Source organism: Dipteris shenzhenensis, chromosome 32 (genome assembly GCF_047967505.1).
Source record: "Dipteris shenzhenensis isolate YYH24624 ecotype China chromosome 32, Dip_SZ_1.0, whole genome shotgun sequence".
NCBI classification, from domain to species: domain Eukaryota; kingdom Viridiplantae; phylum Streptophyta; class Polypodiopsida; order Gleicheniales; family Dipteridaceae; genus Dipteris; species Dipteris shenzhenensis.
Window position 1 is genome coordinate 16,793,835 of NC_141627.1, and position 72,089 is coordinate 16,865,923.

General features: G+C 42.3%; 1 protein-coding gene across 1 annotated transcript; it reads right to left on the reverse strand.

Moving 5' to 3' along the window:
• Positions 1–19,541: 19,541 nt before the first annotated feature.
• On the reverse strand, positions 19,542–50,449 carry LOC147880377 (peptidyl-prolyl cis-trans isomerase). Its single transcript, XM_087370856.1, has 5 exons — positions 49,968–50,449; positions 41,134–41,232; positions 23,876–23,920; positions 21,463–21,600; positions 19,542–20,113 (listed from the first exon to the last, which is right to left on the reverse strand). Exons 1-5 carry the CDS (start codon positions 50,391–50,393, stop codon positions 19,787–19,789), a joined length of 1,035 nt encoding a protein of 344 aa, XP_087226982.1. The 5' UTR covers positions 50,394–50,449; the 3' UTR covers positions 19,542–19,786.
• Between the last annotated feature and the right edge of the window lie 21,640 nt (positions 50,450–72,089).

The following is a 72,089-nucleotide window of genomic DNA, read 5'->3' on the forward strand; positions in this document are numbered from 1 at the left end:
CACGAAAACAATAGGTAGAGGTTTCATACTCTTCTCTCTCATGATTGTTTTTCATGTATTGTTTCTTCCTTTAGAGAAAGAAAAGCAAAGGAAAGGAGAGAAAATTAAGAGAAAGGAAGGGAAAGTGAAAGTAGAGGAAGGGAAACAAGAGGAGAGGAGGGAGGAGGCAGGAGTGAGGAGGCAAGGGTTGTGGGTGATCACGATCTGAAAGCAAAAGCTAGGGAGGAGAATGCACAAAAAAATGAATGGCATCCCGAGACGAGCAGTGCGGGTTTTGGTTCCCAGAATTCATCAGTACGAGCATTCATATGATTGTGGGTATATAAAAGCAGAGTGTCAGTATGGACATCGATATGGTCATCCGTATATACCAATGCCCATACCAACAAAACATGGGTTTTTTGGAGGTTTAGGGTTTAGGGTTTTTGGGGGGGCTTGGGAGATTTTGGGGGCTGAGTGGGTGTTTGAAGGGATTTAGAGGGGATTTAGGCCCCAAGGTGTTTGGTGAACGAGAGGGGATTAGGGGGTCTGAGGGAATTTGTGGGATTTGGGTGTTTGACTTGACTTGGGGGGATGGTTGTGGATATGTGCAGGTGGAGAGGATGAGTAGTGATAGCTCATCAGATAGGGGGCCACCTCTCGGGAGTTTGGAGTGGCTTCATGAGAGATTGCCTTGTCCTTGCATGCATTGCATGTGAGGGGCTCGTCATCAGCACCATATTGTCATGCGCCACTTGCAGATGTATGGAGAGGCACCACCAGAAGAGGATATTGGTCGACATGCTAGTGCATCATCAGTAAACCAATGATATTTGAATGATTCGTGGATATTTATATTGCTTGTCCTTGTTGCACACACTAACCTTGCATCATTATATTATATAGGATGAGAGAAGCGAGGGAGCATGTGCACTACCACCACAGTTCAATCAAGATGATCTTGACGATGATCCTCTAGAGGAGGACGAGGGTATGGCGAACATGATGGATTCTTTTTTTGGAGGCACCACGGGAGATGGGGGTCTGAGCATGAGATCATGATGCAAGATTTGGCATCAACACTATTGTATGATGATGTGAGGATGTCAAAACTACAAGCTTGCCTCTCGATCTTGAATTTTCAAGCAAAGTATGGATGTTTAGACACAAGTGTCTCATCCTTGATGAGGTTTGGAGCCTTGATCTTAGTATCTCATTTCTAATTGTTTTAATTAGTTAGTATCTCATTCACAACTTTCTTGGATATGCAAATTATAATAGGTTGCTCCAAAATATGTTGCCTTTCCCAAATACCATGCCCAATTCTAGAGACAAAGCAAAGAAGATGTTGACGATGGTTGGGATGGACTATGACACCATCCATGCTTGCCCTAATGATTGTATTTTGATTTGTCATGAGTATGGTGATTTGGTTAATTGCTGAGAGTGTGGAGCATAGTGCTATAAACAAGACTTGCTAGGGGAGACGATCCCAATGAAGGTCCTGAGACATTTTCCCGTCATCCCCAGAATATAGCACATGTTCAAATGCAACTCCATTTGTGCAACTGATGATGTGGCATGCTACACACCAGTCCCACCAATGACACTTTGAGGATCCCAAGAAACTGTGCTACTTGGAAGCACATAGACAGCATGTGGCCGGACTTTGCAAGGGAGCCACACAATTTACATCTCGAGCTTGCAATGGATGGCGTGAACCCTTTTGGGTTAGACTCCACATCTTGGTCGACACGGCCTATAGTCTTGGTGAACTACAATATCCCGCCATGGCTAACAATAAAGAAGGGACACCTCATGCTTGCCCTACTTGTGTCGGGAAAGTACAAGGCCAAAAATATGGACGTGTACATGGCACCCTTGATCGAGGAGCTACAGACCCTATGGAGGGGCATACGTGTCTTTGATATTTCTAGAGCCTCGAGGCAAGCCGCAAACATGTGCATCAGGGGAATTTTGATGTGGACCATGCATGACTATCCAGGATTTGGGGAGTGCATAGGTACATTCTTTTGCATGCCTAATGATACCTTTATGATTCTATTGTGGTGTGATCTATGCATGTCTAATGACCTATGCGTCCATGCATATATGTAGGATTAAAACACAAGGGTACCATGCTTGTCCTATTTGTGGCCCTAGTTTGAATGTGCGACACTCCAAACATATGAGGAAGATGGTTTATGAAGGTCATGCTCAATATCTTCCACTTGATCATCCTGCACGAGCCTCCTCCTGGTATGGACTGGCTGCCTATCTGTCATGAGCTTGCATATTGGGGCGAGTTACAAATCAATCACCTCTTGGATCCCATGCATATCTTCAAGAATTTGGGGGCTTCTATTTGGGCACACTTGGTTAGTGATACAAGGGGACTGTGAGAATACTTGCATGAGATGGGTAGGATGCCTCACTTGTGGCCCCAAGAGCATGTGCATAGAACTAAAGATCGTGGTTCTACAACTCAGGAGTGTGGTTTAGGAACCCAAGAACATCCTCCATGAATTGTTCTCCCAAAGGCACCATGGATCCTTTCAAAGATAGAGGAGACAAGGGTCAAGGCAGATATTACATCTTTTGGACACCCACGAGACACATGCATTGCCTAAGCGGAGAGTTTACAAGGGACAATAAGCTTAGTGGCCTCAAGTCCCATGATTGGCACAAAGTCTTATAGGTATTCTACATGTTAGCTTGAAAGATATAAGATTTTGATGCTTTTGTATAATTAACTTATATGTTTGTGACACATTGTTGTAACTTCTTTTTTTGCTTGGGTAGTTTATCCTCCCAATTACAATGAGAGGATGCCTATCAAGATATGTTAGAACTATTTTTTACAAGATCATTTGCATTGTCAGGGATGCTTACTATGATATCACCTTCATTATATTTCATACAATTTAAATTATGGGTATAAAATATTGAATCTTACAAGTGCATGTGGAATAGGTGGATCTCACAAAAAGAGATCTTTGTATCAAGAATTGAGAGGGCTAAGGTGGACTCCATTGAAGCTGTGTGCTTGCTTGAGAAGCACTTTCCCTCAAGCATTATGACAACTCAAGTGCACTTGCTTGTACACATAGTTGATGAGGTCGCCATTGAAGGAACCATTCATAATTGTTGGATTTTTTTCCTTGAACAGTTTATGAAAACCTTGTAGGGATTTATAAGGCAAAGAGCTAGACTCAAAGCAAGCTTGGAACACCAACGACGATGATCGTGTCATTGTAGAGGCTCCCCAAGGTAAAGGGGTTGAAAGAAAGATGTGCGAAGAGAAAAGACAGAAATTCAATAAGTTTTGTGTCCTCAATAGTCCCAAGATGCAAAGATGGGTGGAGAGATATGAAGAGGTCAAAGCAAAAAGAATAAATGAGAGGGCAAGATTTAGAGTCATGCATAGGCAGAGGGTGCCATATCCACCGGACCTTGCTCTTCTCCCTAGAAACATGTCCCGTGATTGGCTACAAGAAGCTCTTCGTGAAGCCAAAAATGATGGAGAGGATGTAACCATCAAAAGTGGGAGCTTGCAGTCGAATGTATGCCACATGCAAGTTTTTAACCTTTCTACTTAATTTGGGTATTTATGAGCACAATCGCTACAAAATGCATCCTCATTGTTTTAATCATGTTCTTTTGTAATACAAAAAGTACAGTGCATTGTGGTCACATGGACAGCATTTTCGTGTGGAACGCATTGATTCAAGGAGAGTCACATATGATTGTGGAGTCATGGCTAACATTAGGGGAGAATTGGGGTCTCAAAAGGGCCTCATAAGGAATGGATTAAGAAATGGATTAGTCCTAATGAAAGGGCCAAGGTAGGTCCCAAAAAGTCCTAACCCCCCCTCACCTAGGTGGCTTAAGCCCACAAGTGACCCCACCTCTTACACCTCTTACACAACTCTTACTCCTAGGTGGGAACCAAAATTTTCAAATTTCAAAAATTCAAATTTTGAATTCCCTCCCTCCTTCTCTCTCCTCCCTCCCTCCCTCCTCCTCCTCCCTCCCCCTCCCTCCCCCTCCTCACTCCCTCCTCCCCCTCCCTCCCTCCTCCCCTCCCCTCTCCTCCCCTCTCCCTCCTCACTCCCTCCTCCCCCTTCCTCCTCCCCCTCCCTCCCTCCCTCCTCCATGCCTGCTCCTTTTTCCCTCCCCCTCCCTCCCTCCCCCATGCCTGCTCCTCCTGCCCTCCCCCTCCCTCCTCCTCCACTATTGTTCCTCCTCCCCCCTCACTCCTGCTCCTGCCTCCTCCCTCCTTCCTCCTCCACGCCTACTCCTCCTCACCCTCCACACCTGCTGGTCTTCCCCCCTTTCCTCCACTTCAACTACTGGTCCTCCATCCCCCATCCCTCCTCCTCCTTGCCCTCCCTCTTCTTGCATGCTGCTCCTTCAAGCCCACATATGCGTAGAGCCCAAGTAGAGATGCTAGCACATTTAGGAAATAGCACCATTGTTGCAATGCATAACTCTATGTAGGATGTTCAAAGGGAGAACCAGGATCTTTATGATAAAGACAAAGAATTGAACTTGGAGCAAAATGCTTTGGACTTGGAGCGACATAAATTAGAAGAGTCACTCTGTAAGCTAGCTGAGTCCAAAAATTTCTTGGAAAGATCTATATACAATCAAGTACAACAAGCCATAGAGAAGGAACGAGAGAAGGCGAAAGAATGAGTGCAAAAGATGAAAGAAACACCTTTGGGATTGAAGGAGAGGAAAAGAAGGTACTTACATAACATGGATGCATTGGCACCCACTGGTGGTGCTAGAAAGAGGCAGAGTCTCAAATGTTGCAAGCCACCATATATCTTTCTCTGATTGCACTGAGAAATCTTGCTCTACTTCTTCATCCCCTTGAACAAAGGCTAAGGCTTTATTCATAATGCAGATGCTGACTCTCTCTAACTTGTGTTCTTTCACCAATTGAGCTTCATCCATTTTGATGACAAATATGAGCTTTCCATTGCAATCTGTACAACAAAAGAGAAAAATCATTAGGATAAACATGATATAGGAAATGAACTAAGTGTAATGCTATAATGGATTTCCTCTTACCATCTTCTCTCATGCCATAGAATTTTACCATTGCTTATTGCAATTTCTCAGCATCTAAGTAGACCATCTAAGTAGACATTGTTGAAAGCATTCATCTCAAGGGTTTGCAAGCCAGATTTCTTTTTACTCTTCCAAGTCATTGTGCCCCTTACACAATGGTACCCCAAGCATTTCTCTTGCACATTGGTTTGTTTCTCAATGTGCACATCTCACAGACCAAGGTGTGGGTAGGGGCACTGTAGACTTCTTATACTTTCCCAAAATAGTAGACTTGAAAATTTTGAAAATAGATGTGTAAGCTTCACGACTTACACCGGCAGTGTCACAAGCTGCAAGCATCTCCTTTGCATCCACAATATCCTTGAAGTCCTTCATCACCTCCTCAGTAACTTGTACACATAGGTGCTTGTGTCTTGGGTCCCTTAGTATCCTAATGGCATTGCTTGACTTCAATAAACTAGCTAGAGCATATGAACAGTCAATATCATCCCCGTCTATTCTTCCCATCACATCTTCCATGAAGTTCCTAAAGAAGAACACAACCACCTCCATGGCATCCATGCACACGAACCTATCCGGGTCCGCGCCTCCCCTGACTCTCGTGAGCCTTCCCCCAACTCCCCCAAGTCCCGTGAGCCCACTCCCTAGTCTCTTGAGCCTTCTTCTCCTCCCAAGTCCTGTGCTTCGATAAGAATGGCGCACAAATTTTGGATCTTTAAGGGAAGGTCATTGGTAAAGGTACACGGCGCAACAACATCTATGACTCTCAGCTTTCAGTGATCGAGTTGATGAGCAACAGTAAGCTGTGGCATGAGAGGTTTGGTCATCTAAACCTTAGTTCTTTAAAGGAGATGCATAAAAGTGGAATGATTGCAGACCTACTAGAAATTACAGGTCTGCCTGATGTATGTGAAGCTTGCATGATGGGCAAGTAGCATTGGTAGCCCTTTCCTAAAGAGGCCAGTAGTGCAAAGGCTCCTCTAGAGCTCGTTCACATGGACCTCTGTGAAAATATGGAGACGGAAGCTTTGGGTGGTTCCTACTACTTCATGACGCTGATCGATGACTACAGTAGAAGGATATGGATATACTTCCTGAAGACTAAAGATGAGGCTTTTAGTAAGTTCAAAAAATGGCATGTAATGCTCGAGAAAGAAATGGGGAGGAAGGTGAAGAAGTTGAGATCAAACAGAGGTGGTGAGTTCACATCAAGTGAATTTAAAAGTTACTGCAAAAGTCATGGGATCAAGAGGCAGAAAACCCCGCCACATACATCACAACAAAATGGAGTAGCAGAGCACAAGATGTGTGTTATCTGCGAAATGGGCAAGAGTATGATGAAAGGGAAAGATTTGCCAAAGACTTTCTGGGCTGAAGCATGTAACACGGTAGTTTACATTCTGAATCGTAGCTACACGAAGGCTATGAATGGGATGACTCCACTGTAGGCCTTTTCTAGTAAGAAACCTCCAACTGCACATTTCAGAGTTTTTGGATGTGACTGTTTTGTGCATGTCCCTGATGCTAATAGGGCCACATAGGAACCAAAGAGCCGGAAGTGTATTTTCTTGGGCTACAATGAAGAGGCGAAGGGTTACCGTCTCTATAATCCTGTTACCAAGAAGGTAATAGTAAGTTGCGATGTGGTCTTCTCAGAACAACTGCATCAATTGGAGGAGGATGCTTCCCTCCCAAACAACCAAGACCAAGATATCCATCTAGTACAACCACCAACAACAGACCGAACTCCCCCAACGATGCTTGGGAGGATCCAAGATAAAGAAGAGGAAGAGGAGCCTGCAGAACCACAACGGCAATGGCCATTCCCGAAGTGGGTAAAGTAGCTTTTGGATGGCAGAGAACCTCCACCCATTGAGGAGGAACCATCCGAACACCGCCGCTCCAAGAGATTAGAGAAGCAAAGAAGGGCACAAGAACACTTGGTCAACTATGCTTTGAGGCTATGCAGTCAGAGTCTGGCTCCATAATGAAGAACAACACTTGGGACCTTGTGGATCAACCACCAAAATGCATTCCTCCCATCACAACCTTGTGCCATCAAATCCATGGAACCCTTCATCAGGACCACCAATGTATGGGACATCACCTACCATTCCACAACCTCCTCCTATATCGCGGCTTACAAATGAAGCTATGAGAATCCTAGTGCAAGCACTAGGAAGGGGGGCCGCTACTCCACCAGTAATGTTTCTAGGATGGGATAACGACCCCTCAAGGAGCAAGCCTAGCCTTAAACCTGGAGGAGAAAATAAATTGGGACACATTGTGTAGATCTTTCATTGTGGGGTTTTCCCCCAATGGTCCCAAGTGGAGCCCGCTTAACCAGCTTTACGAGGTGAAGCAAAAGGACACTGAGTCCTTAAGAGACTATATCACTAGGATTAAACATGTAAACTCGCGATGTGGACCCCATGAGAGGATGAGTGATATGCAACTTCTGCCATGCTTCCTCATAGGGCTATGATATGTGAAGCTGCATGATCATTTGTTTGCTATGAATCCCACATCGTTTGAGCTATGCAGCAAGACAATGATACGCTTAGGGGATAACATGAGGGAGAAGCCCCAACAGGATAAGTCCCTAGCTTCCTCTGATATGTCCCAAATAGCATAGGCTTCAACCTCAGAAGCAACTAGGGATGCAAGCATTATGCCCAAGGTGCTCAACATGGAAGACTTGGCCACAGATCTATTAAACAAGTTGAGCCAACAATGGAATATAGAAGCACCAAAAGATGCTCCTAGCAACCCCCATCTCTTCTCACAAAGAGATAACATATGGTGTGGGGTATGCACCAGAAATCCCACTAAGGAATGCCCTTGTCTTAGAGCCCGGCCAACACTCTTACTATACCCATTGTGTTTGTTGGACAAATCATGACGCATCCCAATGTTATTATCCTAGGGTGATTCCTCAACCCATGTATCAACAAGGGCTGCATCTACCATTGTCTACACTGCCCAATCCATCCAATCAGGCACAATTGGCAATACAAGGAGACACATCATCCAATCAAGGGCAATTTAGGGCTCAAAATATTCCATCACCCCTGCTAGTACTGGGACCTCAACCCCTACCTCCATGAATTACTGCCCTGAATCAAGTATTGGTGGAAGAGCTACCTAGTGATTGGGGAGACCCCAAACATACCTACAGTGGACACAACTATCCCCAAAACGGTGACAATGCACTACATTATACAAGGTGACCAATACATTCCGGTCTACCAGACATCATCAGTTCCTCAAAAAATGGGAGATAGGAACAACTTCACCAAGGCACAACCCGTTTAATGCCATATGTGTCAAGGGCCACACCCAGCCAATGAATGTCCATATAAGGGGCAATCTGTTGAGATATGGTGCCATGAGTACATAGATTAAAGGCTAAGGTATGGTATAGGAAAGAATTAAAGTAGCCACCCCAAGATGTGGACTACATATGGAGATGTGGATCAAGGATATCCACAAGGAGAAATGTGCATGAGAGGATCCCACATGGTTGACTATTGTAAAGGCTCTCTCTATATAAGAAGCCTATCTTTGTATTGTTCAAGCAGACATTGGAATAGATTGAGTGTTTCATACACTTTGTCTCTCTCCCCATGGTTTTTCATACTAGGTTTGATTCTCTGTGATCTATATGCTCATTGAGTGATAGATTAGGCTAGTACTATCCACACTTTGGCATGGTATCAGAGCCAATGGTGCTTCATCCATCTATGAGTGTCAAGCCCTCTGCTTGAGGTATCTTGATTCCTTCTCTATCTCATCTTGTAGAGCTCATTCCCCTCTTCGATTTGCATTAAGAAGCTCATCATTTCGAGCTATGGAGAAAGACTTGGGTCAGGTTGGGCCTAACAAGTTAGACTAGGGGTCCTCTAGGGAGTGGTATGTTCCCTGCAGGCATAGGCTTATAAGAGGCATTGTTGGGTAGGCAATATCTCCCATGCTTTGCTGTCAAGGAGGCATCATAGGGGATTATGAGGTGGAGGGTCTTAATTGTTGACCTTCGGGGTTACTCCTCTGACCCCTTTGCTCTAGATTTTGGGACCCCAGTGAGAATGTGGGTCCAAATCCCTTGCCAGAGGATTTCCTATCATCAAAGAATTGGTATGACAAGGGTTGATTGTGCCATTAGATATCATAAGACTTGGCTCCCTGAGTATTCTCTAACATCGGTGGTTGGGCCAGCATTTGAGCCTCTGGCATTGCCCTAGTCTATCCAGCAAATGGGTTTAGCCACTCTACTAGGTCTTTCAATCCAAACCTTCCCATGATATTGGAAAAGGTGTCCCTTAATGTAGTTGTTGCGGTAGATGGGGTAGGAGAGTGGAGATCAGTGGGAATGGAGTTCAGAGCCACTAAGGCTCTAACATTAGAGGGTTCACCCATGTCTCCGTCCTGATTCAGGGACTCTTCTGAGCTGGATAATTCACCTAGTGATGGTTCTTACAATGAGTGAGAACCGACTTTTGAGCTTACTAACCCTGAGGATGCCAAGCTAGGTATAAAGGTCGACAAGATGGTATTTGAGGCACTATCTTTAGGCTCAAGGTGATCTTATAGGACTCTTCTCGATCTCAGGATCATGTGTTCATAGGCAAGGTTGAGGCCTCAATTCTAGGTTGAGTCCGCCTCGACGTGGGGTCAAGGGGCGGTAGCAAAATGGGTTTTATTTCAATGCAATTTGCATGCAAATTTCATCATTTCTTGATTCTCGGGGTCCCAATTTTCATGTGTTTTTTCCTGATTTTTGTGTTTTTTTCATCATTTGCTATCCCTACAGCTATGGGGATAGAGCTATGGCAAAGACTGGTGGGATAGCAAGTCGACGGGATAGAGTTAAAGCAACAACCGGCGGGATAGAGCTATGGCGACGACTCGTGGGGATAGGGCTAAGGAAACGACCGATGGGATAGCAAGTCGGCGACGGGATAGGGTTAAGGCAACAGTTGACGGGATAGCAAGTCGGTGGGACAGAGCTATGGCAATGACCTGTGGGGATAGGGCTAAAGCAACTACCAGTGAGATAGCCTTATGGCAATGGGTCAATGCAAGTTTGATCGGCGGGATAGCTGACTGATAGTAATTAATTAGGGCGGTGGGTTACGTACTTACATGTGTCAGGTCGACGGGATAGAGTTAAGGCAACGACCGACGAGATAGCAAGTTGGCGGGATAGCGCTAAGGTGACGGGTCAATGCAAGTTTGACTAGTAGGATAGAGCTATGCCGATGGGTCAATGCAAGTTTGATCGGTGGGATACGACTATGGCAACAGTCGACAGGATAGCACTATCGCGTCAACCCATGGGGATAGAGACATGCAGTTTTGCCGATTGGTTTTTGATGATTCTTGATGATTTGGAAGTTTCTGTTCATGCTTTTTTGTGATTGGGGGATGCTACACTACCTAATCTACCTACTCAATGAAAAAAACTTGAAAGAAAAACAACTTTTTTGAAGCCAAAATTCAAGATTTCTTGAGGGGTGAGTTTCACCACACAAAACCACTTCGAAATTCAGCAAGAATCATCATTTTTTGTTGTTTTTTGTGTGTTTAGACCTCGTCCACTCCTTAGCAATCTTACAAACTATCTTCCTACCAACTCAAAACACTAAAAAGCATGAAAAACAAACTTCAAATGATCCAAAATGACTTTCCAACAGAAAATGACAGCTTCCCTAACTTTTTCATCCAAACCTCTCGCTTCTTCACTCTTTCCTCTCCTACAACTCCACTAACAAAGCTCCAAGTTAAGCTTGAAGCCTTGTGCAATGGGTAGATAATGAAGGAAGACAAGTGCAATGCAAAAGCATACCTTCATTCCTCGGCAGTGATGCCAAAAATGTGGTGGGTCTCAACGGTGACTCAAGTGTCGTCAGGATGTTGAGATGCCGATGGAGCCTCCACTCCAAGCTACTCCTTGTGAGAGCAATGCAAGGCACGAGCCATCCGCAAGTGTTACTCAAGTGGCCTCCAAATTGTTGCAATGTGTTTCCATGAGAGAAAGAGGGAAGGGGGAGAGGGGAGAAGAGAGGGGAAAAGGGAGGGAGAAGGAGAAGGGAAGAGGAGAGTGAAGGGGGATGGAGTGGCAAAGACAAGGGCACTACAATGGAAACAAGAGAATGCCCAAAACCCTCTCTTGGAAGAAAAGAGGGAGCTTGTATTCAAACTTGTGCAAACAACAACGAAGACCAAAGTCAACCATTTGGCCTTTTATACAAGTCACATTTTGAAGGGAGGGCCAACCCTAATCTCTTTATACCACTCTACCTTCTCATTCTTTTACCATCCTCTTGGGCCCTTCTAGCTCCAAGACATGGCTCTACGAAGTTGCCATTGTCCATCAAATCACATCACTTAACCAACGGTGGCATATTCTTAACCAATCTATTAACAGATGTTGCATTCCTTCAATGTAAAGTTTGTATTTGTTGAATGATCTTGTGTTCAAAGTTTGGATCGTGATGTAATTTTCTTGCTTTGCTCTTTCTTCCTTGAGTGTGATCCATTCACGCGTTCTATTTAGTCTCTCCATCTCTTATTGGACATCTTTGTCGACATGGAAGTTCTCCTTCTGTATTAGTTCTAACAAGTAAAGGTTTTCAATGGTTTTAACGCGAGACATTGCTGTGTATGCCAGACCATGCCCATGCACATTTTTTGGAGAGAAAGTAATGCGATCCATAGTGAGCCCTTGGGATCTGTGGATTGTTCGTGCAAATGCGGATTGGATTGGGAAATTGCTTCATTGTCATTATGCTTGTCTTTGATGGTCCTCTTTGCACCTCCTTTGTAATATTAAAAATTGGTGTCCAGCTTTGGTGTACTCCTGGTATGTAGGCAGCGATGTTTCTCTTTGCATGTGTCCCCATGTTTGTTGTTGTTGTGAATTTTAGCCAGATTATGTCTTTTCCATTGTGTGTAGTCATTGTTTTAAAAACGCCATCAGCCCCATTCACTAGCCCATCTTGCTGGTCAAGGCTTTCTGAGCAAAGTTCAACAAGCATTCCTTCTTTGATTTCTATTTTTGTCCTAAGTCCATCATTTGTCTTTGGGTCATCCAAAATCTTGCGACTGATGCATGCAAACTTTGTGAAATGATCTATTGATGTTAGTGTATATTTTCTTCCCTCCACTATTTGTAGAATGGATTCGTTGTGCAAGTTCATTTGCATGTTTGTGTAGAATAGGTGTGGGAGGGTATGGTCCCTGGGCAGGTTTCGAAAGCATCTTTGGTTGATGTAGTCAACATGTTCTTGTGTGTGTGTGTGTGTGGTTTTCCTAAGGAGTTTAGAATTTCAATAAAATGGTTATCTTATTGCATCATTGTTTCCCTCAGCTCGAAGCATTGAATTTTATTATGCCAGTAGGTGTTGGCCATGGAGTCGTGTCCCCTTGTTATTTTTTAAGACCCATCCATCTTTCACAAGTCGGCCTGGTGGAAATCCCCGCATGTTATCACATCCACTCCTCCAAAGTGCTCTTTGAAGTTGCATCTAAGGGCCCACATTCTTAGATTTGCAAGTTCATTGTCCAATGCCTGACTAGGGAAATCTCATCAAACACAAGAAGTTGCAGCAGCTGCTTGTAGAGGTGTGTCAGTGCATCTAGCTTTTCGCGGGAGAGGGAGGTGAGGTTTTTAGCATGCATTGGCAAATGTAAGGTGGAGGGGATAGTTATGCCATCTATGTGGGAGGCATCCTTCCCAGTGTATGCTAGGAGTGCCAATGGCAAGGTCAGGTCATTGCATCTTATGCTTTGGTTGTAGAAGCAAGCCTTGAACTAGGAGAAGGAGCAAGTTTTCCCAATACCAGCTCCTCCTGTAAGGAAAATGTGGATTTTTTCATGCGGACATATTCTCTTACGAAGCATGATGTCATTGAATATTTCTCTTTGCTCTTTATTTAGGCTTCTAATTCTCATGAAGTATTCTTCATTCTATGCTCTCAGCTATGTTCAAGAGTATGTCGTAATTGTAGTTGAATTTGTTGTTGTTCTATACTATGATATTTTCGTTCATTTCAAATGCATTCTTGCAAGAACTAAAATTGCTTAGGTGTTGGCTCTCATCATTTCTGAATTGGAAATAGAGTTGGAGTTGTTTCCTATAGTAGTTACTTGGATCTTTCACTCTATTGAATTTGACAAACCTTATAATTTTTTCGCTTTTCCTTTTCTTTGAATGTTGATTGTTGTGGTTGTATTTGGAAGCAAATGATGCAAGACAAACATCGTCCATACCCTGGCGTTTCATGTACTTATCGATGATTTTCTCATAAGCTATGTTCTTTGAATTGTCATCTAGCCTTTAATTTGATGTTTCTTTTTTAATATTAATGCCCTATTGCTAGGTTCATTTATCTTAATAAATTTAAATTCACGAGAAGCTTTGTGCAGTGGCAACGACAAAGAAATGAAAGCTGCTAGCTATGCATTCATCTGTTCCGCGTGCAGGAATGCATTTCCCATTCTTCGTAAACAATTTTGTGTGTCCAAATTTTCAAATGAATTGGATGTCAATGTTGGATTCCCAAAGGAATTATATTTTTCTATTGAATGCATTTGTGTACATGTCATTTGGATGCCTTTTCAAGAATAGGGTTGGCTTTTGTAGTTGTGATCTTATGGAAGAATATATGTTGGTATATCTAAATCTTGTGCTTTTATCCATTCCTTTGTATTTTTATGTGATTCTGTTGGTATTACTGCCATGCATTCACGCATCTTCTTGTAAATTTCCTTGTAGAAGCTCTTTTGAGGAGAGTTGAAAGGTGTCAATATCATTGTTTGGAGCAACAGAGGCTTAGGGTAATGAAAACAACACTCTTTACAGTTTCTTTTCATGCATGTTGATGTATGCTTATGTGTTTCAATGTCTTTCATGTTGTCATTGAGCAAGTCGTTATCACATGTTATGCATTTGTGCAAATGATGTCATTGTCATCTCGATTGTAAATGTGTGCATCTTCAACCCAAAGCAGACCATGTTCGTGATGGCTTCCTCTGCTTTGAAACTCTGTCACAAAAAGTAATCTTTATGTTTCCAACGAATCCATTGTCCTTGTTTAGCAGGGAAATCATTTGTTGGAGCTTGTGGTTGTAATACCAAGCACCTTTTCGACCTCTCCCATTGTTTGTTCTTGGCTATATCTTATCCTCATGCAAGTCACCAAAGGATCCCACAAGACTTGCTCAGCACTTGAGAAAGTGATGAAGAAGGTGGGCGGTCCCAATTGGCGCATTATTGCAAAGGCTTCTTTACCTAGTTTTTCTTTGTAGTCTAGCGAAGTGCGTAGTGCTTCAAAATACCTATAGCCTATGTGAGAATTTAGAACTTTCTCTATGTTAGTTTTGTTCATCACGTCCTTTGCCAAGGTGTGTGTTTCTTAACATACCCTTTCGCAATTGAACCCATGTGGATTGCATCACCTGATGGATGAGCGTCTTGATTGACTTGAAGAACAAATTAGGAATGTTTTGACTAAATTTCAAAAACTTGTGTGTCATCTCCCATTTCAATATGTCCATGTACGATAAATTCTCATTTCCATTGCTTCTAGGAGAGCCATGCCATGGAAAAGTGTAGGGAAGTTCAGTTCTTCGTTGTGCTTGTCTTGGAAAATTCCAAGATGCCTGTTACCCTCGCAAGGGGCAATGAAGTGGACTGTGCCCTCACTGTCGCAACAACTTGCTCAGTAAGTGGATTGTGCCCTCGTAGTCGACAACTTGCTCGGCAAAAATTAGATTGTGCACCAACGTGTCAGCTTCTAAGTTACTCTCGTCGTTTTGTGTACTTCCCCTACAATCCATCTCCTCGTACGTTTGTTGTTGTTCCCTCCATGCATTCAAGTGATCGTACCATTCATTGTTTAAAGTAACATTGTTGCTTTTGTAAAGTATTGTGTTTATAAGTTTTTTCATTGCGGACATGAGAAGCAATGGGCGAACATGTGGAACCATGTAACATGACTTATATTTCATTTTCTTCTTAATTCCAATCAACATATTTGCATCTTCGTCCAAAACATGTGGCAATATTTTTTGAACTCTGCCATTACATTTACTATGCTACCTTTGACACCAAGTTGACCATCGAAAGTGAGTTCCCTTATTTGTGTAAAAGCTATTCTTCGAGACACCAACCTTTCCTCTATTTCATTTAATCTACACACCTCAGTTATTTCTTGATTTACATGTATTTGAGTGGGTGTGAAGTATTTAAGCATCTTAGAATTGCTAATGGCATTCCAACAGTCCTTGCAAACATGAATGGATCTATTTTGATATATGTGACTAGAGATTCCACAGCGCTCTAGAATCCACTCGTGGATTTCTTTCTTTAAGAAGACGGTTTGTTTTTTAAAATGCAACTTCTCACAAGAGAAACATTCAAAAGAAGGGGTGTCCTTAATTGCCTCCAAATATTTGATAATAGTAATTGATGGTTTACCAAACAATGATGTGTATTCATTTTTTTCAATGTTCCTATCAAGAACAATACGCCTTCTTCTCTTGCGACTTTTCTTCAATTCCTCTACTGAATTTTGTGTTTCAAATGCAAGGGAACTTACAATGTCATTGGAACTTTTTGGGAATGCGTTTCCTCATTGCCTTGGGAAATTGTCTTTCTTATTTCCCTCATATTTTGTGTAATTTTATGCAACGACATGTTGGTGGAAGGGTATAAGTTCTTAAAATTAGTGCTTATATTTCTTAAACTTTTATTTGGATCTATGTTTGTGTAAAACATGATTCCAATTCTGTTGTCCAAAATTTCTTCATGTTGAACTCTTTTCGTATTTTTGGTAATTTGTCTTGTTATTATGACTGTGACATATCTCGATTTGGAAATTGAAAACATCCACAATGCTTATATATAAATATGTATCCAATGGAGAAAATATGATTGTTTTGTTCTCAAATAACTCCAAGTACTCTTCCACTCTTGAGATGTGTGGGTACAATTTGCAAATACGGTTGCTTTCCAGCCATGATTCTGTGCTCACTAAACCCTCACAAATCAAATTGTGAATACTTGTTACCATTTTTTGAAGCTCAGCATCGATAATGATATCCTTTGTGACGTGGTAATTCAATGCATGACTTAAGCAAAGGAAAATGCATTTGTTAGCTGGGTACATATTGAAGAAAGAAGAATGCAAATCAAAGTCCTTTGATGTAAAGCATAGTTGCATCATGGAAAGTATTTCATCATCCATGGCCTTCAAACTTTTCTTTCCAACAAAGAAGGGGACTGAAGATACTTTTTTAGTACAAAGATACCATGTCACATCTAGCTTTACCTTGTTTGCTGAATGAATTCAAAAAAACAACAATCATTAAAATCTAAGTTTCATATTAAAAGAATGAAGGAGGAAAATTGAGATTAACAAGTTTATAATGTTGAATGAGCAGCTTGAAATGAGCACATTTTCAAGAAACTAACAATGAACTTTTGCAAGAGTTTGTGAAATCCAAAATAGTGTTGTCTTATTATAGGAATGATCATAGAGATCAATTACATAGCAAGCACAAAGCTCTTTCTTGGGAAATGCAAAACATCTAGGAGAAGTGAACAAAATTTGAAATAGAGTTGCTGCTCGTTCACAATTACAATATGAGATGATACTATTCAAGCTCTGTTTTGCAACAATAAATCCAGTCACCCTGCCAAACATATTTGTGAGGTAACAACCCTCCACTTTCTTACTCAAAAGCTAGGACATAAGGTATTGCATATTCTCCTCCAATAGTTGAATGAATGGAGAGGATAGCTGCAAGACTTTGTCGACTATAGCATCTTTCAACATCACTTCAACTTTTGCACCTTCAATTGTGGTTATTACACCCTTGATCTTGGGAATTTTAAGAAGTGTTCTATGTTTATCATAAGACATACAAAAAGTCTTATCAAGCCAAAAATTTTAGACTCCTTGCAAACAGCACAAATTGACTCAATATAATGTAGAATCAACCCCAATGACTGTCAGAACTCCAATAACCTATAGCAAATTGATTACAATTTCAGCATAACGGATCAATAGCTTTGATTACAATTTCAGCATAATAGATTGTCTTGCAGAAATTTTACTTTCAACTAGAAAATTATCAAATCACATGAACAGATTTTCTCAATTCTAAGGTAATAGCCTATAGTTTTACTGAAGCCTTAGGCAAAGCTTACAAGTGAAAAAAGTCAATGAAATCCCAAAAATATGTCACAAATTTACAATAAAAAGGAATGAAGTACCCCCTACATTCATATACTTGATTCCCATAACCTATTTGAATATGAGTAAGGAACACTTGTGACAGCCTTACTGACAATCTTGGATCATTGGGGCAATTATGCTTTGCATCAAGCATGTTCAAGGCAATGGGTAGGTATTTTGTTTCACCCCCACATTCCTCAATATATATTGGCATTCACCCAAAGTCTTGAAGCGTTCTGATACTTTTAAATAATCTAACCTTCTATTACTCCAAAAGGTGAGCTACAGTCCACAATGTGAAAGTTAGATGAACAGGAAACAAATTATCACTGCAAAGTAAACAGACTGCTTGTAGCATTCGAATGACTTACAGTAATAAGGTCATCAGCCAATGCACCATCTCCTATGATAAGCTCATCTATTTGTTTGAATGAGGTGCCGAGCTTGATGATGCTAATAGCCAATGGCAACTAATTCCCCTCACCTTTGTTGATAAGGTCTTTGCAGGTTTAAGTTATGCTTGAAGATAGAATGTTCAAGGAGAAAATAGGGACCTACAATGAAACTCGGAATCCTTTAAAGACGGTTGGAGGGATCAAAAGTCAAAGTATAATCTATTATTCCTCCAACATTTCTTACGTTCTTGACACAAATGGAGAAGTTTACAACATAGATGCAATCTCCTACATTCAAGGTCTTAATGAAATCCACATAGAACACCTCATGTATGTGTAAAGTAATGCATCCAATACCCTTCCTATCTACCAAGTCGACGTTGAGACACTTTGGGTACGTCACATTTTGTAACATATAGGTCCCATGCTTCTTGAGCACTCTACCTTCAAATACCCCATTTTTAAAACACAAGTCAATGTCTTGAACACATAATGGCTTACTATTGGGGGGCACTATAGGGACTGGCGTTTCATCTTCATTGCAATTTGGAGGTGAACCTGGTTGGGGTGTCAAAGGTAAGGCATCTACGTGGCATCCACTCTTTGAACTCTCACCCCCAAAGGTAAAAGTCTTGGCTTTCTTCGAATTCACGAAAGCTCAACTAAAGAATAAAACCTCAAAGCTTACAAAGGTAAAGACGAGCAGAAAAGAAGACAAATGGGCTATCTTTCGAGATGGCAAGGCATTGATCAAAGACCTCAAAGCTAAATCTGCATATCCTCAGTCTATGATTGATGTTTGATCTCCATTTTTTTCCTTTGGCTCTTAGTGTTATTACCATGTCTTTTGAGACATAATACAAAACATCACTTTTGACTGATGTCCCATGCAAGGGATGCTAGCTTCCCTTCAAGAAGCTAGCAATACTTTGCCTACCAAGAATACTAGCATCCACGATATAGTTGGAATCCTCAATTTGGTTACTATAAGAATGCGACATCCACTCAAAGGTGATGCTTTGAATAACAAATCAAAATTAATTATTTTTCTAAATTTTTTAGAAAACTATGGCATCCTCCTGATTGACTAATATTTAAATTTATTAGAATGCTAACTTTTTAATGGAATACGTTGGTGTCCCTCTCAAGTACATAAGAGCTATTAAAAATCATATAAAGACTGCCCTTACATGATATAACACTTCCACCAACCTAGGTGAATCTAGGAAGGCCCAATAGGACAAAGAGAAATTCCTGAACTTTGTCAAAATACAAAGAGACACTACTAAAAACATGGGAAACCCATAGTTAAGTTTTAGACTACTGGATATGGAAAACACCATAATTTTCATATTGTTTTTACCTATGTGTATATAGAAGTGTGTAATTATTAAGCAATAGTTGGACAAGTGTTTAAGTTACAAGCTGAAGTTTATTTAGATATGTATTTTCGTAAATGTAACTTGAAATGTGAGCGAAAAGAATCCTTTGAGCAAGAACGGGGGCTGTGCCAACAATATAAAAACAGGACATGTATCTATGATATTTTCGAAGTTACATACCTCTGGATTCTTTGCATAGCCTCCCTATATACAAATGAAAACCTTGGTATGATTATATACGGACACGAATGATATTTTTGGTAAGATACAATTTTTTTCTATATGCCTTTGAAAGCTGCAAATCTAATCAAGGTCAAGTCAAAACTAGTGCTAAATAAGGTCTCAAATATAAACTTAGCAACCTACTATAAATGAAAAACAGTTGAAAATGAAAGAAGCGGCAATGTAAATGCACATGAACAACTTTAATGAAGCTTGGGTTTGCAGATGATAGTCTCAAATTTTTGAGTAAATAAAAACTACTTAGCTATTAAGAAGAGTAACACTGTGTTGTAGACAATATGCTTTATAAATGGTTAAAATAGTCAGCCTCAACATGAAATGAATAGGAAGGACAGCTGTCCACCTACTTGAAGATGATGTATAAGTCTTAGAGTTCCCACATAGCTTATGGGAACTACTCCCCAGGACTAGAGCTGGGGGATTGACAATATTTAAAACTAATAAGGTACGATTGAGCATTGGACTCTTACTTCACAGATCTTTTGAGCCTCAAACTCACAAACTTGTTCAGTACAGATACCCTCACTCCATTCCACACAGATGCAGTTGTTGGAAGCTCTGTGAGTTTTTCGACCAGTTGCATGTCCGCAGACAAAACATGAGCAAACACTGTGTATTTGGGGTACCACTCTTCATGATCAGCAAGACTTATGAAGAAATCGGGACCACCCCCAATCCAACCCATTGTACCCCTCATGATTCTTGGGCATGCTTCTCCTGGGATTTCTTTGAAACCCACACCTTGAGCTTCCAGAGAACCTTGCACAAGTGCATATGGAGGACCTGCTTGGCTCTGTTTGGAAAAAATTTTGCAGATCAAATAGTTAGATCTTCAATGCCTCATGCAACACAAGATTGTATTTTCAATCACACCAAAGATTATAATGAGACTCTTCTGTACACTTGTTGTTGATATCTTGGTTCCATATGTGAATGACTAGGCCCAAGTTCATATATGATGAACCCAATGTATGTTTATCGTCTAAACTCTCCACGCAATACAGTCGTGGCACCTTTTTTTTGCAAGGAAAAAATGATTCGTGGGACTATATTTCTATTCCACAAATACACAGAATATGTAAAAGAGGGCACACTAGTGAAAACAAGGTGCTAAATTGAGTGGATACCGGTATTAGTACATGACAATGGAAAGTCTGCAATTATAGTTACAATACATTCTCTCCTTTGTCGGAACTCTCAATTATAGATTCTTATGTAGAGCTGTGGGTCGCTTTAAATGTTTCAGAGATCCTATTCAAGTGAGCGAGCTTTCAAACTATAGCACTGCTCTCTCTCTCTCTCTCTCTCTCTCTCTCTCTCTCTCTTTCTCTCTCTCTCTCATTATTTGAAGCCTGTAGGATAGACTTAAAATAAATTGCAATAGAACTCATGGAGGCAGAGTACAAGAAATTGCGCTATTTGCCAATATTCCCATCTTTGCAGTCCTTAAGTCTGCATGCAAATCTGCGAGATTCGGAATAAAGTGTACGCAGAGAATTTTATAGCTTACATGCAAAAATATACCAAGCCAATGCATCACTACAGAGACAGGAAAATTGAAATGAATAATGGACTGATAATACTATCATTTTGGGAGGTGAAGGAAAGGACATGATATTCAAGCTAAGGATATTACTGGGAGTCCGGTAGGTAACCTTGGTAAGAAAGGTAAACACAGAACTATTAAAACAATTCTTTCCCTAAAAACAGATGCTCGGCCTGCATGCCAATCCATGTTATCACATTCACATTTGTGACAGGATTCAGGCATGCACACAAGAATTCAGATCAAGATACCTCTTGAGGTCCACCTGTAACTGCAAGATTCAGGTATTCATTTTTTCCAGGAGGAAAATTTTGAGAAAGCATTTCTTAACACTCAAACAAAGATTTTATTGACACCCAAAAGAAGAGACGGTGAGTCCCATTTTATCCCCTGTGACCTTTGCAATGTGGTAAATCAGGAATTTTGCAAAAGCATTGCTTGACATTCAAATACAGATTTTGTTGACACCCAAAGAAGAGACGGTATACCAGTCCCATTTCACACCCCGTGACCTTTGCAATGTGGCAAATCCGGGCTTGGAAAAAAGAAAGAACACATTTGCTTCAGTTACGTATGAAATGCAGAGAAGCGTCTACCTGATTGACACGCTGGCCTGTCAGATCCCAAATGCTTCCACGACCCTCAGCACGATAAAGTTGGCAACCAGCACAGTGCCGTACTTTTAACAACTCCAGCAAGTATGCCACAGACTTTGGAGCACACTCTGGCAACAGCTGCAAGAATGGCAAGTGTAATAGCATTGGCATTTCGTACCAATTATTAACAATTTAGTTCAAATGAATGATTGTAGCATGAGCTGAAGTTATTATTCACTTAAAAAGGTGACTGCACAAAAAAACAGCAGTGTACCATTCTAACAACAGTTTTTAAAAGTAGAAAAGGTTGAAAGTAGCTCTCAGATGAGGACATATATACAGCAAGGGTGTATTTACAAGAGTAAAGCCAAAATTAAAGAAGGTTGAAAGTAGCTCTCACATGAGGACATATATATAGCAAGGGGGTCTTTACAAGAGTAAAGTCAAAAAAAGCCTTAAAATTCTCAGGTTTGATAATTCCAGCAGCCCTCTGTTCACATTTCATTGCTTCTGAGTATACAGTCGTGCTTTCGACTCAAACATTGTACAGTTGGGCATATCTACAAGAGTGAAGTCAAAGAAAGCCTTAAAATTTCCTAATGTTTGAAAATTCCAACAGCCGTCTCTTTACATTTCATTGCTTCTGAGTATACAGTTGTGCTTAACAAGGCCCTTGATTAAGAAATATTATCCTTTGTACACTAAAGATTAGTGCCACTGAAACGTACAAGGATGAAACCACCACATAAAGCTAGAAGGCTGAAGCTTAGAGGACCAAACATTACCTGCTTGGCTAGATAGGCCGGTGAATGCTTGAACTTGGGGAAAGCATGGTAGCGTAAGGACAAAAGATAGGGAGATATGTTAGTGGGAAGGGCAGAGACCTTGGATAGGGTTGCTAGCAACAATAGAGGATTTGATACCTCAAAAGTTCCATTTAATATTCTAGGCAGTAGTATATTTCACAAATTTCTTCAAAACACCACAATGCAAATCACCTACATTTCTTGTCTTCTCTTTGGACTGTCCTTGCTATATAGAACATTTAAGCTTTGCAAAATGCAAAAATTTCTTCACGGATTTTGAAACCTAGGAAAGAAACCTGGAAAATAGTGCCCTAGAAAAGATTCACAAAATCTGGCATATGGTGCATCTTCCTTTGTGGCTGTTCCAAAAGCTACAATTGCTGGAATTCTTCTCAGCTACAGCTCCAGACTGCTAGCTTTGACATCATGTTCGAGTATGTTGTGAAGCAGAAGGGTGCAACAAGGAGAGAAACAAACGGATTTCATTGATGTGACTGCATATACATGTGCGTGTGAATGACACACAACTTAGCAAGTCCAAACCTAGGTATTACAAAGTAAGGTTTTGGAAAACTCATAGTAGATGGTACATTTGGTCTTCCTGTGCTGGCTGCTCAACTTCAAGATAAAAGATGAGTGTTGTGAAGCAGATGGATGCAAGAAAGGGAGAGAACATACATATTTCATTGATGGGAGAGAATATACATGTGTTTGGAAGACACACATGAGACTTCTGCAAGTCTAAACCTAGGTACTAGAAAGTTAGGGTTTCCACAACTCTAGATGGCATAGAGTGCCATGTGGCCAACCAAAATTTTTAGAGGCCCAATACATAGACAAGCTGCCCTTGCTGAGCTTAGCTCATGAGTAAATTAAAAAATGACCACTAATTGGTCTAGGAATGGCATTAGAGGTACATAAAACCAAGCAGTAACTCTAATATGAACACACTTTTGACTTCTTATTTGATAGTGGTACAGTCATTCCATCCAGAGTTGAGAGATGAGCTGCAAGCTTCACTCTGTTTGATGGGTATGAAAGCATTGATCTTATGTCTGATGACCAAGTGCACACATCACATGCACAAGTCTTCTAGGCAATCTCTGTGAAAGGGAAACGCCTTTTGATAAACTCATGAGGTAGCCAAAGGGAGAGAGATCAGCTCAGCCAGCATCAGAGGATCCCATTCTCCTTTCTTTTTATTGGGACTTTGGTCAATTGCTCCTTGTTCCTCCAAATTATGCACTCCTATAAAGACCTATTGTTTTGACAAAAGATGCAAAAATACCTCTTCTTCCATCTTTCCTTTGTGTATTGCACAAGCACCCCTCAACCTATAAAAGAGCAAATATGCTCTCAACTAAATCCATCACCAGAAACCTTGTTGGAATCGAGACAAGCAACGAAGATATAAACTTATGTTTTTTGGGCTATATTTTATTCGATTCTTCCTACGAATACTTACGACAAAGGCACACTCCAAAAACAATCAAAATTCAGTAATCACAGATATCCATTTGCAAACCCATAAAAAGTTTACATTAAATAGAATGTCCAACTAAAAGTATCTTTTTCAAAGAAAAGTATCAAATTACAATAATCCTCACCTTGATACGAATGGCTCCATGTTGAGTCTCCAAAGTCACAATGCCCTTTCAAGAAAATGACCAAAAGAAAAGCTAAGAACAAGGATGATGAAACCGAAGTCCTTAATAATATCAATAAAACAACGACATGAAAATAAGTGAGTACAAGAAAAGAAAAGATAAGGACAATAGTGCTGAAACCATAAGTCCTTAATAACATCAATAAAACATTAATATGAAATTGAGCTAGCTATGTTCAATACAAGAAAGACGTGCTTAGTCATCACACTTTGATCTAAAGTATCTTCCATTTCAATCAAGCGAAAAAAGTTCATGAATAACCATTGACATGTCTTGGCACATACCCTCGTTTGAGAAGATAAAACCCTAAGAACCAGATCACTAGCAACTCTACTAGTCCCCATACATGTAAACGCCAGACTAGTAGTCAAAATGAAAGTGTATGATTTTAACCAACAATGCGACATAGGCCCCCTACAATAGATTTAAACTCCACCATTAAGCCGATCACACACGCACATCATATCCTCTAGAGACTAAAATTATGTTTGATTACATAGAGACGACTCTGACAAAAGCATGAAGCTCAGTGTGGACTTAAGACATACAAATGGATGTGTCGCTTCAAGTTGAGGTGACATCATAATCTATATCCAACCTACAAAGAGGACTTCCCTACTGCAAGTTGGGACCTTGAAGGGGATAGCCAGGAATCAAATATACTATATTTGGGTACCCCACCTATCATCTTATATCCATGTCACCAAGGCCGCTTTCACAATCAAATGAAATCTTTAAAAGGATAGATAGTGCTTTCTTCATCCAAACGATAATAAAGCTTGAAGCACAAAGGTATGGATATCTGAAGAGCTCAGCTCAAACAAAGAGCCACTGAACTTGCTAAAGTGAACAAAGCTAAGAATGCAGGCAAATGAATGGTCTACTGGTGAATGACAAGAATTGATTAGGGAATTCAAATTTAAGCCTGAAGATTGTCAGTCTTAAATTTATGTGATAAAGGTCATTCTATGATAGGACTAGAAAATAGCTATGCTTTAAAATAATCCTAGAGTTCCTATATGCACTCTATAGGAGATACCATGTTCACTACCCGACTCTCTTATACTCAAAGATGTAGCTACTCTTTTTGGTGTGTACTTTCTCTCATAGGCCCGTGAGGCCTCCTATAGATGTTAATCTCTCTCTCTCTCTCTCTCTCTCTCTCTCTCTCTCTCTCGGGGCTGGTTTTTTGACACTCTAGTGAGGCCGGCTGTCATATATGCGGCACCTTTCTGGGGGAGTGATATCTTGGCAACAAAATGGAGGAGATTTTGAGCAAGCTACAAGTGATTATGGGGTCTACGATAAGCCCTCAGTCCCCTATCAGATATTGCAAGCAGAGTTCGCCATGATACCTCTTCAGGTTGATGTCATTTTTCAGACAATTACATTCCTCCACAGAGTTTGGGCCTTAACCCACTGAAGACTACTGAGGCTGGCACTAGAGTCATCCAGAAGGTTAGCAGAGAGCAGAGCCGATACATGGTATGCAAGTATATCCACATGGTTTGCCAAATCACCGTATTCAAATGGACCTTCTTCCCCCCTTTCAGTACAGCATGAATGTAGAGAAAGGGGGATAGAAGAGCAGAAAGGAGAGAGAGAGAGGGGAAGAGGGAGGGAAAAGGGTAGGAGAGAGAATGAAGTAGGGAAGAGAGGGAGAGATTGAAAGGAAGTAGGGAAGAGAGAGAGAGAGAGTGAGAGAGAGTAGGCAGGAAGGAGGAAGGGAGAGTAGATAGGATTAGATGTCACATCAAAAAGTACATAGTAGGGGGTGGATGGAGACTTATATAGTCCCTCCACATTCCCCCCCTAAAGGGCCTCTAACTTGGCCTCTTTTTCCCCTTCATTACAGCCATCCCTTCCCATAGAATTTTGCCCTCAAAATTTGATATGCGGGCTGTTAAATAGGTGCAGCCACCAGCAAATAATAATCAGCCCGGTAGGAGATAGGGATTGCCCTGGACAATGCTCTCTGGCTGCCATGAGTTCTCATCCTCAGGGAGTCCTTGCCACTTGATAAGATACTTGGTGTAGACTTTGTTTCGGAGTACGTGATCCCTGAAACCCATGATGCGCTCTGGAACATAGAGTATGTGGCCCTCCTCATCCATAGGTGGTAGCTCAGGAAGGACTTGGACATGCTGTCCGACATGTGGCTTCAGCAAGGACACATGAAAAACATTATGAATCCTGGAGGTCCTGGGTAACTCCAACTCATACACCACCTCGCCAACTTTGCGGATGATCCTGTAGGGACTGTAATACATGTGAGCAATCTTCGTGTTGGTATTATCCTTCAGGGGGCATAACGGTTCTTATGGAAGTGTACGTGCACATAATCCCCTTCTTCAAAAGACAGATACCTCTTGCGTTCATCCACATACTTCTTCTGCTTGGCTTGGGCATCCTGCATATTCTTTTTAGCCAATTGCAAAAGGGCATCCATACTCTCCAAGTCATTTCTTGCTTGCTGATTTTTCACAGCCATGTCAGCAACTAAAGATGGCATACCCACTGTGCATCCATACATAGCCTCAAACGGGCTCATGCCAATAGAGATGTGCTTGGTACTGTTGTAACAAAATTCAGCAAGTGCCAACCATTTATCCCAAGACTTCTGTGTCATGACCGAAATGCCTCAAATACTCCTCCAGCCATTTGTTCACCCTTTCTAACTGTCCATCCATCTCAGGGTGGTAAGCAGTGCTAGGTGTAAGAGAAGTACCCACTGCTGTAAATAATTCCTGCCAAAAGTGAGCCATAAATTTTGCATCTCTATTGCTGACAATCTCCTGAGGGAAACCATGATGCTTAAAAACATGCTCGATGAACTGCCAAGCAACCTATGATGCTGAATAACGGGTCTAGTGGGTATGAAATGGGCCTGCTTTGTCATTCTATCAACCACCACAAAAATGCTATCCCATCCCCGCTCTGTGGAAGGCAACCCTGTGATGAAATCCATAGCAATGTGAGTCCATTTGCCTTCTGGAATAGGTAATGGCTGCAAGAGACCCGCGGGTAACTGGCTGTCCACTTTATTTTGCTGGCAGGGCAAACATTCAATGACCAATTTAACTACATCCCGCCACAAGCCATCCGAGATAAAGCTTTGTTTGACCTTTTCATATGTCTTAGTAATACCCGCATGTCCTGCCATAAGAGATGAGTGCATTTCCTGTAAGACCAGCAATCGGTACTTTGAATCTGGCACCAAATAAATTCTGTCCTTGCACCACAACAGCCCATTATGCAGCTTAAATTCAGCATGCCCCTGGCTCGATGGCCTCTGTAACTCCACAAATATGGAAGCTGCCTTAGAATCCTGCATGTATTCTTCCTGAATACCATGAATCCACTCCTGGTAGATACAGGTAGTGGTGCCATTTTTCGAAAGCATGGAGGATAGCCAACATTTCCTGATCACACACATGATAATCTAGTTCCTTGGCATCCAATTTCCTGCTTTCAAAAGCAATTACCCTGTGTTCCTATCTTAGCACAACCCCTAATCCTTTGCCACTAGCATCTGCCTCCACAATGAAAGTATATGAAAAATGAGGGCATACCAACACAGGAGCATGAGTGAGGGCAAATTTCAGGTCTTCAAAGCTGCGCTGTGCATCTATAGACCACATAAAAGCATCCTTCTTCAAAAGGTCTGTCAGAGGGGCTACCCTCTTGGCAAAGTTGTGAATAAAGCGCCTGTAGAAGAAAGCAAGACCTAGGAATCCCCTCAACTGAGTAGGGTTGCATGGCTGCGGCCAATCCTCAATGCATTTCACCTTTGCAAGATCCACTCGAATGCCATCCTTGTTCACAATGTGACCAAGATACTCAACCTCTTGTACCATAAAAGTGCATTTGCTGGCTTTAGCATAAAGCTGATGCAGCCTCAAAATTTCCAGCACTTCCTTGACATGTCTGATGTGCTCCTGCTTATCCTTGCTGTAAATGAGGATGTCATCAAAAAATACCAGCACATATTTGAAAAGGAGAGGCTGCAAAATCTTGTTCATGAGTGCCTGGAAAGTAGCTGGTGCATTGGTCAATCCAAAAGGCATCACCTTGAACTCATACAGTCCCCTCTCTGTGCGAAAGGCTGTCTTGTGCTCATCCCCAGCTTTCATTCTAATCTGATGATAGCCAGACCTCAAATCAATCTTAGTCATAAACTGAGCACCCTTAAGTTCATCCAACAGGTCATCTATCCTCGGAATTGGAAACATGTTTTGGATGGTGACCTTATTCAAGTCTCTGTAGTCAATGCACATACGGTAAGAACCATCCTTCTTTTTCACCAGGAGTACAGAGGATGCAAAAGGAGAAGTGCTATGAGTGATGAAACTCTTCAGAAGTAAGTCCCTCACTTGAGTTGCGACTTCTTTCCGTTCTACCTTACAGAGTCGGTATGGGGCCTTATTGATTGGCTTACAGCCAGGTTCCAAGACTATGGCATGATCTACATCCCTTCTCGGAGGCAACTATGATGTCAAATCAGCAAACACATCTGCAAACTCTAAGAGCAATCTCTGCATATCACAATCATCAACACGGGGAGTACCACCCTCTTTAGTTACTGACACATTTAATGCATATATGGCGCTGCCCCTCTTGAGCTCTCTGGCCAACTGCCTTGCTGAAATGACCTGCAATTTAGGAGCTGTAATACCATGCAATGTAACTGATCCATCCTTGTGGACAAAGCTGAGTGTTAAGGCATTGAAATCCATGCTGATTTTTCCAAGTGATTGCAACCAATCACAGCCCAGGACAACATCTATTGGGCCCATGTCAATTGCCAAGAGATCACCTGCAAAAGTATAGTCATCAGAGAACTTAATCCTTGCATTTGCCATCTTGGCAACAAGATCTACTGATCATATGCTGTCCATTGGCCACTTCTACTCTCAGCCCATGGTCTATCTTAGTAGCAATCAGTCCAACCCTCTGTAAGGTCTTGCAGTTAACAAAACTGTGGGTGCTACTGCTGTCCAACACATGCACAATCCTGCCATTAATCATCCCTATTAATCTAATAGTATCATCACTTTTGGCACCCATCAAGGCATGCATGGAAATAGTATAAAGTGTTGGCTGGGCATCCCAATAAACCTCATTCTCGTTCACGAGAGCATTACCACCTGCATCTTCACGTGCATAAAAAGGTACCGCGTCCTGATGCTCCACAAAAAAGAGTGTTGGCCTACAGCCTCTCATGCCACCAGTGGGCAGAATCTCATACGAATGCGAAGCCATGCATAGTAACACCACCAAGATCAAAAGGAAAGTCGGTGCCCTTCGTGGCTCCAGTGTCAGGAGCCTCATCTGCATCATGTGTATTTGCCATCTCATCCTGAGACGTATCCAAAGAACCTGGGGCATCAAACAATTCCTCGTCATCTAAGAGGTCAATGATCATGCTGAGTTTGGCAGTACCATTGTTGCGCATCTTGCACACATTCCTATGCTCAGGAGTCCATTTCTCACCACATTTAAAACATAAGTTGGCCTTCTTTCTGCTGTCCATTATTGCCCATGTATGCTGTTTTATGTCAGACTGCTCATTTCCAGTAGTAGGCTTGCCTCCAAGCTTGGCATCAGGATACCTGTAAGGCATGGCATACGGCATCTTACTACCCGAGACAGTAGGAAAACGAGAAAATAGTGCTGCTGCAAATTTCTTGTCAGTCCACTCAGCAAACTTGGGCTTCGACTCAGTGTCATACCCCATAGCATGCGAGCTGCCCATGGCATTTCTGTGCTTGCCAGCATATTTAGGCTCGAATACTTCTGCAAGCTGAGATGCCCTCTCAATTGTTTGAGGGATATGTGCCTTCACATCTGCAGCGACAAGAACTTAACCCATGGTTGAAACGCAACAGCTTTCCCTTTTCAGATACATCCTGCACAAACAAGGAAAGCCTCTAAAAGTGTTGCAAGTACTCTTGGACCGTACCGGTCCGTGACAAGGCATAAAAATCAGCCAAGTATTGATGCTTTGGCTGCACGTCGCACGGGTCTAAAGGATGCCTTCAGCCCTTGGAATTTGATGCCTTCAGTCTTTGGAATTTGGTGCCACATCCCTCAGGATACCAATTGAAAGGCCAGCAGATTTGACAATGCTTGGAGCTGGGATTCATTGCAACCAGCAAATGCTCCACGTTCTGCCAGAAATCACGTGCATCGTACGGTAGGATTTGGTGTTGATAGGAGCTTTGACAAATTTACGTTGGCTGGGCAGGATTTGGCATTGACAGGCTGATGTTGAAGCTAGTTCCGAAACAGGGCCCTAGGAAGGGGCTCTCATACCAATGTAGAGAAGGGGTAGGGACAGATTTGGAGAAAGGGGGATAGAGGAGCAGAAAGGAGAGAGAGAGAGGGGAAGAGGGAGGGAAAAGGGTAGGAGAGAGAGAATGAAGTAGGAAAGAGAGGGAGAGATTGAAAGGGAGTAGGGAAGAGAGAGAGAGAGTGAGCGAGCGTAGAAAGGAGGAAGGGAGAGTAGATAGGATTAGATGTCACATCAAAAAGTACCTAGTAGGGGGTGGATGGGGACTTATATAGTCCCTCCACATTCCCCCCTAGAGGGCCTCTAACTTGGCCTCTTTTTCCCCTTCATTACAATGGATGCACCGCTTGAGTCGATCCCACGAGACGAGATTAGCCTGAGGATTGCCATTGGACAGATGCGGGTCTTGTCCCATTAGCCAAGGATTGAGGTAGGGAGAACTGCAGCTACCCCCAGAAAGTAGTAGATCTGCAGGTTATGCACATTGGGGGTGGTCGAGACGCAGGAGCATTTCCTATGTGTCTACCCAGCCTACTATGAGATCCGAGGACGACAATACCATTGTCTCTTTTAGAAGGGAAACGGCTTCGGTCAACTCTCACAATTGATCCACTTCCATGACCAGGTCTGTATTGGGCTCTATCTATTTGAGATGCGACAACACAGGGAGACCCTATCGTGACTGATCAGAGAGCAACAAGAGGCGACTACGCCAAAAGATACTAAGGTAGACTAAGCACAACGACGTGTCACAGCAGACTTCTATGCATTTGAGTTAGCTCCAAGACAGTGGGATGGAGGAGAAGGAGCTAACTGATATGAGGGCAGTCTGGATCAGCAGAGAGAGCCAACACAACACTGCTGCCGGTTGGCAGTCCCTCCCGAGCGGGAGACGCAAAGAGCACGTATGGCACAGAAAGTAACTAGAGCACATACAATCGAGGTTTGGCCTATCTCAACTTTCCTCACAGGAGATTGACAGAGACGAGGTGTCACTCTTGACATAGCCCACCGGATCTAGAGATCGCGGAGACCAGCTCGACGGATGCAGATCAGGGATGTTTTCGTAGAGCCACCACAGGTGCCAGGTTTTGGCTTCTGAGTCCCAGCTTACAGTTTGCATTTGAGTTTTCTTAAGCTCTTGAGCTCTTTAGTTTAGCATACTACTCAACAAGGGCCCTAGAGCACCCTTTGCTTCAGCCCATTGAGGCTTGTATGAGTTGTTTTCTCTTGGTGTACTTTATCCCATAGGCCCGCGAGGCCTCCCTAGGACGTTATTGCCTCTCTCTCTCTCTCTCTCTCTCTCTCTCTCTCTCGTCCTCTATGCCCAGACCCACTACGTGTCACTTGTTTACTATGCAAAATATACGGGTTGCCCTTCTCTGGCCTCATAACCGGAGATCACTAGATCATGAGGGATTATGCATTGAGCACTTTGCACATGGACAACAGATCTTGACCCCAATCCTAGCAGAGTTGTTCAACCATGCCGTGTGCCATGGCTTCCCGCCACCACCACCATAGTACCGATACACAAGGCAAGCGATCCCATGGACACTCGGAACTACTGCACTCTTATGATTGGCCACACTCTGGCTAAGATATATGGGTCAATAGTAGAGAGGGAGATCAGTAACCACACAGAGGACCCCGGGTAGCGAGCTCTTGGGCAAGCAGGTTTTCGGAGATAGCACTCCACCCTGGATCAGTTGAGGGCTTTAATTGAGGAGGCGATGTCAAGGCATTAGAAAGTCTACACTTGCTTCGTAGACTTTCGTAAGGCATTTCATATTGTCCCATGTTCTCGCCTGATCAGGAGATTACAGGAGTTACAGCTCCCAGAGATCATGATCTGGGGGGTCGTGAGTCTATATGAGTCCATCAAAGGGAGGATATCTATCCCAGGAGGTTTATCAGATCGAGTTGAGAGCACTATTGGAGTGAAACAAGGCTTCCTCCTCTCACCGACTCTCTTTGGGCTCTATGTCAATGAGATCACTTCCTTTGTAGATTGCCTAGGTGGAGAGGATTCACGTCTAGCTCACCTGATGATACAGATACTGCTGTATGCAGATGACATAGTTCACATATCATCCTCAGCAGAGAGATTACAAAAACATCTCGACGCTGAGGAGATGTTCTGCAAAGAGAGAGACTTGACAGTCAACCTTGTGAAAACAAAGGTTATGATCTTCAACACCTCACGAGTAGTGTCCCGCCGCCATAGCTTCACATACCAAGAGGAGCCAGTGGAGATAGTGAAGTCTTACACATACTTAGGGGTAGTGTTTGTGAAGAGAGTGGAAGAGAAGTAAGGAGTCTCACTTGCAGCTTTCTCACACACAAAAGGTGGAGGCTGAAAACAGTTTTCCTCTTCTTAGTTGTGAAAGCCAAAAGAACTCTCTCTAAGTACAAAAGGAATAGATGAATCCTATATGTGGGTCTTAAACCAAACTCAGCTAACCTAGGTGGCATACTAACTAAGCCACTGACTAAAGTACATAAAGATAGTTGTCATCCAACTATTATTCATGGACGGTGTACCAACCGCATCTGCAACTAACAAGTCGGTGACATAAATGCACAACGGTCACCCTAGCATATCACGAGTGGAGCTCGATATCTCAACACTCCTCCTCGAGCTCAATCCCAATTCCTCTACACCAAGCAGGTCTCTGAACTTGCGCAGCTTCTCTGCACCCAATGCCTTCGTGAATATGTCAGCACCCTGATCCTCTGTGCTGACATAAACTAGACTAATAAAACCTACTAGAACCTTCTCCGCACATAGTGATAATGCACCTCAATGTGCTTTGTTCTAGTATGATAGACTGGGTTATTTGCCCAGTGTATACTGCTCATGTTGTCACAGTAAATGACAACTGGCCCATCTGTAGACCAATGCAAATCATAAAGTAGCTTACGTAACTAAGTTACCTCACATGCAGCCATTGCTGCACCCCTGTACTCAGTCTCTGTGCTCGACAAGGCAACTATAGGCTATTTCTTGCTGCTCCAAGTGACTGTAGCACTCCCAAAAGAGAACACATATTCACTGGTAGATCGTTTATCAAAAATACTACCGACCCAATTAGCATCAGTGTATCCATGCAACTGTATCTGGACTCCAGTCTCATAAAATAGTCCATACTACAATGTGGACTTCACATACCTCAGTATGCATCTAGCCGCATCCAAATGTGATTTCCTTGAAGCCTGCATAAACTGACTTACCAACCCAACAGCATAGCTCAAATCTGACCTGATAATAGTCATATAAATCAAACTTCCTACTATGCGTTTGTACATAGTAGGATCTTCCAGAAGCTCACATGTATCTGTGCTCAACTTCATATTCTGCTCCAAAGGAACTGAAATAGGCTTATAGCTTGTCATCCCATATTTGGATAGCATGTCCAATCCATACTACCTCTGCAAGAGCCATATCCCACTTGTGGATCTAATCACCTCAATGCCCAAGAAATAACGGAGTTCTCTCAAATCCTTCATCTCAGACTTCTGCTTCAATAGCATTTCCACATGAAGGATATCTTCATCACTATCACCTGTGATGATCAAATCATCAACATAAATAATAAGCAGGATAATGCCTTTCTCTGTTTTTCTCACATAAAGTGAGAAATCTGTCTTGAAAATCTGAAAGCCAATAGTGACAAGATACACAACTCATCATCAAGGCTCTGTTCTGAGCCACTAGATTCACCATCCACATAAGAGTGACCTGCATTCACATCAAACATGGATGTGCAAACATTGCTGTACTCAATTCGGACATGTCCGCATCCAATGTAAACATACTGTCCTTCTTCTTCCCTTTTGCTATCAAGCGACCTTTATTTTTCATATCCTCAACAAAGCATCCATGAGGATTAAATCTGACCTGCAAGCCCTGCTCAACCATTTGACCAACAGAAACCAGGTTCTTGGTGATATTCGAGACATAAAATACATCAGACAGGTATTTCTTTTTTCCATCCTGCATAGATAAAGGAATTTTACCAATCTGCATAATAGGATGTGCAGTATCATCACCAGTCTCCACAAATCCTGGTCTTTCCATTTTTCTTGCATCTGACATCCATTCTGCATGACCTATCATGTGATTTGACGCACCTGAGTCAACATATCACACATCATTGCTTTCTTCTACACTTGTCACAGAATTAGTCATGTGCTGCACTATAAACAAATGCTCATTTCTGTCATCACCCTGTCTACTAGAGGATGCATAATTGCCTTGCTGTAATTTTTCAGTCATGATGTCATTCTGCTTTTTATAGCAGTCTTTAACCATATGACCCATTTTACCACAGTAGTAGCATTCAACATTGCTGTTTGCATTTTGGCCTCTCTGCCATCCACCACGACTCCCCCTGTCTCTAAAGTTACCACGTCCTCCTCCATAGGACTAGTTTTCTTGAATTTGCTGCATATTCTGATTTCTGCCACGGCCTCCAGATCAGCCTGCTCTACCTCTTTCTCTACCTCTGCCTCTATCTCTTCCAGCATTTGAGTAGAAGACAGTTTCTTTTGAAGTTCCTCCTGAAGAAGATGCACCACCATTTCTCTGCTCTTCAGAAATTAGAAGAGCAATCAACTCCTCAAAATCAGAAAAATTCTCACAAACGGCAATGGATGTACGAAATTGTGCATAATCCTTTCCTAGACCATTCAAGGTCACAGAAACTAAATTATCATCTTCCGCTGACGACCCAATAGAAGCAAGTGCATCTGCAATCTTCTTCACCTTCATGTGGTAGTCATTGATGCTCATATTTTCTCTGCATATTATGCAACTCCTGCTTAAGCTGCATTTTCCTGGCTTGCGTATTTGTGCTATACATTTTTATCAAAGTATCCGACGCCTCCTTTAACGTGCTTGCATCCTGAATATGCACAATCATAGAATCTGAAATACTGATAGACAACCAGTACATAACTTTTCTGGCTCTCTCATGCCAGCCTTTAAATAGCTGCAACTCCTGTTGATTGGGAACATTAGGAATAACTGATTCTTCTTCAACTCCAGTAATAAACTCCCAATAGCCTTTTCCCTTAAGAAAATTCGTCGTTCTAAACTTCCATGCTTGGAAGTTGTTCTTGTCAAGCTTTTCAGTGACTATCTGTGAAAGAGCATCAGACGCCATTACAGAACACTGCAAAAATATTCTGTCATTGCAAAAAACACAACTTCTGTCTCACAAGGGCAAATCTGCAAAACTGACGAAAGTGGTATTTGACCACACAGTCACTTCCTAGTGACGATTTTGCATCAACAGGCAATAAGAATGATTCTGTCACTCCCAATATCTCTGCGCACAAGCATACGATGCAATTTCTGCGGCAACTTTTCACCGACCTGCAGTAGTCACACAGCAAAAATAGGACACTTTTCTGAGTGCCTGCGAAAAACTTCCGCAACCAAAACGGGTCCCGAAATGACCTCGAATCAAAAAAAATAATGTCACCAAGGGCTTTGCCCTATCTCACAGCATATACTGCCCTCTCGCCGCACCGCGAAGGGCGTCCCAATCTGACACAGTGCACTCTTGCACTTTCTAGCTGTGCTATATGCAGAGATTTGCTCCCAAACTCGAAAAAAGGAAAGCAACACTGATCCTCTTACCAAGACACCGCGAACTTGGTTTGCTTTCTTGAGCTCCTTACCACGAACCGAGCTTTGATACCATGTGAAGAGAGTGGGAGAGAAGTAAGGAGTCTCACTTGCAGCTTTCTCACATACACAATGGGGTAATACACACAAAAGGTGGAGGCTGAAAACAGTTTTCCTCTTCTTAGTTGTGAAAGCCGAAAGAACTCTCTCTAAGTACAAAAGGAATAGGTGAACCATATATGTGGGTCTCAAACCAAACTCAGCTAACCTAAGTGGCATACTAACTGAGCCACTAACTAGAGTACATAAAGATAGCTGTCATCCAGCTATTATTCATGGACGGTGTACCAACCGCATCTGCAGCTAACAAGTCGGTTACATAAATGCACAACGGTCACCCTGGCATATCACGAGTGGAGCTCGATATCTCAACAGTGTTCACTAGGCCAGGTTTCACGATGACCCATGCAGGTACGGCAAAACTCACGCAAGGACGGGGTGCTTTGGCCCAACTAGAGAGGCAGTGACACTTCTAAGACTCTCGGACCAAGGGTTGGCTTTTTGACACGCTGGTGACACCGACTGCCACGTATGTAATACCTTTTTGGGGGCGTGATATTTCAGCGACAAAGTGGAAGAGATTTGAGAGGCTACAGGAGATTATGGGATCCAGGATGACTCGGAGCAAGCCCTTATTCCCCCATCAGATCATACAGGCGGAGTTCGCCATGACCTCCTCTAGGTTGATGCCATCTTTCAGACAGTGACTCTCCTTCATAGAGTCTGGGCCTTACCCCAGTGGAGATTACCGACGTTAGCACTGGAGTCTTCCAGCGACTCGCAGAGAGCAGTGTTGATACAGCATGGTAAGCACGGGTATCCACGTGGTTTGGTAGTCACGGCATTCAGATGGATAGACTTCCCCCATTTTAGTACAACATGGATGCACCACCCGAGATGATCCCACGAGATGAGATCAACCATATCATACAGTTGGGCCTCCTCCAACTCCATACATCGAGGGCTTGGGGGGGAGAAGAGTTCCCCACATAACCACTTCCTGAGGGTCTCGTAGCATGGTCTCATCATCAGACCTCAATATCTCACATGCATTGAGGAAAGTCTCACATGCATTGAGGATCCCCATCGATCAGTTGCGAGTCTCGTCACATCAGCTGAGGATTGAGGCAGAGAGAGCAACAGGCATACCCAGAGAGCAGAGGATTTGCACACTATGCCGGATGGATGAGATTGAGACAGAGGAGCACTTTCTATGTGTCTGCCAAGTCTACTATGAGATCCGAGGGCGATATCACTGCCTCTTTCAAGAGGGCCATGGCTTTGGTCCACTTACATGGCTGATTAATTTCCCTGATCACGTTTGTGTTGGGCTCTATCTGATTGAGATGCAACAAGAGAGAGATATATTGATGCGACAAACCAAAGAGCGGCAAGGATTGATGCGACAAGTCACCGAGATCGACAGAGCACTGACGCTTGTCACAAATTTCTATGCATCTGATTCAGCTGCCGGTGAGACTGAGAGAGAGAAGCTTGATGAGATGAGAGCATCATGGATTAGTTTTTTTTGGGCAAAGCATCATGGATTCGTAGTGGGAGTCTCCATCACGATGCTACACACGAGACACGCACCCCAAATGCGACACGGAGAGGGACCAGAGCACGCACGATCGAGGTCCGGCCTATCTCAGACCTCCTTAGAGGTGGCCCTCAGAGACGAGGCGTCACCCTTGACGTAGCCCACAAGATACAAAGATCGGGACCACGCCCTCCACCACGTCGAGAGACAACTCGACAGACACAAATACGAGAGCTCCTCTGAAACTAGCCTTCAATAAATCAAAAGGGAGTAAAACTAACAAGTAATCAATCAACACTATTACATTAACAATTCAGCAAAAGTAATACCAGCAGACTGGGAGCTAGAGTGACCCTGCACCAAGACAAAGACACAGATTGGGCCCAAACCTTGGCGCCCCTTTCGGTATTTCTTTACTTAAGTGAGAGGCCCATAATTCCTGGCTACATAAAGGATACATTCCTTCTTACAACAAGGGCATTCCACATCCCAGTGGGCATCCACATACCCTGCAAAGCCTTTATTGTTCCTTGCTCTCACCACTCCTAGTAGTAGGTCTTCATCCCTAGTCCAGGAAGCTTGCACACAGCCCTTGCACACAGCCCGAAACTATCACGAGTAACCACACTTGGTCACACAGTTCCCCATAGCTCTAGTGCCCAATTAACCAACTATCTGCTCAAAGCAGAAAAAGAAAGCATACACAAGCTTTCTCCTCTGACAAAGACTGCCATGACCAATAGTCTCTCACCCTATGGGTCGCACATATCCTGATACAACAACTTGTTTCCCATAAAAGAACTGGCATCACAACACAGCAAACACTACGGCAGTCACACCTGTACCATCCCTCTCAAGGTTCCAAGAATACATTCCATTCCATGCATGGATTCCCAAACCCAACCTACTCAGCAACGAGGCTATACTCAAGATGTGTCCTCTGCCTAACAACCACAACAATTATCACCTCGGAATGCGTGGAAACAATTCCATACAGCCTAGGATTACGTTAAGGTGCTCACGCAATGCAAGAGAGAGAAAACCGTTTGTCTGATCACGTAACAAGCTCCAAGGTCCAAAGCTAGAGAGAGGAGATCCAAATTAGAGAGAGAAATTCAACACTTGGAACCACATGCACACATGGGACTACCATGTGGCTCATTAAAGCCTCTAACCCCTTACCAATGACACACTTTGGTGTTCCCTTAGGCCCAACTTTATGACCCCTCTAAACCTTGCCTTGGCCCTAGCATTTAGGCCTAGTGGGTGCACCTAGGGATTAGATCCTACTCCCTACATTCACCTTAGGGGCTTTCAGCGACCATAGGTTTATTTGCACAACAAAAAAATAACGTCCCCGTGACATCCAGAACCCAATATTTCCCACGGAATTTTGCTGTCCATCTTTCGAGAGACTTTTACCCCTCAGCTTCAGCGTCTCCAAGGTACTTTCCACCACCTTCAGCTCCCAGATATCCTCCTGATCAGGGTTCCCCTTCCCCAGGATAGTCTTTCCATTCTGAAGGTTCTCCCTCTCGGAAATCTGTCACACAAGGTGTTGAGACAACAAGTGATGCTGATCAGCCTGGTAAAAGGTAGGACTGCTCCCGGACGATGCACTCTGGCTGCCATGATTTTCATCCTCTGGTAATCCTTTTTATCTAATAAGATACTTGATGGATACCTTGTTGCGGAGTACTCTACCTCTAAAGCCCACAATGTGCTGGGGGACATAGATGATATGACCCTCCTCATCCACGGGTGGCAACTCTGGAAGAATGTGCACATGCTGACCTAAATGTGATTTCAGCAAAGACACATGAAACACATTATGGATCTCGGAGGTGCTCGGTAGCTTCAATTGATATCCTACCTCCCCAATCTTGTGGATAATCCTGTGAGGGCCATAATACCGATGACCAAGATACAATCTTGAGCAGCTAGTGAAGCCTATCACAGAGGCACATGGCGAAGGGAAAGAGTTTACTATAGAGGGTGCTGGTTTCTCTGGAACAGGCTGGTTTTCTTCTTTCAGCCTTTATTGGTTTTTTCCAAACTGAGCACCTTCGGGGCTGCTGTTTTGTATGAAGTTTTCCAAGCATTTATAGAAGGTTTGAAATCTCCCGGCTTTTTTTTTTCTACCTTCCTTTACTCTCTCTCTCTTTGACTAGCTCTCTCTTTCAGTCTCTCACTCTACACAGTACTAGGGCCCAGGACAACAGTTCGGCTGGACCCCCCCAAAGGATTTTATTACTTGAGAGAAGAAGGAATACAAGAGTTCAGTGTGGAAGCTGTTACCAATTTTCCAGTGTGAAATCAATTTTACAAGAGCTTCAAGCTCATTCCAAAATGGCAACATGCCACTTGTCAAAAATCTAGACTAAATCCTATTACATGCCTCTAAGGGCAATTTCTAGGGTCTTCGTAGCACTTGGTCACGCAGGTGGCCTCCGAAATACTTGCTACGCTCCAAATTGCATGGGTCTTTAGCCCCTCATAGTACCTGCAACAATCAATTAAAGCGCACCACCATGGTACCCATTAATTGTTAGCGCTTTGCATGCAAATAATAGACTGTGGACTAATCCTAGTCATGGGTGGACGTCCCCACTGAACAAATATGTGGACAAAACATAGAACACAATTCTTAGTCGACCGAAGTCAATCCTCTTCGTCGTAATTAAGGGGCTTTGACCAATGGTCATGGTGCCTTAATTATGGCCAAGTCTCTCCAACCGAAGCTGGCACATCTCTCCAACCGAAGTTGGCACAACTTGGTTAACTGTAGTTAACCCTCTTGACGCATGCCACGTCTCGTTGACCGAAGTCAACACTCTCTAACCGTAGTCAGCTCTGTGGTTCTCTGGTTAACCGCAGTTAACCCACAGTGTAATAAATCAAGTCTCCCCAACCAAAGTCAGACTTACTTGATGAGTCAAGTGTCTTTGACCGTAGTCAATTCTTTGACCATTAAAAGAACTCTTTGACCATAATTAACACAAATGAAAACTTTTTAATTATGATCTGATAAATAGTCAACTAAACTTTGACTTAGGATATTTACATTGTGGTGACAAGGTTCCTTTCTTTGGGGGGGGGGTAGTGTGTGAACAGACCAGGCAAGCCTAATAAGAAGATTGTGCATTATGCTGGAAAGTGTAGCCTGGCAACATGGGCTGTGATTAAGCAAATGGAATTAACCATGAAATGTGCATTGTAAATAGCATAGTTGAAACATGTAGATCTTCGGAACAAAAGAGTAGTGAATGACAAAATAGTAAACATATGTAACATCGGTATATTAGTTTTAGATTCAATGAACAAACATGATGACCTTCTATCAAGCCTTCCTTCCTCGTATAATGGAATTGTCAAAATCCTTCAAATAAGCAATGAGATATCCCTGAACAAAATGGTTGCTACGCTTTTGGATGATGAGAGGTGCCAGAAACGTGAGGATGAATTTGGTGATAGCTCTTACCTAATCGAGAAAAGCGAGTAGGCAAAGAAAATGGAGCTGAAGTGCACCTATTATGGAAGTCTAGCCATAAAGAAGACTACTGCTATCAAAAGAAGGAAGCACAGGGAAAGAAGGGCAAGGAGGTTGCAACCATGAACACCACCAAGGACTAAAAAGGAAAACACAATATACACTACAAGCAATAGCTTACCATGTCCTTCCCATAAACAAGGCCTGATGTCCACATAACATCACGGTTTGAGTCCTGCACATCTGGCATGAGGGGATCATCTTGCATCTTGAGCCAACACTGTCCAAACAACACTCCAGATTAATAAAAGGCAAAGACAACATTGATAGGTGCACGATTTCAGTTTCACAATATGAATACTTTTTTCAAGCAGAATACTGAAGTTGGAAGAAATTATCTCTAAGAACAATGAAAGATCAATTCAAAACAATCAACATCCATAACAGCAACAAAGAGCTGCCTAGTAAAATAGCCTTACTTTTCCCTAATCTTTTAAAAACCACAGCCATGTCACTTTCAATTGTGAAAATAGATGCATGAAAACTTTACGACACGCTAAATGATTCCAACCTCATTACTTTGCATGAAGAAAATACTAAACCCTATGCTGTTCAATGACACACAGCAGAATACAAGCAATCTTTGGCATAGGACCTCAACACATCTAGAAAATGATCTTTAGCATAGGACCTCAACACATCCAAATAATGAAAAGCACCTGTCGACCTTGGAAAGGGACTAGGAAGGTGTAACAAGCTAACTTCTTCTCTCACTGTGCTACACAGGCTATGGTGTAGTTGTTTGTTCCTTGGCTTGCTCTTTGGCTTGATGCACAAATAGGGTTAACAACTCCCCTGGACCGATTTCATTACCCGTCCACAAGCTATGGCCGATTACACAATGGGAGCTGGACCGTTATAAATAAGTTTGAGCATCTTATCCCTTTCATCAATACGCTAAGTGAATATAGATATCTTCCAGAATTGCTTGATATAATCTTTTACTGTTCCCTGCTGTAAAAAATTAAAACCGACGTGTTGGGATAGGGTTGGTCACCTCCCCACCTATGAGCCCCCATATGAGGAGAGCATTGGGGAGGTGGACCATAGAATGATAGGACGGTACATGGGGCTGCCACATGGGCTGCCGTGTGGACAGCAAAGAGAGAGAGGAAGTACTTGGCAGATCAGGGCAGCCATGGTGGGCAGAACTGGTACAGGAGTGCCACGGGGCTGTCCATGGATGGAAAGGACAGGCATGTGCAGGGAAACCAGCAAGAGATGACTGCGTGGACGGGCGGGATGAGTACGGACTGCTGTCCGGGACGAACAAGGCTGAACAGAGGTGGAATCAGCAGAAGGAAAAGGCACATCTGAATCGTGGTTGAATGGAAGGCTTTTGGGCTGGGTTGGGGGCAGGACAGGAGGCTGGATTAGCCTGGGCCAGTGGATGGAAGCCACGTGGCCAGGCAGGCCACCAAATTCCCTCAACTAGGGCTCTTAAGGACTACTTATGGCCCTCCCCCTCCAATAGGCTGGTAGGGTGGAGTTGAGTCGGCTGGTAGGGATATGCCAGTCAGCTATTTTGGGGGAGCAACCATCCCCTATAGAAGGGGGTCATTTGGGCCTCCTTTGGCATCACTTGGAGCAGCAGTCCAAGAGCAGGAAGGAGCCAACCTTAAGCCTATACACAAGAGGTGAAGGAGACCTACAAGGGCTGTAGACTTAGCTCAAGGTGCCGCCACCTAGGCTGGTTACCCAGACAGCAAGGTGGAAGGGATCACTGGACAGAGACATAAGCTCAGGGGAGCATGCGGACTCAGAGATCTAGAGGTGCCAGAGGCAGCAGATAGCATGATTATATTTTGGTAAGATCGGAGGACCATGGTTTGGTGGGACTCTGCATCTCCTTTTGTATCGTGTCCAATTTGTGGAAAGACGGAACTCTATTTGTCTTGGATGCACTGTCTATCATGGCTTGCACAGACACATCAATGGTTGTGAAGTACACACATGTTTTGAAACTTGATTCCGTAGTGAAACACTTGCGCATGTAATTCCTGGGCTCATCTATCAATCTTCCACTGCAGGATACCCTTTGGTGGGATTTCATTTCTAACATAGAGCCCGACAGAAGTTCTTGGGAAGTGGAGCTTGGAGGCAAGGACCATGCTGAAGGACGACCTTAATTCATTGCTTGGAGGAATTAGCTTCAATGTCTGAAGGATTGTACCCAGCCGAGAGGCTCAGGTTCAGGCAGGCATCTAAAGGATTGTACCCACATGGGAGACTTGGGCTCAAGCAGGTGTACAACACTCTAAACTCTTTACCTCTTTCAGTTCATTATCATGGCCAATAGATATCAAATCTCTCCTTTTCGTGAGACAAGCAAGCTCGACGGGACCAATTACCCGTTGTGGAATTCGAAGCCATTTACTGTGATTACACCAGCCACATCAACAACAGCAACAATGCTGACACCAACAGACCCTCTTTTAGTGAGGTCATGGCAAATCCAGGCGGAAGCCTTGGCTATCATTGTACGATGGCAGATATGGTGCTTCCTCATATTTAGATGGCGAACTCTTCTTTAAAGGCCTAGACAACATTGAGGGACATGTATGGGCTCAACGAGGCAAGAATCTTGGACCTCGAGACGGAGCTGTATAGCATGAGGATGGATGAAGGGGCATCGGTACAAGAACATCTCACCAAGATGAAGGTGGTGCGGGATCAGCTAGCGGCAGTTGGTCAAAGGATGAGCTCGACCAGGATGGCAATGCTACTGCTGGGAATGCTCCCCCAAAGCTATAGTAGTTTTGTCACTACAATGATTATAGGCAGAGGGCGGAGCCGATGACTTTCGAGGAGCTGGTTCCATTACTGCTGCAACAAGAAGCTCAGGAAAAGAAGTATGATAGTACGGATAAGGATGGCTAGGCCCTAGTAGCTCAGGATAGGAGCAAAGGCAAGGGCAAGGGTAATCCTTGCAAAGGCAAGACCAAATCTGACAAAGGAGTGAACTCTTCAGATGAAGAGTATATAAATGAGATAAAGAAAGAAAAGAAGACCTTCTATTGTGATGAGCCAGGCCATTTTGTAAAGGATTGCATAAAGAAGAACGTTGATCAGAAGAAGAAGGGTGCCAGCAGTTAGTGGTCACAGAGGAACTTTTCTTGGTGGCATCTCCCAGTGCTGAGATTAGGTATATGGACCCCGGTGTTCCTATCAGGATGTCTCACATTGAGGTATGGTCAAAAGAGGAGTCGAAAGCTTTGGGTGAAGGTGATGAGTGCCGGAGCTATCTAGGTGCCTGGCTAGCGTTGTTGACACAGAGGGGGATTCTTCGATAGGACCTGAGGACTCAAAGTCAAATGGAGATTTTGACTTAGAGGGGGACAACACAGAACCACATACGGATCTTCACGGTCCAAGTAACCTCGATTTACGCCTGGGATATAACGTCTAGGGTATGTTATTTGGTTGCAGACCTAGCCAGACCTGAGAGCATGGTGCCTGGAAGACTCCAACTTGTTCACTCATTGTGAGGGGGACAACTGGAAAATGGATTGCTTGACTTCGAAAGCGGAAAGGTGACTGAAGGTGGTGATGGCATCTGGTGCTACTTTGGACGGACCTGTGTACTAGGATGGTTTGCTTGTGCAGGACCGAACCTGGAGGTGTATGACATGACCCCAATGAGAATCCAAACCTGTAAGCAAACACAAGAACAACAAGAGGAGGATCTGAGCAGGCTTCTCACCACCCAACCACGACATCTACGAGAAATTATCTTGAATCATGAGATGTCCCCTCCGAGCCACGAGCTGAGCTACTGGCACGAACTCCCGATAAGATCCTCAACTAGCCTAGTGTCCCATACTACTAGGTGGCGCCTGAAGGACTTGGATCTGCTGCTCAGCCTTGGGCTACACTAGGATGTAGGCGTGTGGCCACGACACGATCCAAGATCCAAACCTTGCATGAGAGTAGCTCGACTTGCTCTCCCCTGCTCTATGGAAACTAAACCCTTGGGCTCCTTTTATAGACTCGGGCCCAATGCGCCTTAAATAGCGGAGACCTCTATCTAGTTCATACACTTGCCTCTCAACCCGAGAATCAAGCATGCCTAACCCTAAGCCCCCCCCATATACCAAAGCTAGTCTTAAGTACCCGTCAGATACCCATCCGTGCACATGACATACTTCCCCTCCTCTAAGAACTCATTGTTGAGTTCATAAGAAAAGAAAATATCCTCTAGAGATTAGATAATGTCTCCCATGTTGCGTCCTCCTCAACACGATCCTCCACTTGATCTTGTATTCCGTGATAGTTCTATTCTTGATCTGTCTTTCACAACATTCAAGAATACTATCAGGTTGGTGTGGAATAAAAGTCAAATCAATAACTTCTATTATTTCTTGAGAAGAAACAAGTTGATCATCAGCACTTCGTAACTCTTTCAATCTACTGACATGAAAAAATGGATGTACTTTAACGTCAAGAGGCAATTCTAGTTTATATGCAACTGGTCCAATTCTTTTAATAATCTTGAATGGACCACAATATCTGGGAGATAATTTTGAAACCAGACCAGTACTTAAGCTCTTGGATTCCTTGGAAATACGTAAATATACCATCATGCCATCAGAGTATTCTATGGGTGAACGATGTCTATTAGCATAAAATCTATCTCGATCATGGGTACTTGTAATAGACTCCTTGACCACTGCAACATTTCTTGCATGTCTTGCAAGAATGTCTATGCAGCATCATTGTTTATTCCCTTGAATCCAACCATACCCAATGACTTAGGTTGAAACCCATACATAAGCATAAAAAGATTGTAACCCATTCTTGAATGCTTTGCACTATTATAAGGAAATTCTATCGTATGAAGATAGTCTTCCCATGAAGACTATCTCTTAGAAACATATGCACGAATCATATCTTCAACTAACTAGGTAACCTTTGCTGTACTGCCATCGAATTGTGCATGATCCAAGGAACTCATACTTAGAGTAGTTTCCAACTTCTCAAAAACAAGTGTCCAAAAGGTACTTGTAAACTTAGAATCCCGGTCACTAACTATCTCTGGAGGCAAACCATATAACTTAAACAATTGGTCCACAAACTCGTGAGCCAACTGAATAGCTGATACAGTCAATCTACTGGGTAAGAATCTAGCCATCTTTGTCAAACGGTCAACTATGACCCAAATGGAGTCATGACCCTTGTGTGTTCTAGGCAAACCCGTAATAAAGTCCATAGAAATACTTTCCCATTTATTACCAGGGATTTGCAATGGCTGTAATAAACCTGAACTTCTAAGGCGTTTTGCCTTAGGGACCTGAGAAACACGACAACCTACTGCATAGCTTTCAACAATCCACACATCTTAAGCCAATACAAGGTATGTTCCACAAGAGACAAAGTCCTATGTACCCTTGCATGTCCAGCACTAGGAGCATCATGACACTCACAAAGAATCTTGAATCGAAGATCCAAAACATCTGGTACACATAGCTTTTCATTCCAGAACAACAAACCGTTCCGAATCATCCACTTACCTCCCGCCGCCTGTACTATAGGTGGCACAATCCTTGAGTTATGGTCAACCATGGAGCTCCCATCATGGACATTCTGCCACAAAGAACTGAAATGACTATTAGTTGCACAAAGCCCTCTCAAGGATTGAAATAGTTCTGTCGATAATCTCTCTCTGACATAGTGATAGTGAACCTCAATATGCTTTGTACAGGCATGGAAAACGGGATTCCGTCAATAGCCAAAGCACTCTGACTATCAGTGAAGATGACGGTAGGAGCAGCCTGACATACATGAAGATATGTAAGAAACTTCCAGAGCCAAACACACTCCACTATAGCTGTAAAAGCTGCTTTGTACTCAGCTTCACAGCTAGAAGTAGAAACTATAGTTTGCTTCTTGCTCAACCAAGAGATTCATTAAGTATCAAGCATGAAACAGTTGCCACTATGTGACACACGGGTGTCCAAACAGCCAGCCCAATCACTATCAGTGAATCCATGCATAACAAGTGAAGAATCAGCCTCATAAAGGAGGCCCAAATGCTGAGTGCCTTTGACATACCTGAAGACACACTTCAAGGCCTACCAATGGTGCGCAGAGGAGCTGTGCATATATCTGCTCGACTCTTAGACAGCATACTAAAGATCGGGTCTAGTATGAAAAAATACATCAAACAACCAACAACCTGCTGATAGAGGGTGGCGCACCACTGCCATCCTCAGATGAGAAGTGAAAACCACGCTCTAATAGTGTGGAAACTGGCTTGCAATCCTCAAACTGGAAACGCTACAAAAGCTGTTCAATATACTTGGATTGTGACATCAAAATACCCCCCCCACTCCTAGCAAATCGAATGCCCAGATAATAATGCAAAAAAATGTTTTCTGCAAGTCAAGTTTAAAAGCTGCAATTATCTCAGCATGTGTCCGAGTCACAAGCATGTCATTCACATAGAGTACTAAAATCAGCAAATCCGTCCCACTCTTATAGATGTAAAGGGTAGCCTCAGTATGGCTGTTCTAAAAGCCAAGTGTAAGCAAATGAGCATGTATTCTGGAATACCAAGCCGGGGATACCTGCTTTCAATCCATAGAGGGCTTTTTTTAAGCGGCATACCTTACTTTCAGAACCTTTAACCTCAAAGCCAGGAGGTTGGGTAACATAGACCTCTTCCTGCAAATGTCCATGAAGAAAAGCTGTCTTAATATCAAGTTGATGTACCTCCCAATGAAAATGGGCAGCAAAGGCAATAATTTGGAGATGCCTCCACCAAGAGTGGGCAAAATCCTCAAGCTGCAGAGCAGCAAATCTGATTTTGCCTTAATCTACTTTGCGTATAAAAGGAAATAGTCATCCAATTTATTGAGCCATTCCTCCAATACGTTAGGAGAACATGAATCACCTTTGAACTTGGAGAGAATAATCTTGTTAGAATCACCTTTGAACTTGGAGAGAATAATCTTGTCCTTAACATCTTTATCTAAATGTAGAGTTCCTTTGGTTCAATTGACTTGACAGTTTGAATATATTGCTGGAAAGTCAACCCTGCCCTGAGGGCCCTGAGATCTGTTGGCAATCCTTTACATTCATCAAATTTCTGATATGAACCATCAGAAGCATTAACATTTGTGAAATCCTTAGTCTTGTGAGCTGCCAATCCACTGGAACGGTAAGCTCTCCTCGCAGAGCACATGAAACACAGTGGATCAGCTTCAAGGACTAGATCATCTTCTGAATCAGGGACTGCTTCAGTCATCATTTCTCTCTTCCCCTCTTGGATTTGGCTTCTCTTGAGCTGATCAACCCCTTATCATAGTTGCTAACAGATTTCAATCTCTGATCCAATCTCAGATTATTCAGCTTGATCTCATTAGTCAATTCCTTGAATACCTGTAAGATATGGACCATACGACTCTGAATTATGTGCTCCTGACATCATTGCATCTAACCAGCCTCCATAGAAACCCATTTACACCATCCGGCTCTTCATTTCGAACTGATCTTTCTGCATAATCACCAGCAGAATATGTACACCTCCATTTCAACACCCTCCCTCGTCAGGCCTGCATCAGATATCGGTTTCCTCCTTCATGGATTTTCTCCTAAGCATAATACAGATTCGATGGAGCATAGGCATAGGAGATCCCAATTTGGCTTTTAAAAAACGTGAGATCAGCAATTGCGCCAAGCAGGACGTAAATCTGATCCACTTAACAGTGCAAAACAGATCCAAATGCCAACATACTTGGTACCACTTATAGATGAGTTTGTGAGTCAGATTATCCAATCAGATTGACGTTTGGAGCGTTACTCCAGGAAATCACAACAATTCTTCTGAGTCCCCAAAATGCAACTCCAAACAAAAAATTTATCTGTGATTTCTTAGGGCTTTGATGCAGGAGGGCATTGCGATCACATTGACGCAAGAAAATGGATACCTATAAATTTTGACTCCCTAGCACGCCAACACGTAGCAGACAAAGATTGGAACAACTTCTGGCAATCAAATTTTGTACGAGGGTGCGTCATAGGCTCAGAATTACTTGGTCCAATTCTCAAGTGAAATGGACAACAAATTCCCACAGTTTTCCATTATTTATGCTCTGATACAAATGCAACAGGACTAGCCCTATTTCTGGTTGTCTGTAGCTAAACTGACCACTGACTGCACTATTCCCTGACCAATCCCTAACTAGTGAACAGTTAATGACCATAGACTGAGCTGAAAAATGTGCAATTAGCTAGGGGAGCCAGTTACGAAAGTATTGCACGGAAAACACAACATGAGCAAACACTCAGCTGTGCGAGTCACATTAATGGTAGTTGAGTGATCAATGGTATGATCACGATGGAGGTCCAATCCATCCCAACTTTACTAAGAGGGACTGTTAGAGTCGAGGTATCACTCTTGATATCCCCACCGAATACAGAGAAGATCACAAGAGGCCACACCCCCCTCAGCCCAAAAACAGAGGCAGATAGGAGATATCTGTATATTCCATCGGAGGACTGCCAAGGCACCAGGATCATAGTTGACTACATCTTTTGTTTCTCTTGAGTTTTTTGAGTTTTGAATTTTTAGGTTTTTAGTATAGCACTCAGCAAGGAGGAGGCAGCTTGAATGAGAATCGAGATAATGTACCTTGTCTCATAGGCCCAGGAGGCCTCCAGAAGACGTACCTCTCTCTCTCTCTCTCTCTCTCTCTCTCTCTCTCTCTCTCTATTAAACAGAAGATGTGGGTCTTCTGACTAAGCCTCAATGAGAAATTCTAAGCTCCCTTCCTCTAATGCAAACCCCCCGCCCCCCCTTTTGAAAAATCTCTCTCTCTCCCTCTCTCTCTCTCTCTCTCTCTCTCGTCTGTGAGTGAGTGAGTGAGTGAGTGAGTGAGTGTGAGAGAGAGAGAACACACACACGCACGCACGCGCCTGCCTGGGTTCGGAAGACAAAAAGTGTCTAGAGCGGACCTCACCAAACTTGTCATTGCACATTTTTGGATGTCCACAAAAAACCCACGAATTGCAAAGGCATGGCCCGTCGTCGGAGCACATGGCCTTGCAAGCGTTGCAGCACTCTTCTGAAGTGTTGACAAAATGCTCGCTCCCTGACTTGACCACCTTCCCCCACAATTCTTGATGTTCTACACCCCTACAGCACTGGGACACCTGCTCCTCGTTCGGGAGTCTCCTGGCCGACGACGAATATAAAGCATTGGAAGTGGAAAAGAGAGGAGAGAGAGCGAAATATACAGAGACACAGGTGACAAAGGTAATGGAAGTGAGGATGAGAAAAGGCCGCCAGCCTGCCTCGGTGTCGTGATGTTTTCTAGGGGCGACAGAAAGGAAGGGAGAACGAGGGGAACCTCCTTGAACAACGTGAGCTCTAAACTGCATGATGGGTACTAAGGAAAGAGAGGATGGCTCGTGCCACAACCAATTCTAGCAGTTCATATGAGTCAAGCAATCACAGAGGAAACATTCGAGATGCAAAGACTTTATATACCATGTTGGAAACTTTGGAAACATAACTCCACGTCATCACGCCTACCACATGATGGCTTCTCCCCATTGCTCCATGTCATATTGCCAACTCGATCGAGTCTTTGGACAACTTTTCGCTCGTTCACGGCCTTTGCACACTCATGAATGCCCATGCGCCCCCCTGGTAGCGCATCCATCCAGATCACATGCGATTTTTTGAACGAAAACGCTTTCATGCGGGTCTGGACAGGCGTTGATTCGCGCACTACTTTACGCCACCCGCTTGTTAGGGGGTGCATTTTCACCACCGTCACACGAGAGTTTCTCTACCCGATGGCTGTTGTCGGGTGTACCAAGGGGGGGCAAACTTGAGCAACCCCCAATCCTCAAACTCGTCGCAGAGCACCCGGCAAATAATTCACATGACCATTGATTGCCATTAAGGGGGTCTCGAAAGTATAGTTGGTGAGAAGTTGAGTTGCACAACCCCTTACACACCCCCCCACATGCCAGGATTCACACCCTCTTGTGCAAGATACTGTCATCCAAAGATGGAAGCCGCTCACTTGAAAACCCCCTGCTTATTGACAGGTACATTGTGTGTGAATAGACTATGCAACTTCAAGCACAACCTAGTCCATCTTTGTGAAGATGTTGTAGCAAGGAAAGAGGGCTCAAAATCCAAGGCTATGGGGACCCCTAGGTTAGAAGCTAGGGTACTAAACCATCATGATTAGTTGGAAATGCACACAAGCATGAGGAACACACAAGTGGGGGCTATGGGGGCGGCCTCTTACATGCCTGACAGCAGTTGATGGCACTCGATCCCCTATGCAGATGCTCCAACATTACTGTGGTTAGGACTATGCCCACCCATTGTGTGTGTGAGTATGGTATCGGTGAGTTCGGGTGTATAATGTGAGAAAAAAATGTGTTTATCTAGTTTGATAAACATCTTAATTCAAACATTAATGACAAGGGGCGGGCGATCTATGGGATGGACACCAATGGTATTCCCACTTAATGCATGTTAAAATGATATGGGGCTCACTATACAACACATCAATGGGAAAAGCAAGTTGTGGGGCATTGATTCATAAATAAAACCCTACTATCTAGCATGACATCTAAAGTGATGTCATCCTGTTAAAAGATGAACATCTCAGTGTTGTGAGGGTGAGCCAAAGGGATGTTAGTATTATTGGGAACAAGGGATCCCACAATGGGCTTATGAGATTATTACACTGAATTAAGCCTAGGAATTCATTACGTTTGCTAGGGTATATGTCCTTGGTGCATTCTTATGTTGAGAATGATGAAGTTTATAGTTTGCTACTTAGAGAACCTAACTCACTAGCCTAATGCTTCAGGCTAGCAAGATGGGGGCATGATTATTGGCCTTAGGCCCTCAATAGAGAATATGACATAAGAGATGAGATCATCAAATGTTGTCATAGGACTTTTACAAATGGATGGGTGTGGTCTATTGTGTCGTAACAAGCATTCCTTCACACAACAATTGGAATAAATTTCTAATAACCCTAGAGTTAGTAAAAACTAAAAGCAAGGATCTTAGTGAGAAGTGAATCAAATTGCAAAGATGTACATTCATTACAATAAGCATGGGCTCTAAGAGACATGTTGGACGATTAAAATCCTGACCTTGGATTCTAATGCATTTACTCACATGTTGTATAACTATAAACATTATGGGGGGCATGCTGATTTTTCATAATGATGCCCACCAACAAAAGTATGATACTTTCACAGTGGAAATATGTATTAGGGCTACTGATCAACTTGGGGAGAGACTTGATGCTCAAGGAAAATAGTGTGGCAATAAGAACTCCTATAGAGTTTAATGTAGCTTGGGAGAACCTATGTTGGTGCCTATTACATACCATCTAATGTGTAGCAAAGGTTTCAATTCTATTATTGATATTGATGATGATCACCACTTGACAACTAGGGGAGAAGGTTGATAATTGGGGAAAATATGTGGCTATGATCTTCACTTTACTCTGACTATATCGTTAGGATCGTTAGGGAAGGCTAGACTTACTTTTATAACTAGAAGTGTATCTTCAAGCAATCCAAATTCTCTGCTTAGGTAGACCATAAAGTCATTTCATCTTTGAAACTTTAACATTTCTATTGAGCTCATGTTGTCACTTTTTCTCTCATTTCCAATTCTGATGCTTTTAGTTACCTACAATAATGTCATTCCCCATTGTAGCATAGGTCCTTGGTCGTATTCCAATGAGAGGTGTAGGTTCAAGTGTAGAGATCAGCTTTGGCAGGTGCTTAGGTGAAAAAGAACTATTGATCAAAAGGTTTGATGGAGGTTCTCACCTCTATAGGGGTTTAAGGGTTTATGAAAGGGTTGTAGGGTTTAGAAAGAAGGTAGGGTTGAGAGTCTAACTAGGGGTTTAAGGTTGAAGAGTGGAGAGCTAGTACCTTTATAGATTCATAGGGCTAAGGGTTGAGAAGGAGTCAACAAGGGTGAGGCAGAAGGAGGAGGAAAAGGGAGGAGGGAGGAGGAAGAAGGAGGATCCGTAAGCAATTTGCTATCTTATTTACTCAAGATGGTGAGGAAGGGATGAATTTAGAGGATGTCCACATATTTTCTCAATTAATGCTATTTTTTACACAAAACTTGGGAATTTAAGAACACATACTGATCTAACAAAGCTATCCAAATTTGTTGGGGCTACGGGATAGCTATAGCTTTTTATTCTTAAAGTTGCATACGAGGGACATATATCAAAGGAAAGCGTCCCACTCTAGGATGTAATATAGCTTAAGATTAAAACTTCTACATTATGACATGCAAAATGTTTTTTGAAATATGAGAATCGATGAAAGACTTGATTATGTATGTGCATAAAATTTCTTCTCTTAGACACATGTAGAATATTAAATGCTCATTATTAATAAGATAAGGCTATGAATTTGCATATGGGTGACATATATCAAAGGAAAGTGTCCCATTATAGGATGTAATATAGCTTAGGATTTATAAAAATTATAGATTATCATATACTAAATCGTTTTTAAAATATAAGAATCCAATGAAGGACTCAATTCCCAAATTATATTATACTTCTTCTATACACCTTTAGCCTTTTATATACTCATTATTAAGATGAGGCTCCATTGTGGAGAACTTATTGAAATATGTGAATAAATGAATGTAGATGCAAATGTATCCCCAAAGAAGTCATTTTGCTATTTTGAATCTTGTCTCTAAAACTTAGTGATGTCGGATACATCAATACGGTTATGCAAATGAAAGAAAGCTAACATATTAGGGATTCATTGAAGAAATACTATCAATAAATTAAAGTGTCTTAGGATAGGAAGAACAAATTTGGTGGGGTTTTAAAGAAAACATGTTTTTTGAAGACCTTTGACATATGGTGACCCTAGCACACATGGTGGGCTTTTTGTGAAAATTAATAAGTTATTTATGACATCCATGGATGTAAGCACCCAACTATGTGGGATTAGCAATCTATAATAAAAACATTTGTGTAAGGCAAGAAGCCTTTAAATGCTTGATAGGTGCATCACTATTGAGATTTGATAACTAACTTATTCCTTGAAGGTGAGAAGCCTATTTCAAGCTAGTTTAAACACAAAACCTTTAATTAATAAGAGCGTAAATGCCAATGGACCAAATGGGTTGGGTTCATATATAAAATTTATTTTTAAATGATGTATATACATAACAAGATCAAAGAGTTGTATTAATAAATTTAACCTTTCATAATGAATCCTACCATTCCATAAATGAGTATGTAGGCCCATACGTACTTGGTCACATCCAAAATGGGATCTATACTGAAATTCTCAAGAGACTTGGCAATATTACTTTTGAAAATGGAAAGTGGAATTTTGTTAAACAAATAAATGGTTTTCATATCAAACCAAATATGACAATCGAAAAAATGTTGTAGGTTTCAAGATTAATAAGCATACAGTGGATCATCTTGGGTTGATCAAAGGTCTTCCCATGCTTTTCAAGATTAATAAACTTACAGTGGATCATCTTGGGTAGATCAAAGGTCTTCCCATGCTTATAAAATGATGATTATATATGCAGTAGCAACAACGAAATGGAATCCCATGCTTATAAAATGATGATTGTATATGTAGTAGGAACAACGAAATGGAATTCTTTATATTATGTGGCTCGATGTCTCCTTTAGAGAGATAAATATGAGGGTGAGGATGTCATAGGTTAGCCTAAACGGTAGAAAATAAGGCACTTTGGGTCTAGATTGATACACTTACATAATTGTAAATATCGAAAATAGGGAAATCAAGGTGGAATCCATTATGCTATGGCAACAGCAAGGGTCAAAAGCATACCCTAAAGCAACCAAGATGAGATCATTAATGTGTGTGTGGAGTAGCAAAAAAGTTTTGCATGTAATGGCTTGACCTTCAAGGTAGATTTTGTGTATCTAATAGGATTGGGATAGCCAAAGAACTCTCTAGAAAAGATCTAGACTACCTACTAAATTATGCTCTAGAGAGAGAAACTCTCACATCTTTGTGTATAGAGAGAAACTTTGACTACTTTGTCTTAGAGAGAGAAACCCTCACATCTTTATGTTAGAGGAGACAACTCAAGCACATTTCAAATATCTCTTAATGCAAAGAAGTTCCCTCTTCTGGGGGTTCGCTCTTTAGTTCACTTTGGTGTTAATGTGCTTTATTTCCTAGCATCCATGCACCCTTATACTATCAACATGTTCTAGCAACCTCTCACCCTTCAATGCACTCCCCCTCCCTTCTCCTCCTCCCTCCTCCTCCCTCCTTCTCCCTTCTCCTCGTCCCTCCTCCTCCTCATCCTTCCTTCTCCTTCCTTCCTCATCCCTCCCCCTCCCTTCTCCCTTCTCATCCTCCTTCCTCCACCTCATTCTTGTTCAATCCTCCTCAACCCTCAACCCATGAATCCATGAAGGAGAATAGATCTCCACTCCTCAACCTTAAACCCCTACTTAAACTTTCAACCCTACCTTCCTCATAATCCCTACAGCCCTTTCCTAAATCCTCGAACCCTATGAAGGTGAGAACTCCCACCAAAAACCTTGTGATTGACACTTCTTTTTCACCTAAGCACGAACTACTGTCTATGCTTTACCGTACATCTCTCTCTCCGGAATACAACCCAAGGGCCTATGCTAAATTTGTGAATAGCTATGCAACATCAGGCAATGACATAACTGCAGGTGATTAAAAGCCTCAATATTGGAATGAGAGAAAAATGACAACATTTTGGCATTGTTGTCAAGGAGGTTAGCACCTAAAGCAAAAGCAAGCCCATAGAGCCAGGATTGTGTCTTGAGCTAGATGGGCCCCAGAGGATGGTAAAAGAATGAGAAGAGAGAGTGGTATAAAGAGATTAGGGTGGGCCCTACCTTCAAAAGGTGACTTGTATAAAAGGCCAAATGGTTGACTTTGGTCTTCATTGTTGTATGCACAAGTTTGGAATACAAGCTCCCTCTTCTCTTCCAAGAGTTTATTTGGGTGTTCTCTTGTTTCCCTTGTAGTGCCTTTGTATTTGCCACTCCATCTCCCTTCTCTTTCTCCCTTCTCCTTCTCCCTCCCTTATCCCCTCTCTTCTCCCTTCTCCCCCTTCCCTCTTTCTCTCGTGGAAACACATTGCAACAATCTCGGAGCCGCTTGAGTAACACATGTGGATGTCTCACGCTTTGCATTGCTCTCACAAGGAGTAGCTTGGAGTGGAACCTCCATTGGCATTCCTTCAAGATCCCCACGACATGTGAGTCACCATTGAGACTACACATCTTTGGCACTGCTACCAGGGAGTTCAAGGTATGCTTTTACATTGCACTTGCCTTCTCTCATCATTTACCCATTGCTCATTGTTTCAAGCTTAACTTGGAGCTTTGATAGTGGAGTTATAGGAGAGGAATGAGTGAAGTGTATGTTTGGACACAAAAAAGAAGAAGTCATTTTCTGCTGGAAAGAATTTTGGATCATTTGAAATTTGCTTTTTATGTTTTTTAGTGTTTTAAGTTGGTAAGAAGATCGTTGGGAAGATTGTTAAGGAGTGTTTGATGTCAAAACTCATAAAAACAACCAAGAATGAGGAATCAATCTAAAAATCGAAGTGGTTTTGAGTGTTGACAATCACCTCTTCAAGAAATCTCTCATTTTGCATTCAAATGTTGTTTTTCTTTCTTGTTTTTTGCATTGAGTAGGTAGACTAGTAGTTTAGCATTCCCCCATCACAAAAAACCTTGAACAAAATCTCCAAAATTATCAAGAATCATCAAAAACCTGTCGGTGACACTACACATTCCTATCCCCATGGATCGTCACCTTAGCTCTATCCCCATAGCTGTCGCCATAGCGCTATCCCCACGGTCATACTTGTGCTGACCCATTGGCTTAGCCTTATCCCCACAACCTGATACCTCTTAGTACACCTATCCCGACACCCTAATTAATTACTATCAGTTAGCTATCCCACCAATCAAAACAAGCATTGACTCAATGCCTTAGCTCTATCCTGCCGACCTGCTATCCCCACGGGTCATTGCTTTAACGCTATCCCCATGGGTCATCGCCATAGCTCTATCCCCACCAATTATTGCTTTAGCTCTATCCCACCGATTAAACAAGCATTGACTCATTGCTTTAACTCCATCCCACTAGTCGTTGCCTTAACTCTATCCCGTCGACTAGCTATCCCCACGAGTCATCGCCATAGCTGTATCCCCATGGGTCATTGCCTTAGCTCTATCCCCATGGGTCGTCACCATAGCTCTATCCCCATGGCCATAGGGATAGCTCTAGGAACACAAAAATAAAAAAAAAAACACGAAAATTGGGACCCCGAGCATCAAAAAATGATGAAATTTGCATGCAAATTCGTTGCCCCTTGACCCCGCGTCGAGGTGGACTCAACCTAGAATTGGGGCCTCAATTGTGCCAATGAACACATGATCTTGAGATCATGAAGAGTTCTACAAGCTCACACTAAGCCTAAAGATAGTGCCTCAATACCTTCTTGTCCACCTCTATACCTAGCTTAGCATCCTCAGGGTCTGCAAGCTCAAAAGTCAGTTCTCAATCATTGCAAGAACCATCACTAGGTGAATTATCTAGCTCAAAAGAGTCCCTGAGTCGGAGACATGGGTGAACCCTCCAATGTTAGAGCCTCAGTATCTCTAAACTCCATCCCCGATGATCTCCACTCTCCTACCCCATCTACAGTAGCAACAGCTAAATTAAGGGAATTTAAATCTTTTCCAACATCATGGGAAGGTTTAGATTTATAAACCCAGTTGACCTGCTAAACCAATTTGCTCGGCAGACTAAAGCACCAGAAGAGCCTCAAATTTCAACCCAGCCACTGATGTCAGAAGCAATACACAGGGAGCCAAGTCCCACGATACCTAATGGCAATCAACCCCCATCGTACCAATTCTTTGAAGATAGACAATCCTATGAGGATGGATTTGGACCCAGATTCTCACAAGGGTCCCAAAATCTAAAGCAAAGGGGGTAGAGGAGTAACCTTGAAGGCCCACAAGTAAGACCCTCCACCTCAGAAGCCCCTATGATGCCTCCTTGGCAACAAAACATGGGAGATATTCCCTACCCAACAAGTGCCCCTTATAGGCCTATGCTTGCAGGGAACATGCCACTCCCTAGAGGACCTCCAGTCCAACTTGTTAGGCCCAACCCAACCCAAGTCACAATGCAAATGCCTAGTGAACCTGGATCCTCCCATTCCAACCTCCTGCCATCAAATCCATGGAACCCTTCATCAGGACCACCAATGTACATGACAAGGCCTACCATTCCACAACCTCCTTCTGTATCGCAAACGGTCCTTACAGAAGAAGCTATGAGAATCCTAGTGCACTAGGAAGGGGGGCCACCAATTCACCACATATGTTTCCAAGAAGGGATAACAACCCCTCCAAGAGCAAGCCTGTCATAATCTCCAAGCTAATCACCAAGTTTGTAGGAGAAGGAGACCTAGTCTCCCATGTTGAGAGATTTGAACAAATCTGTGAGACCTTTGGTGATATTGGGGATCTTAGCTTGAGTCTTGATGGTAAGGCTGGACAATGGTTTAGAGACTTAAACCCTGAGGAGAAAATAAATTGGGACACACTGTGTAAATCTTTCATTGTGGGTTTACCCCCAATGGACCCAAGTGGAGCCCGATTAACGAACTTTATGAGGTGAAGCAAAAGGACACTGAGTCCTTAAGAGACTATATCGCTAGGATTAAACATCTTAACTCATGATGTGAACCCCACGACAGGACAAGTGATGTGTAGCTTCTGCCATGCTTCCTCATAGCGCTACGAGATGCTAAGCTGCATGATCATCTGTTTGCTATGAATCCCACATCATTTGAGCTATGCAGCAAGACAACAATACGTCTAGGGGATAACATGAGGGAGATGCCCTAAAAGGATAGATCCTTAGGTTCCTATGATATGTCCCAACAAATAGCACAAGCTTCAACCTCAAAAGCAACTAAGGATGCAAGCATGATACCCAAGGTGCTCAACATGGAAGAGTTGGCCATAGATCTATTAAACAAGTTGAGCCAGCAACAATGGAAGATAGAAGCACCAAAAGTTGCCCCTAGCAACCCCCATCTATTTCCACAAAAAGATAACATATGGTGTGGGGTATGCAATGGAAATCATCCCACTAAGGAAGCCCTCATCTTAGAGCCCAGGCTAGCACTCTACTGTGCCCATTGTGTTCGTTGGGGAAATCATGACACATCCCAATGTCATTATCCTAGGGTGATTCCTCAACCCATTTATCAATAAAGGCCGCATCTATCATTGCCTGCACTGCCCAATCCATCCAATCAGGCACAATTGGCAATACAAGTAGCCACATCAGCCAATCAAGGATAATTTAGGGCTCAAAATATTCCATTATCCCTACCACTACTAGGACATCAACCACCACCACCACGAATTACTCCTTGAATCAAGTATTGGTGGAAGAGCTACCTAGTGATTGGGGGGACCCCAAACCTACCTTCAATTATTCCCAAAACGGTGACAATGCAAATTGGTCTAGCATTATAAATCACTATATTATATAAGATGACTGATATATTCCGATCTACTAAACTCTGATTCCTTAAAAAATGGGATATACAAACATCATGGACAAGACAACACCCATTCCATGCCATACGTGTCAAGGGACACACCTAGCCAATGAGTGTCCCCTCAACGAAGCAACGAATCAGTCAGTCACATGTGCACCAGCGTCTGTTACACCACCACCATTATGCATTGGGTGTGGTGTGGACCATTTTTTTAAGGATTGCTCGAAGAGAAGGCCATCTAAGTCCATAAGCCTTAACTTGTTAAGAATTGAGAGAGGCCAAGTGTCATCAGTACCTTTGAATGTAATCATGAGGTTGCAAGCTAAAGCTCTTAATAAAGAGCTTCGCAAACAAGCCAAAAGGGATAAAGCTAGAGAGGCAACTGAATCAGCATGAGTAAGCACCAAGGGTGCAACAAAGATTGGGAAGGGACAACATAAGGTCATCATCCAAGATGGGTCGGATGAAGACATGGCCTCCCTAGCAACATCCTCCTCCTCTGGTGGTACCTTATATAGCTACACCTTGAAGTATTTAACTCTAAAATTCAATCCATAGAGGGTACCTCTATTAAGGTTATTCGTTCTTTAATGTTGAATGTTTCCTTGGACAATTACATTGTGCCTTGCAAGTTTTTTGTAGCTCTTATAGGTACCTTAATGAAAGCCACTATTCTTGGTAAAAGCTAGATCCAAGACACAAAGGATTATTTGGTGATGAGTCAACCCAAGCAGATGTGCTAAGAACTACCACAACTAGCCCAACATTCAAGCACCAAGATCAACATCCACTTTCGCTTCTCAACCTCGACAAGCACCTCACCAACAAAGGAAACAAAGAAGAAGAGCAACCAACCAAATATGGGTCCGAAAGGATCTATTGAAGGCTCAAGGATACTTTAGGGATACTTTGAGGGTGAATCATATTTTTGGATTCCAAAGAAACCTCAACATATAAAGCCACCCCCTCCTCTAATCATCGAGCATCACTGTTGCCAGCCACCCCCTCATGTAAACAACAAACCTCAACATCAAAGAAGAAGACGACGCTGTCCAACAAGGAAGCTACATTACCAATGGGTTCCCAAAAGACTACTCAAGGCGCAGGGATATTACCTTGGTAACTCTTATATATGGGTACCCAAGATTTGCTAGAGCAATCAATAGCCCATTCATGCTCCCTAAGCCTAAATAATAGTCCTCATTTTAGGGGTTTGTATGGTGTATTATCAAACTCCTCTCGATTTGATGACTTAAAAAAATAAAACTCCAGATGGTTCCCAACCAAGCAAAGCCATCAATGAAATATAATCCATAAAATGGATGGTAAAGGAACTTCAATGCAGAGAAGCAAGACAAAATCTCATGCACAACTCCGGACGTTCAAACATGGCATGTCAAAGACATAGTCTGATAGAATCCATTAGAAGTCCCCTCAAAGCAAATATGGGACTTAAGAGGAGCATGAGAATGCACTTTACTTACTCTACTAACACTAACACCACTAGGATCTTACATCAATCCCTACTAACACCTTCTTCCTAATAGCTTAACCCTTAGACTTTTTTTTTTTTTCTTATTCCTTCTTTGAATGGTCACAAGTACTCAACTCGGCTCACTCAAACCTTGAGGTGCTAGTTCCAAAAGAATCACTCATCCATACTTCCAACAATCATTCCATAACAAGGAGCCACTACGTCCCTCGACTGCAATGGACCAAAAGAAGATTCAGCCCAGTGCACAAGAAAGACTACTTTGCATGATCTTCATTGACAACACTCCAACAACCATGAACATTGCATGATCCAGAGGACTAGATCAAGATCAGGAAGGGGGGTATGTTAACCAGTTGGTTAACAATATGCCACCATTGGTTAGCGATATGATTTAATGGACATTAGCAAGTCCATAGAGCCAGGATTGTGTCTTGGGCCCAAGGAGAATGAGAAGAGAGAGTGGTATAAAGAGATTAGGGTTGGCCCTCCCTTCAAAAGATGACTTGTATAAAAGGCTAAATGGTTGACTTTGGTCTTCATTGTTGTATGCACAAGTTTGGAATACAAGCTCCCTCTTCTCTTCCAAGAGTTTATTTGGGTGTTCTCTTGTTTCCCTTGTAGTGCCATTGTGTTTGCCACTCCATCTCCCTTCTCCTTCTCCCTCCCTTCTCCCCTATCTTCTCCCTTCTCCCTCTTTCCTCTTTCTCTCATGGAAACACATTGCAACAATCCAGGAGCCGCACATGTAGATGGCTCGTGCTTTTCATTGCTCTCACAAAGGAGTAGCTTGGAGTGGAGGCAAGATCCCCACAACACGTGAGTCACCATTGAGACTACACACCTTGAAAACCATCAATGATAAATCACTACAAAGGAGTAAAAAAATGTTTCCAATTACCACAAAATTATGGGAATCTACTGCTCTAACATGGTGACTTGCATAACCAAATCAAGAATTAATCACAAAATTTAACCCTCTAAAACCCCACATCCTATAAAAGCATCTCCCCTACCCCTCAACCCCCCTCTATTTTTGAATATCTAAACTCACTCCTCCACCTCCATTACCCTACTTTTCATAACCCACATACAAAATTGATTTGCAGTAACCTGAATGCTCATAGACATAAATATAACTTGCAAAGCATAACTACTATGACACTGTAGAAAGTCCATAATGTTTCTATATCATTCAAGGACAAACACACAACCTAACAAAGGACCTCCTACTCATGTCTACTAAGCTTTTTGTTGGTTACAAGGGACGTAGCAAAGGACTCTGGACTGTAAAATATGAGCAACTACTTGGACTGCCAAAAGAGACACCTGAACCAATTAGATGACTCTCATTTAAGACATGATATAGGTTCACAGCTTATCAAAGAGGATTCACCTCAAATGCATCTCAACACCTTTGTATAGCCACACCTTCGTGAGCCACCACCATAGATTGCCATTCATCACGGGCTAACCTTACTATCATCCAATCAAAAAGTTGGAAGTTGCATGGACCAATCATGGAGCCCCAACCAAAAAAATTTTCACGTGTAATCACCAATCGCATACCACTAATGAAAAGAACCATTCATTATGGATTATCTTCAGGTCTTCCACACCTTCGAGTCACCAAACACCCCCCCATGAGGGAGTATCACTAGCCAATAAACCCAACAACTAGATCGCCTTCTAAACTCATTCTTGCAAATTTGCTAAACCATAGGTCCTAATTGGTCTATTGATGCTCTTGATCTTTATGAATCTTGGAGGTGCATGATTGCCCATTGGCATTGGCCAAATCCTATCATCGCTCACCTGCATGGTCTCAATTCAAGCTGGCACAATCCGAGTCATGGTGATATTACCCAAGTCACCTATTAACCAAAGAGTAGTAGTTCCCAACTCATCTTATCTTCTAGACCTTTCTCACCTCTCTAGACCTATTCATGTGTTCTAGTACCATTCTATCACATTAAGCAATGGGTCTCACATGCATGCCACATCATCCAAATTAAATGACATGGCATGTGTGATTAGGATGCCAACTCTAATGGTGACATGGTAGCATATGAGGTGGTAAGTGACTTGGCATGATGACATGGCACTTACTGATGTGGCATGGGAAGGTGGTTAGTGAGTTGGCATGATGAGGTGGCACTCGCTTATGTGATACATGAGTGAAAATGCTATGGCATGGGATTAACTAGGCAAAGTGGGGATAAGATGAAAATGAAATGATGATGTGGCAATGCCATAGAATTAACCAAGCCTCACCAAACCTATTTCTAGAGTTGGGGAGAGGATTTACACCTTGTAAGAGGGACCTTCTCTATCAAAAGCTCAAAGTTAAGCTCTACATGATGTGTGCAAGATATGAAAATTGTTTTTATCTCCATAAATAGATATATTTTATAACAAATGGTAAGACATCATATGGTCTTTTGGAAAACAATAGAAGACCAAGTACCCTATATCAAAATGTTTGGAATGAGTAGGGATTCAAATTTTGATCGAATGGTACATCTATGTGGAGTACAATGTGGCAAACATTTCATTAGGAGACTTTATCTCAAATTCTTTTTGGATTTAAGTGAGATTGCCAAAGTAGAGATCTTGAGCTTGCTACAACTTCTTTCATGCATGCCACTAGTTGCGTAGCACTATACCAAGCGTGCTAGTCTTGTACTTTCAAATCCAACTTTCGAAGATAGACTTGCACTTCTAGCTTGAGACATGTGACTTGTCCATATTAAACCTCAATGCCTTTCCCTTATTGAGCTCCACAATATATTGATATTCAAAATTGCAATGGGAAGGCTTGAGTTTCTTGGCAAGTCCTGAGTTAATTATGTTATTATAGTAGAGACTGTGTTGAACAAGACACACATTTTTTTCTTCCACCAAGACCTTCATTACTATCAAGTTGATATCAGTAGATTGGTACCCTCTCCAAGAATTTGGGATAAAACAACATCTAGAGCAGTGGGAACCTTCTTTCCTATTGGCAGAGATACAATACAAATATGAGAATTAAGAGATTCATTTGAATACTGTGGATTTAATAAATCCTCAAAGTCATCATCATCATTTACTGTGCTGAGTGGATTTCTCATATTTGTGTAGTGACTTTTGACTTCTTTTAAGGCAGTCCTTAAAAGGTTGGCCTCCCAAACATCCATAGTGCAATTGCTCATGCATGGTTGTTTCCTTTGTTGTGGTGTCAACATTAGTTGTTTCATGGTCCTCTTGCCCATTGGTGATGCCTTATGGTTAATGCCAATGTAGGCCCTTGCATTAGCACCTATAGTAAGGATTTCCTTGCCCTTGATTGCACATTCACTTTGGGTACAAAAGCTAAGTATGTGGCCTTGGAAATAGGTGAACTTACTGCATAACAAATATCTGACCATGTGATAGTCCAATATATAAGAGATCCGATGAGTTGCATGTGAGAGATCTCAACAACGGAAGCGGAATAGAAGAAGGTGAGAGAGGGAGAGCCAGAAGAGACAGTCACACAAGTTTTTGGTGGGTGCAGAATACTCTAATCTTCTATGTCATCCATATATATATGTGTTTTAGTATTATACATAACCAGGGTTAAGGTACAGGGGCCTTTAACCCCCATAACCTCCCACTTAAAGGCCAATGTGCCTTTAAGGGAGAACAACCAATGACTATCTAATGCCCATCAATACACGACAATACTCAAATAGTTAACTAGGTAGACTCTTTGTCAGCATATTTGCAGGGTTATCATCTGTATGAACCTTGACAAGCTCTATGCGCTTGTCCTCAAGTACTCCCTGATAAAATGGTACCTAACCTCAATGTGTTTGGTCTTTGCATGAAAGATGGGATTCTGTGCTAGCTGAATAGCACTCATGGAATCACTACACAATGTCAGTACACCTGTATGAATCTCCAAATCTATCACTAGCCAATCGAGCCATATAGCCTCCTTACAACCCTCTGTGGCTGCAACATACTCAGCCTCTGTGGTAGACAAAGCAATGCACTTCTGTGCGTAAGAGTTCCACGACACTGCACCACCTGCTGCAAAGGTGAACACATTTTTAGAAGTGGATCTCTTGCTATCCACATGCCCTGCATAGTCTAAATCTATGTACCCAAATACATGCATCTCTTCTCTACCAAAGCAGATACACACCTCTTTGGTACCCTTCATGTACCTCATGGTACACTTAATTGCCTCTTTCCTAGATTAGCCATATATCGGCTGACTCCCACTACAAATGCAATGTTTGGTTTAGTAGCTATCATAGCATACATAAGACTCCCAACCGCTGATGCATAAGGAACCTTGGCCATCATGGCCCTCTCCTCATCTGATTTGGGACTATCTGACTGACTACGTTTCATATATGGAGGCAATGGAGTACTTACTGCCTTCCCCCCCTCCATATTGAAATGTTGCAACACTTTTGTATCATACTCCTTCTGTGAAAGCCAAAAGAGTTTCCTACTCTGGTCATGCGTGATGCGCATACCAAGAATATGACCTGTTGGTCCCAAATCCTTCATGTCAAAGGCCTCATGCAACTTGGCCTTCAATGCATCAAGCTCATAAGTGTTCTTGCTAGCCAATAACATATCATCCACATAAAGTGCTAGGAGTATTAGGCTATTATCCTTAGCCCTTTAGTGTAGAGGCAGTGATCAATCTCACTTCTTCTGAAACCCTAGGACTGAATAAAAGCATCAAACTTGTGATACAACTCTTTAGGCACTTGCTTAAGGCCATAGAGACTCTTTTTTAGCTTGCAATTCAAATGTTCATTGCCCTTTTCTTTAAAGCTTGCTGTACCATGTAAATTTCCTCATGCAAATCCCCATGCAAGAACACTATTTTGACATCTATCTGCATAAACTCCATATTCGCTATTGCCACAAGTCCAAGTACACATCTAAGTGTGGTCATCTTCACAACTGGAGAGAATATCTCATCAAAGTCCACACCCTTCTCTTGTTTGAACCCTTTAGCAACCAAATGGGCCTTGTACTTAGACACATCATCACTGTGACCATCTTGTAGACCCATTTATATGGCAATGTATTATTTCCATCACTTGACTATTACACTATTAGAGAGAGCATATGTCCTCAAAAGTTCCTACTATGGCATTGGCTTTGTGAAAGCGCTGATCCTCATGCATCATAGCCTCTCTATAGCAAGAAGGCTCCCCGCAATCAGTAAGCATCACATAGTCTATCCTTGGAACAAATCTCTTAGGCCGGTCTAGACACTCTAGATGTTCTTCTCAAGGGCATTTCAGCTTGCTGTCCCGCATGCATATCAGCCACATTCAGCTCATCATTGCCACTAATAGATGATCCATTATCTACCCTTGATTGTGTAGCTATGGGAGTACCTAGTGGCACCATTTCTTGCACATTCGGTGCATGGACAGCTTCTTGTCTATCAACATATGTGGGTGGATTCACATCCTGGAAAGTGATTCTCCTCATTTCCACATCCCTCATGGGTGTCTTATGCATCTTCTTCTCATTGAAGACCACATCATGGCTTCGTATGATTTTCTTTGCTTCTGGATCCCAGAGATAGCCCATCTCTCCACTTTCACCATAACCAAGAAAGATGCATTTCCTAGACTTAGGATCTAGCTTCTTCTGAAGCTCTTTTAGCACATGTGCATATGCCTCACACCCAAATTTATGCCAATGAGAGTAAGAGGGCTCTTGCCACTCCATGCCTCTTAAGGAATACCACCATCCAAACTCTTGCTAGGTGATCTCTTGATCACATGCACTGCAGTCTTCATTTCCTTAGCCCAAAAACCACTAGAAAGACTTGCATTAGAAAGCATACATTGCAATCTTTCCTGAATGGTGCGGCTCATCTATTCTGCAACTGGATTTTGCTTTGGAGTATGAGAGGACATGAGCTCCCTCTTGATCCCATGTGTATCACAAGAATGTTGAAAGTCATGAGAGATATACTCTCCACCATTATTAGTCCATACGCATTTAAGCATTCTACTTGACTGATTTTCAACCAAAGCCAACCATTTTTGAAATACTTGGAACACATCGCTTTTCCGAGCTATAGCATAATCCCACACTTTCCTAGTTGCATCATCAATGAATGTAACATAGTATTTAGCCCCACCTAATGACCGTGTAGGCATGGGACCACATAGGTCTGAATGCACCAAATCAAGCCTTTCAAGCTCTTTCTTTCCCCTTCTTTTATGGGCTGATTTAGTCTGCTTCCCATAGAGATAGTGCTCACAAAATTCAAAATCAGAAAAACTCAAATGCAGTACATAACCCAAATGGCATAAGAGTTTCATTCCATTCTGGCATATGTTCCCTAAACGGCAATGTCACAAAGAAGTACTTGGCTACTCAGTTATTGCAACAACATGATCAAACACCCCTGATACATATAAGGGATACAATGTCCCACACTTGGCACCCCTTGCCAAAACCATAGAGCCCTTTTGAAGTTTCCAACTCTAAAGTCCAAATGTGGTCCAAAAACCAGCATCATTTAGCTGACCCGTTGAAATAAGACTCTTGGTCAGCTTAGGCACATGTCTCACATTTTTCAAAACAAATGCAAACCCATTTGCAAAAGAAAACTTTATGTCACCTACTCCCACTATGTCACATGCATAGTTATTTCCAAGATGCACACAACCTATTTTTCCACTGTCATAAGTGGAGAACCATTCCCTATGGGAAGTAACATGGAATGAAGCACCAGAATCCAAAATCCAATCTTGGGAATATGCATCATCTGAAGTGGTGAGCAAGTCTGCAGGTAGACTAAACATGAAGAGAATGTCATTGTCACTATCATCAGTGATTGCATTAATCTCCTCGATCTTCATTTTACCTTTGTCCTCCCTTGGACTCTCTTCCTTCTTATTTGGACCCCAATTTGCATTCTTCTTCTTATCCTTTTGCTCTCTTTTCAACTTGTAGCAATCCTTTTTCATGTGGCCCTTCTTGCCATAGTGGTAACACTCAATGTTCCGTGCCCTAGATTTGCTACTTCCCTCTTTCTTAGGACTTCCCCCTGAACTGTGATCTGCCCCTTTGCACATTTAAGGCTGCATCCTGATTGTTGCCATCCATAGACTGTCATCTAATCTCCTCAGCCAATACGCTACGCACAACATCATCAAACTTCAGTACTCCACCAGTTGCAAAGTTATTAACAATTATACGGAAGGTATCTCCACAGCAAAACTCATCTTCTGAGCCTGAAGCTAGCCGAAAATGTTATTGAATTCATTTAAGTGAGAAGCAATGGAGACCCCTTCCTTCATATGTAGCTCAAACAACCTCTTCATGAGGTTAACTTTATTAGAGGCAGTTTCCTTCTCATAGGTGGCACATAATTTCTTCCACAAATCTTCCATAGTCTGCTCATTTACTACTATGAAATAAACTGACTTTGCAAGATAAAGTCTAATAGTAGACTTTGCTAATGCATCCAACTCAATCCAATCATCCTCAAACATATCTACAGGCTTAGCTTCAACCCCTACCAAGGGTATAATCTGCTTCTTTTTTTGAATAAGCACATCCCTTATCTGTTCTTTCCACAAAGAAAAGTTTGTCCCATCAAAATTTTTAATGCTAAAAAGCTTTTTCAGACATGGAAGAGGATGCCATGATGCAAATGAAACAAAATCCCAAATGCTAGTACCTGCAAGAGAGAAATCACACCAAATACTAGGTGCACTAGTACGTCTGCCTTAATGAAGGATAGTGTCACCAAAACTCAAGGCTCAAAGCATCAAAATGCATCTAACACATGTGTATATACTATGCATCCATATGATCAAATCTGGCCCAAAAGAAAATATCAACCCACAATGACAAAACAATGGCAAATATAATGCCAATAAGAGCCAAATGCCTCAAGCATAAACACCATCCATGGGCATAAGCATCAATAATGTCTCATTCAAGAGATCATAGGACAACCTGTGCACCCACCGCAATATGTCAAAGCTATCCTCAGCATAAAATAGCATCTGTGTGCTAAATGTCCATCAATAAAGCATCCCACAAGGTAATTTGGGCCTATAAACGCATCCAACAAGGATTGCAATGCATCCAAATGGCCTATAAAGCAACCATTGCAATCCAATGCAAAACACAAATGAGCGCACATGGCTCATACTGCAACCCAAAAGATTTGCATAAGGTATATCTAAGAAATCACAGCCCTATGGCAATGACCGCTAATGAAAATAGAACCTGGGATGTCTCAAAACATGGGCATCGTTGCATAATCAAACTCAACAAGAAGACAATTTGCAAATATCTCTCTTCTGCCACAACTCCAAAATCTCATCCAAGGATGGAGTAAGAGCTAGTCAATCCTTGCATTTACTTGTAAAAAAATGAACCTTAGGAAACTTAACCTTAGCCAAAATGCCACATGGCAATCAATGAGAAGGTCTTGGAAACTTTGAGAAATTTCCTTCAAAGAGACGATGGAAAAACACAGAGAATCACAACTCCCTCGATTCTTGACGGAATGGCAAGCAGCGTTGTAGACATATGTTTCAGGCAGAGTCTCGAATCCAACAGGATAGACAGCTTTGCAAATGGAGGCCCAGATGTTGAGTTTCCACTCACACAGGAAATGATGGAATGAAGACATTAGAGTAGATAGAGCTTCACTATAGCCTCAGAACTTCACAGAATCGGAAGTAGCTTCACAGGTAGAAGTTTTGGACCGCTATGAATCCACTGGGAGTGTCTAAACTGCAAATGGTGGCCTGGATATGGAGATCCAACACACAAAATCCACTAAGGAAATTGAATTTTGTCACTTTTTGTAGGAGTTGTAACTTATCACTGAGAACTTGGATGACAAAGATGTAAAAATGAAAAATGAAGTACTCAAAGTCTTCTACAACTTTTCTTTTAATCTCAGGAAGAGATTCAGCTTCTAGAGAAATATATCTTCATCACAAGACTCTCGTGTCTAAAACAGACTATCTTTTTACCTCCAAAACCACCTGCTGGCTTTAGTCTTTTCTGAATCTTTAGTAAGTTTCAAACTCTGTTCCATGGGAGTGTCTGCAATCTTGCAATCTACCATATGAAACTTCTTCAAGAGACTATTCAATATATTTTAGCTGACTCATGAAGGTGCTGTCTCAGTCTCTCCATAACTCAATTCCAAGACAATAGTCCATAAGTCCAAGATCTTTCATGTCAAGCTCTGCAGATAAGTCTTGTTTCAATTTCTTGATGAAGCTATCCTTGCTTCGGCCACAATCAAATCATCTACATACAAGAGTGCAATAGTAATGTCATTTCCTTGAACTTTGTAGTAGAGAGTATGATCTGCATTGAACTTCATGTATATTAGATGAGCAAAATACTTGTCGATTCTGTTGTACCAACTACTGGGTGATTGCTTTAAGCTGTAGAGACTTTTCTTGAGATGGCAAACCTGATGCTCCTTTCCTAGTTCAATAGAACCTGCTGGTTGTTGCATGTAGACTTCCTCATCTTGATAACCGTTGAGAAATGCATTCTTGACATCGAGCTAATACACATTCCATCTGCTGAGTGTCACTAGTGATATCAAGAACTGTATGGAATCCATCTTTGCTACTGGAGATAATTCTTATCATAATCCTGACCATATTGCTATGCAAATTCTTTTGCAAATAAGTGGCTTTGTATCTTTCAATGCTTCCATCTAGATTGTACTTCACTTTGTATACCCATTTGTTTGCTATGGCCTTCTTTCCTGGTGGAAGGTCGCATAATTCCCAAGTATTATTCTTGTACAAAGCATCCATTTCTTCATTCATAGCAATTTGCCATTCTAGCTTATCAACTGTATCTTCGAAGTATAGTGGCTCTTCTGTAGCGATGATGATAGTAATAAGAGCATAGTTGGTGGTTTCAACCTGAATTGCTTTTCCTTTCTGAGCATATGTCAATTTGGCTAGAGGTCTGCTTTCCCTAGTAGACCATTTGAGTTGGTGTGGTTCTTCTCGAGGTGCGTCTATCTCCTATGTATTTGACATTTTCCATTCTGATTCCTCATCATAGATTACATCTCTAGAGATAATGACCTTGCAGTTGATGGGATCATACAACTTGTATGCTTTGTTGTCTTCACTATAGCCAACCATGATGCATTTACATGACTTCACGTCCAATTTTCTATGAGGGCCGTCATGTATGTGGGCATATGCTATGTAACCAGATATGTGGAGATGCTTAATGCATGGCTTGTGTCCAATGAATGCTTCATAAGGTGTCGGTGTCATACCCTGAATCGGTTTGGTCAGAAGCCGATTAAGCAAGTAGTTTGCAATGGCTATCGCTTCTTCCCACCAATACTGATTCAGAAGATGCTTCTCGCTGAGCATTGCTCTAGCACTGTCTGCTAAAGTACCATTCTTCCTTTTAGCTCTTGCATTCTGCTGAGGAGTATCTGCACAAGTGAATTGTCTTCAAATGCCGTTACTTTTGTAAAAGTTCATGAATGCTGAAGACGTATTCACCTCCTCTGTCTGATCTCATGACTTTGATCTTTGTGCCTATCTAGTTTTCTACCATGGCTTTGAATTCTTGAAATTTGGAAAAGACTTTAGATTTCTCTTTCAAAAAGTAGACCCAACAATATCTGTTGTAATCATCTATGAAAATCAAGTAGTAAAGTAAACCATTGATGCTACGGGTCTGGGCATAACCCCATACATCTGTATGTATCACATCAAGAATATCTCTGGCTCGAGAGGTGCTTCTCCCAAAAGTGGCTCGCTTTTGTTTACCAAAGCAACATGCTTCACAAACTTTTCCCAGAAACTGAAATTTTGGAATTCCAATTGCCATATTCTAATTTCTGAGCTCTATCAAGCTTTTGAAATTGACATGTTCATATCTCTTGTGCCATTTTGTGGATAGTGGCATCTATTGTGGTTGAGCTGACATGGCATGCAAATCTAGT

Excerpts from the sequence above, each read along its gene's own strand:
- LOC147880377 (XM_087370856.1), bottom strand. The coding sequence starts at position 50,393 with ATGCAGTTTAGAGCTCACGTTGTTCAAGGAGGTTCCCCTCGTTCTCCC. Across the intron at positions 23,921-41,133 it reads TTGTTTATGGGAAGGACATG|GGCATTGTGACTTTGGAGAC; the intron begins GTAAGCTATTGC and ends TTTTCTTGAAAG. Across the intron at positions 21,601-23,875 it reads ATGGAGCCATTCGTATCAAG|CTGTTGCCAGAGTGTGCTCC; the intron begins GTGAGGATTATT and ends CCATTCTTGCAG.